Source organism: Sebastes fasciatus, chromosome 20 (genome assembly GCF_043250625.1).
Source record: "Sebastes fasciatus isolate fSebFas1 chromosome 20, fSebFas1.pri, whole genome shotgun sequence".
Lineage (NCBI taxonomy): Eukaryota > Metazoa > Chordata > Actinopteri > Perciformes > Sebastidae > Sebastes > Sebastes fasciatus.
In genome coordinates this window covers 19807912-19878390 of record NC_133814.1, presented here as the reverse complement: position 1 = coordinate 19878390, position 70479 = coordinate 19807912, and the positions used below count along the sequence as shown (strand labels likewise).

The 70479-nt window shown below is 39.6% G+C and overlaps 6 protein-coding genes and 1 long non-coding RNA gene across 10 annotated transcripts in view; 2 read left to right on the top strand and 5 right to left on the bottom strand.

The window, feature by feature from the left end:
• Positions 1-3409, bottom strand: part of pigf (phosphatidylinositol glycan anchor biosynthesis, class F) — a 3479-nt gene extending 70 nt beyond the window's left edge. The window contains exons 1-5 of the mRNA XM_074620303.1: positions 3020-3409; positions 2188-2279; positions 1270-1386; positions 1062-1170; positions 1-300 (exon numbers count right to left, since the gene is read on the bottom strand). The exon at positions 1-300 is cut by the window's left edge and continues 70 nt beyond it. Coding sequence (XP_074476404.1) covers positions 187-300; positions 1062-1170; positions 1270-1386; positions 2188-2279; positions 3020-3247 — 660 coding nt within the window. The 5' untranslated portion in view covers positions 3248-3409 and the 3' untranslated portion in view covers positions 1-186. The remainder of the gene's footprint in view (positions 301-1061; positions 1171-1269; positions 1387-2187; positions 2280-3019) is intronic.
• Positions 3410-4488: 1079 nt separating this feature from the next.
• cript (cysteine-rich PDZ-binding protein) lies at positions 4489-7603 on the top strand. The gene is made up of 5 exons (XM_074619563.1): positions 4489-4646; positions 4868-4933; positions 5553-5607; positions 5775-5878; positions 7132-7603. The coding sequence occupies exons 1-5, from the start codon at positions 4631-4633 to the stop codon at positions 7194-7196; spliced, it is 306 nt and encodes a 101-aa protein (XP_074475664.1). The 5' UTR covers positions 4489-4630; the 3' UTR covers positions 7197-7603.
• Positions 7604-11940: 4337 nt separating this feature from the next.
• On the bottom strand, positions 11941-23797 carry gch2 (GTP cyclohydrolase 2). The gene is made up of 7 exons (XM_074619562.1): positions 23658-23797; positions 15554-15841; positions 14376-14485; positions 14102-14157; positions 13615-13646; positions 13412-13496; positions 11941-12683 (listed from the first exon to the last, which is right to left on the bottom strand). Exons 2-7 carry the CDS (start codon positions 15828-15830, stop codon positions 12554-12556), a joined length of 690 nt encoding a protein of 229 aa, XP_074475663.1. The 5' UTR covers positions 15831-15841; positions 23658-23797; the 3' UTR covers positions 11941-12553.
• On the top strand, positions 22031-35083 carry msh2 (mutS homolog 2 (E. coli)). Its single transcript, XM_074619554.1, has 16 exons — positions 22031-22310; positions 22664-22812; positions 25435-25719; positions 26588-26734; positions 27563-27712; positions 28014-28147; positions 28573-28772; positions 29232-29341; positions 29452-29575; positions 30871-31021; positions 31135-31232; positions 31518-31763; positions 32982-33186; positions 33267-33514; positions 33674-33849; positions 34787-35083. The coding sequence occupies exons 1-16, from the start codon at positions 22103-22105 to the stop codon at positions 34961-34963; spliced, it is 2808 nt and encodes a 935-aa protein (XP_074475655.1). The 5' UTR covers positions 22031-22102; the 3' UTR covers positions 34964-35083.
• On the bottom strand, positions 28962-31190 carry LOC141758311 (uncharacterized). Its single transcript, XR_012591860.1, has 3 exons — positions 31053-31190; positions 30823-30937; positions 28962-29108 (listed from the first exon to the last, which is right to left on the bottom strand). It is a non-coding gene; the product is annotated as an uncharacterized LOC141758311 (long non-coding RNA).
• Positions 35084-35860: 777 nt separating the features above from the next.
• On the bottom strand, positions 35861-53735 carry fbxo11b (F-box protein 11b). 4 transcript variants are annotated; one of them, XM_074619555.1, is made up of 22 exons: positions 53420-53735; positions 51343-51506; positions 50362-50443; positions 49995-50139; positions 49778-49907; positions 46252-46335; positions 45941-46073; positions 45709-45815; positions 44475-44586; positions 42921-43027; positions 42525-42662; positions 42219-42436; positions 41195-41375; positions 40948-41070; positions 40425-40510; positions 40226-40302; positions 39995-40138; positions 39399-39509; positions 39182-39289; positions 38970-39078; positions 37533-37631; positions 35861-37362 (listed from the first exon to the last, which is right to left on the bottom strand). In XM_074619555.1, the coding sequence occupies exons 1-22, from the start codon at positions 53508-53510 to the stop codon at positions 37233-37235; spliced, it is 2679 nt and encodes an 892-aa protein (XP_074475656.1). In that variant the 5' UTR covers positions 53511-53735; the 3' UTR covers positions 35861-37232. The 4 variants fall into 4 exon arrangements, with proteins under 4 accessions (XP_074475656.1, XP_074475659.1, XP_074475658.1 ...); XM_074619558.1 differs by having other exon boundaries at positions 50383-50443; positions 53420-53728; XM_074619557.1 differs by having other exon boundaries at positions 49995-50136; positions 53420-53706.
• Positions 53736-57245: 3510 nt separating this feature from the next.
• Positions 57246-70242, bottom strand: fshr (follicle stimulating hormone receptor). Its single transcript, XM_074619935.1, has 14 exons — positions 69778-70242; positions 67615-67686; positions 67132-67206; positions 66817-66891; positions 66638-66712; positions 65263-65337; positions 64781-64861; positions 63518-63586; positions 63347-63421; positions 61917-62102; positions 61005-61225; positions 60496-60677; positions 60223-60414; positions 57246-58941 (listed from the first exon to the last, which is right to left on the bottom strand). The coding sequence occupies exons 1-14, from the start codon at positions 69969-69971 to the stop codon at positions 58405-58407; spliced, it is 2109 nt and encodes a 702-aa protein (XP_074476036.1). The 5' UTR covers positions 69972-70242; the 3' UTR covers positions 57246-58404.
• Positions 70243-70479: the final 237 nt, after the last annotated feature.

The following is a 70479-nucleotide window of genomic DNA, read 5'->3' as shown; positions in this document are numbered from 1 at the left end:
TCAGGAACATGTTCAGCCTTCAATGCGTACAAAATAATGTTGCTCATACCGTCTTGCGTTATTACAAAACCATCTTTCCAAATGGAGTGAATGTTCCCAATAAATAATCAGTACAAAGTTAAAAGGAATATGAGAAATACCTCCGTGGTCACAAACATAGAAACACAGAAACCTATGTCTTTTCCATCACTTGCACTTGTATGTGAGCTGCTTGCGATGATAGTGGATCCACGCGGGAGCTGCGACGAGTCCGGTCAGGAAGCCGATCGTGGCGCCCAGACTGCAGGAAACAGGCCAAACCTACAAGAAGCAAGACAAGAGAGTCTGATTGTTGCACTGATAGATCGAGAGGAGACAAACTATTAGATAACTTCATCCTTTTTTTCCCCTCACAAGCATGTCTCCACCAAAGAGGAACTTCTAAAAGCAAAAACCAGCCGTACAGCAATGTGTCATTTAGAGTTACGCTCCAATTACCGCTGTTTCTAATTAGCAGTTCCCTCCAGTCATTTTGCAGAGAACTCCCTTTGCAATTATAATTTTAATCTTTTTCCTTTTTGTCATTTAAAACAATCGAATGGTTACTGCGTTGAATTATCATTTCCGACTGATGGAGGTTGTATTTAATATTGTTCAATGATGAATGGAAACAACTGGCTCCTTGTTAACAGAGGAGGTCAAACGAGATGACAAATGGCAAAGAAATTACAGAAAATACTCCTATTATTGTACAAAAAAGTAAGCAGCAATTGCAGATATGCAATATTAGGGACAAAGAGCATTGCTTTAAAGAACATTGATTATGTTAATGATGAAATCTCATAAATGTGCACCTGCTCATGAACAGGTGGCATTCATCAAGTTGAAAAGAAGGATTTATGATAAATTTGTGCAATTAAAGGGCCAGTGTGTAAAGCAGAAATGGAATATAATATTCATTATTATGTTTTATTAGTGTATAATCACCTGAAACTAAAAATCGTTTCTGGTTGAGAACTGGTTTTATCACAGTTTTGTGCTCAGCAGCTCACGTTACCGCAGTCTTTCTACTGTGTACTGACCTGCCATGGCCTGTCCCAGTCCAGAGGTATAGGGAAGGCTCCCACCCAGGCTCCTACCACGGTGCAGGCCACTGTGATCTGTAGACAGGTGTCCCACACAGACATGGCTCTGGAGATGGACACAGAGCAAAGCAACAGCAGTTAGTACATTCAGTTTAGAAACACAAGATAAGCACATGATAGAAGGACAGGGAGATTTTAGGCTCACCCATGCCGGCTGAATACTCGTATCCAGGCCTGGACGTTGGGGCCGAGGACACAGAGACACCTCAGCGTGGTTAGAGAGGTCAGCAGCACAGCGAGGGAGAACGTCTCTAAGGCGGACCTGAAACACATATGAGAAATTAAAGACTCACAGTATCGATGGCAGCTGTCTAGCACAACAGAGTTTTAGTGATAGAAGTTCAGATTCAACAAAGTCACACAATAGGACAAACTAACTAACTGATCGAGGCAGCGGTAGATCAGCAACCCCCGTGTTCTGCGAGGTAAAATTACAGCTTTTTTCAATGGAGTCTGGTGGCTTAGGCGAAAGCATAGATGGATACAATGGCTTCAGTTCCCCGTCGGAAAGAGCTGTCTGACGGCAAGCTAAAATATTAGAAAATATCCTAAATATAGCGTACACTTAAACTGGTATTGATTTTTTAGGTGGCTAAAATACGTTTTGCTGCTGCCCCGTCCACAGCAGTACATTGCTTTGGTTCCGAGCAGTAACTCCTGAATGCTTCTCCAAACTGGGTGGCGTGCCGACCGTCATCTACTGTAGGTAATACACTGACTATGGATAAGCACCTCATACAACCCTACTTCAAAACACCTGAACTATCCCTTTAATGCAATCAAAAACATACAGAGAAAAAATAAAAATCTGCAAATATGTAGCATGTCAGAAAAATAATCTCACGGTGTGCAAATACTCAGTAAAAGCTGCATTTATTTACTTGTTTTACAACCATTTGGTTATGAGTGATGCATTTAAAGTTGCATTACTTACTATCCTTCCATCTCTGTAAATCAACAGCATGCAACACATCCTCCTTTACTGCCCTCTGTATTTTTGTTTTAATCTGTTTCACATCTTTCTACATACAGGTACTGCACATGAGCATCAGCAGCTACTCACTCAAGCAGCGGAGCTCCATAGAGAACAACCACAGTGTGGAAGAAGAGGCACGACAGGAAGAAGTACAGACAGGAACGAAACAACCTAGACAGCTGCAGAAAGAAATGGGTGAAGACAGTTCAGGTTAATAAATTATGTAAAAACAAAGTTCACAAAACTTAAAAGTTAAAGAGTAAATGATAGAGCCTTTGATACCCAGGTATTCATGTTTCGAAAAGTTCTCTCTGGGCTTGACTGAGCACAAATGTGAAGACATTTTCAAAACCGGTCAAACCGTTTGGCTGAAAGGTTACTTTTTCTTATCATACTATTTCTAGTCTTTGGGCACATGATGGGACTTCTGTTTTTGCAAAAAGATGCCATTATGTTTTAGGAAAAAACTTTAGTCCTGTGTATTCAAATACTAGATATAGTATGAAGAGAAAATGTCTGTATCTCAGAAACTACAAGGAGCACAATCAAGTATTTTGTATCTATGAACTCAGAACAAGTTGAATATCAAAGATCTGCACACATATGCAGTGTAAAAATATATATCATATGGAAAACATTAACACACATTATGTATGTTATGCAGTATGTTCATACCAAATTTCAAGACTTTTGACCGATCAGAACAAATGTGGCATAATAATATATACAATATAATAATATATAATATAATTATACAATATATATAAATATAATATAAATATATATTATATACATATTATATATAAATATATTATATATATATATTATATAATATATATATATATATATATATTATATAATATATAATATATATATAATATTATATATATAATAAATAAAAATGACAGTAAGTCACCACCTTGTATCCCACTGTGTGCTTCTTGGTGGGCGGTGTGATGCCGAGCAGCCAGAAGACGGAGACACTGACGGCGGTGACCGCCCCGGACACCGAGTAGAGCCACAGCAGGTGAGTCCCGTACACAGAGAAGCCCGGCACCAGAGCTGCAGGTAGGACGGTCGCCATGAACACCGAGGAGGCGAGGATGGCGTGAGAGGAGGCCATGGCTCTGATCTCATGGTCCCACATGATGAAGACTGAAACTATCTACAACTAGGACACTAAAACAATACACACAAGTCAAATAAAACACTTTAAAGTGTTAATATAGCGACGGATGTGCAGAGTAGGTTAAACCCCCATGAGTGAGTTTTATGACCTGGCTTCCGTAAACATGGAGTGACACAGACTTCCGCTTAGACTTCAGAATAAAAGTCCAATAGAATATTCTATTTCTATGGGTATCCCTTATATTGCAAAATGAAAGCTTAGACAAAGAGGATTATATTTTATTTACATTATAATATCTTACGCCATCTAAATGTATTGGGCATACATATTATACAAACAATATTGTTTATGCCGTCCAAGAGTCAGAGGGTAATTATATTTATGACATTTTCCATTTTTTACAAAACAAAACATGGCCAGTACTCCCTCAGATATCGTGGTGTACAAATATGGAACACCAAAATACATGTTATCAAGAGCTCGTCATCCTTAGAACATCTTAAAAGGAAATTATCATCACATTTAATTCATGATGTCTATTATCTTAGATACATTTTTTTTTTCTGTACTGTTTTTTGTAAGTATATCATTGTTTTTATTGGATTGTTTTCCACTGTTTAGTTAGGGTTTTTCTGCACATTTTGTGTACTTCTTGTTGTTGTTTAACTTTTGTTGTATTTTATAAATTATGTTAGTTTATTTCTTCTTCCTGGGGTTGGGGAGAGGTCCTTTGTATAAATAAGCCTGTGAGCTTCTTGACCTTTCCTGACACATGTTTTGCACTATGGAACTGTGATGCTGGAAACTTGAATTTCCCTCGGGATCAATAAAGTTACTATCTATCTCTATCTATCTATCTATCTCTATCTATCTATCTATCTATCTATCTATCTATCTATCTATCTATCTATCTATTTTTCCATAATTAAATCAATTTATCCTAAGAATATAACTACATTGTCAAATGTATCTACAGGTGAACCCAATTAATTGTAACCTTGGTTAGGTTTCAACATATGATATATCTTATTTGCTCTCAAATAAATAAATATGATGTACATCTAGGATGGCAACTACCACCTTTTATTTTGAAGAAAAATGACGAGCAAACAGGAAGTATTATCCTGTAGGTAACCTGTGACGTAACGGCCGTCCTCTAACCAATCACAGAAGGTCAGTGACGTTTCACTGGGACCTTCTGTGACGGACGGTCTTATCAGCCAATGAAATTCGAGCTTGCCACAGTGTCGACCAATCAAATCGTTGCTAATACGAGCCAGCTGAAGAAACGACCGGAAGTTTACAAACATCAACAGAGCAAGCTAACATTTAGCTCACATTTCTGTTTTTATTTTGACCAACTGCTGAAAATCGTCGGATTAAAACAACCACAGAGTAAAGATGGTTTGTGAAAAGTGTACGTATCAACATGTTGGGATGCTTTCTGTCTTCAAATCTCACCTAGAAGTCTGGAAATTGGTCTAAAGCTAACGTTATGTGACTGTTAGCTAACTGTTGTCATTACTGTGTCCTCAGAGTTGTTTTGGTTTATGAACACTGACCCTACAAGTTAGACTTTATTTCTTTAATAAGTATGTTATTTTCTCTACAAATTGTGTGTGTTACTTGTTATTCCAGGCGAGAAGAAGCTCGGTAAAGTCATCACACCCGACACCTGGAAGGATGGAGCCCGGAATACAACAGGTAACATGAGGACACAGATTCAGTGAAATCTATTACTGCTACTGTGCATAGTTCATATGTATGGCTACATTGGGATCAGGTTGTAATAGAATGTAAAACTATATATTGCTATCTCAAGCTCCCTTCATAATACAAATCAGCCTGCAAATTACTGAGAAACCATGTTTTCAAGGCCACTTTGAATATGCTCTCTGATGTTATCAGTTTTAGGCTTGAGGAGAGATTATTTTATACAGAAAGTAACGTGTTTCTACCCATCAAACTCTTGAAAAAGAAACAAAATGAATGTAAAACTATATTACTGTCTCAAGCTCCCTTCATAATACAGATCAGCCTGCAAATGACTGCGAAACCATGTTTTCAAGGCCACTTTGAATATGCTCTCTGATGTGATCAGCTTTAGGCTTGAGGAGAGATTATTTTATACAGAAAGAAACGTGTTTCTATGCATCAAACTCTTAAAAAAGAAACAAAATGAAATATCATACTACCTCCTGTAAAATTAGATGTGAGTGTCCTTAATCTACTGCTTATGTTTGATCAAGAGTCCCCCCTGACTTGGGAACCTCTGACTAAGATGGTGATGTTTAATTGAGATCCTTCTGCTTCTTTCACTCAGAGGGTGGTGGGCGTAAGCTAAATGAAAACAAGATCCTGACTTCTAAGAAAGCCAGGTGAGTTGCTTCCATCATTTTCTCTGTTTTTATCTACACAAAAGTAGTTTTTATCAACTCACTCTGATTTTCATGTTCATTTGTTCCCTAAACATGTGTCTCTTTAGTGGACAAAACACATATTGGTGCATGTCTAGTTATGTATCTGTATTGCATCTCCCTCTCAGGTTTGACCCGTACAGCAAGACGGGCTTTGCTACCTGCAGGATCTGCAAGAGCTCCGTTCATCAGTCTGGATCACACTACTGTCAGGGCTGTGCATACAAGAAAGGTATAAACACACTCACACTGGACTTAACACAGAGCCAAAAAAAAACCACAGTATCAAGATTTTTTCATGGATGAAACATATCTGTAACAAACAGATCACTTCGACTGGTTGGGTCGCCTAAATGCAAAAAAATCCATGTCTTCTCACGTACTTACTCTTCTGGTATGTAGCGATGTACATAGTTTGGGGTTTATTTGGCCAGGTTTTGAGAAGTCTGTCTCTGTCAGCTCATCGCTGTGCCTTGCGTCTTTCTGTTCAGCATCCTGGAAGAGAAAATACATTATTTTCCAGTGACAGAATCTGGGAGAACTGGCTCATACCAGACTTAATCTGAAAAGATCTGTTTTCGTTTGGAACAGTGGTTGCGTAAGGCTCTCGTCTTTTTCACAGGCAGGGTAGTAAAAACTCCGTTATAATCTATTATTACCCATCATTCTCATTTTTAGACATATTTAGTAGCATTTCATTTTCATTCATTAATTGTTTTTATAATTCATATACAAAACAAGCTTATAGATTATGCATTTATAAGGGCATGGAGAGAAAAGATGAACTCTTCATGTCAAGACCACACGAAGCAGATGGATGATTTTTTTGATGATGATGTAGCCAGTTTGTCCCGTTTCAATACATTTTTTAGTTTCTCCATCTGCTCACGTAGTTTGTTTTCAATTGGAAGTTTTGTTAAGAGGGATCAATGGAGTCTTTTTTAAAAATTGGATTTATTTCTGATTGTATGTTGGTTTTCTGTTGCTTAGCTTCTTCAATTAATTACAAAATCAAATCAAAAGAACATTCATGTAGGATGGCCTCCCATTACCTTTTGAATCTGACATTTTCATAGCCAAATGAGGGGAATTTCTTGATGCGCGATCCTCTTGGAATCATCTCCTCCCTTTAGTAGTCTGAGAATGTGATTGTGTGTAAGTCCACATTTTTGTCCTTTTTTGAAGTTTCCTCAGACTGAGATATAAGTTGCGTTCATCAAGCAAGTTTCAAGAATATCATAGTTGATTTTTATACTGTGCAGAAATGAATGCCTGCAAAGATGCAGAAAATGAATCCTAAAATTGACAACTGTATCATGCCTTAATGGATTTGGTAACAACGTTTTGATTGCAAATGTACTGCTATGGTTATTCACATGCTACATAATACAAAAAGTGCTGCACCTGCTCACGATATTGTTTTTTTTCTCCATACTATTTTTTAAAAATTGCTCTTCTTTCTTTCCTCCTTTTTTGTCTCTCAAGGAATCTGTGCAATGTGTGGAAGAAAAGTTTTGGACACCAAGAACTACAAACAGACGTCTGTGTGACAGTGTGCCGATCAGAGAAGCGTTCTGCGAGTGAATGGAGACTGATGTTTATGTTTGTCATCTTGTACCGACTTTCCACAATATCCTGCTCACCATACAGCTATAACTATTTTGTTATCTTTTCCCACATTTGTGAAAGAGAGAGATTTGGAGCTGGCCTTGCCCTCTTATTACAGAATATCATATAATGCCACTGGAATTATTACAGTGGCCGTACACAGGGAAGCACTGTTGTATCCAAATGCATCACCGGTCATAACCTGTTTCTCAAGCCGAGGCTTCTATATTTTTTGTATATTTTAAATTTCTTTACTTTGATTCTTTGCTTTTTAAAAAGTAGATTTCTGTATGTAATATATCAAGTGTTGCATTTTTTGAGCGAATTAAACCATTCAATATGAAGGACATTTATTTTATACCTCTGCCTGACCTCACAAAGGTTACAACTTCGGCCTCTTACGCACAACATACTCATATATTTGTCCTGTATGCCTGTAATAATTGGTTTACTCTTACATAATCATATTTGGAAACTGCGTGCTGCTGTCAGGTGTGAGCCCCCCCTCCTCCATTGCTGTCAGAGATGTAGGTTATAGTTCACAGGTTGTCTGACGACAGGCTCGTCCTTTGACATTTAAAGGCCTTGATCTCCCTCAGGCCTTCAACCACATGTGCGCACACGTCTCATTATTGATTTATGCTGTTTTACCACAGCACAAGATCTACATCAGTCTCCAGCTAATACATGTAATATACAGCAGGTAATGTTGGGATGTAGCAAATGTGTTAGATTGACCTTCCTAAGTGATTTAACATTAAAAGCAAGTGATTTAACATAAAAAAAAGAGTTTACAAGAGAATACAACTGGTTATATAAGTACGGATCCTCTAGTTTGCTTGTTATATCACTGCCCTTTTGTTCCTGTTATTCTGTTGTGGTGCGTTCAGGGACATCAGTATAATATGTAATGGATAATGCCCAACAAGGGCCCAATTCCAAACTACCCCCTACACCCTCTCCCTACCCACTTCTACTCCGTTTGCGCGGAGGGTCCGCCATGTTAAGTGCCATTCAAAACCAATTAGTGGGGAGTGGAAGTGGGTAATAAAACCCTCCAACAGCGAGCCTGCATCGATGCCGACATAACCAGCTGCCCTTACTGAAGACAGTAGTATATATGGGGTATATTTGCGTGTGCATGTGAAATGCGCTGTTAACATGACGCATTCTAGAAAAAATTTCAAATATAGTGATGACGCCGGTCGTAATGCTGATGATAATGATGCTGATGATCATAGTGGTGTTGGTGATAATGAAATCCCTGATATCCCTGACACTATTGAAGGGTATTATACCATTAGTGACAGATATTCAAAGAGACACAATATACCGCATGGTCCCGATGTAAAATATGATCACGCAACTATGAGAAAGTGGTCTAAAATCCAAAGCACAAGACTCTGCACTCTGTTAAGTATGATGGCGGGCATTATATCTACTTTAGATGTCCCCGCTGGTGATGATGCAAATGCCGGCATGTCTGCATGTGGTGATAACAATGCCTTCAACAACAAACGTTTTGATCTGTAACCACCTTGGCGTTGATGAGTGGCGCTGATGGTGGTGTGTGTCTCAGGGTGTAGACGGTGATTACTGGATATGTACAGGATGGGGCGGGAAGACTTGTAGAAAGTTCCCTTTCATCTACTACTGATACAGATGACATACTTATCAGAGACATACCAGCTTTTAATGTCTCTGAATTGCGTCAGTGCCTTGATCTTAGAGATATTAATCTCTGTTCATCAGGTGTTTTGACATGTCCAGGGTAGCCAGAAGCCTCCTGCTTGCATTTTAGAAATATTTTGACATAGTCCTTGAACAATGTGTCTGTCTTGTTGGGAAAATGCCACACTTCGTCAATGCTGACAATCTGGTACCCCTTTTCCACCGCTTTCTGAAGCTCAAACGAGACCCACACACCTGACAGTTGTCTGTCACGCTCACTGTGAGCACAAGACATTTGGTTCAAATCTTCAGCACACTTGCTGCACAGCGGGAACATGAGCTTGTTCCGGGCGGAACAAGTCTCTTGCAGTTCATCTTAAGTTCATCTACAGATGACATACTTATCAGAGACATACCAGCTTTTAATGTCTCTGAATTGCGTCAGTGCCTTGATCTTAGAGATATTAATCTCTGTTCATCAGGTGTTTTGACATGTCCAGGGTAGCCAGAAGCCTCCTGCTTGCATTTTAGAAATATTTTGACATAGTCCTTGAACAATGTGTCTGTCTTGTTGGGAAAATGCCACACTTCGTCAATGCTGACAATCTGGTACCCCTTTTCCACCGCTTTCTGAAGCTCAAACGGGACCCACACACCTGACAGTTGTCTGTCACGCTCACTGTGAGCACAAGACATTTGGTTCAAATCTTCAGCACACTTGCTGCACAGCGGGAACATGAGCTTGTTCCGGGCGGAACAAGTCTCTTGCAGTTCATCTTAAGTTCATCTACAGATGACATACTTATCAGAGACATACCAGCTTTTAATGTCTCTGAATTGCGTCAGTGCCTTGATCTTAGAGATATTAATCTCTGTTCATCAGGTGTTTTGACATGTCCAGGGTAGCCACAAGCCTCTTGCTTGCATTTTAGAAATGTTTTGACTTAGTCCTTGAACAATGTGTCTGTCTTGTTGGGGAAAATGCCACACTTGAGTACAAGACGTTTTGTTAAAATCTTCAGCACACTTGCTGCACAGCGGGAACATGAGCTTGTTCCGGGCAGAACAAGTCTCTTGGCGAGATCACAGTACATTTTACAAAACATATTCACATCAAACACACCGGTATTTTTATTATTTGCATCAGTAGCAACTGGGTATATTGTGATCTTTTTTATGTTCCTGGCATTGGCCCCTATTGCGCACACACCGCCCCACTGCGTGTTTTATGTGTATATGGTAACAATGCCCGGAACATAAAAAAGATCACAACACACCCACGTTTCACATATCTCGTAATATTACGACTTTTTTCTCGTAAAGTTATGACTTTATTCTCGTAATATTACAACTTTATTCTGGAAATCGCAGATGTTTTTTCCCCCCAATGTGACCCTAATACTCCGTAGTACATTTGCTCTTTTGCCCTCACTACATAATTAGGCTTATATACTATATACTTACGCTCGGGCCACACAGCGCGCTTCAGGCTCGCCTGGCGGCAGCGTCACGTCGTGGCCGCGTCATGCCCACCTAGGGTGTTCACACTAGACGCGAGTTACCCACGTCTCGGGAGCGTCCCGGAGCTACCTGTCAGCTGTGTTTTTGCTGTTGCTGACAGCCCTTTCTTTCTACATAGAGTTCGCCTTTTAATGGCCATTTAACTTCATAATAAATGTGATTTATATTTATTTAAGACAAAAAAGGGTAAGAACTGTGTGGTAATTTGTAAATATTATTAAAAACAAGCAAATAAATTCATACATAAATATTAATATATAGCCCATATAAATCCCTCTTCACTGACAGTGAGGAGGGATTTATATGGGCTATATATATACATATATATACATGTATATATATGTATATATATAAATCCCTCTTCATTGACAGTGAAGAGGGATTTCTATGGCCTATATATATATATATATAAATCCCTCTTCACTGTCAGTGAAGAGGGATTTCTGTGGGCTATATATTAATACAAAAAATAAAATAAATACATTAGTAGTAAGAGAGAGCCTACAGCAATCCCTCTTCACTTTGACTGGCACAGTTTTAAACAACATTTCCAGGGGGTTTCGGGTTCCTGTTCTACAGCATTCCAGGTTGCGGCTTCTATCGAAAACGACTTAATTTACATCTGGGGCGGGACAGCAATTTACATTATAAATGCTGATGTTCCGACATCTCAGGCAACTTGGAGCTTTTCACCACCTTGTTGCTGAACTGCGCCTTGATGGAGAAAAACACCTGAAGTATTTCAGAATGATAAATATAAGTAAAGTGTTTTTTTTTTTATTATTATAAAACAAAGCAAAATAAACAGTTTCGTTATTTGTTAACCTTTAGAAAACGAAAATTATTATTAAATATCTTTAAAAAAATTAAATAACACCTCTAAAAGAAAGAACAATAAAGTTACGTGGTGTTTGTTGAGAGAGAGAGAGAGAGAGAGAGAGAGAGAGGGAGAGAGAGAGACATCACCTGATGTTCTTATAACCTATTAACCCAGTCTATTATATTTATAGCATATGTAGGGTTTCTGCTATGACTACTACAGTGTTTACAAAATTAAAAGCCTGTACTATATTAACTTGATGGAAACCTGCAAGTACACCACTGCTTTATTTAGAGTATTTCAGAATAAAAGCATTGTGTTAACGAATGCATGATTCTGTGCACTAAAAACGCTAGAGGCCTTTTATTTTGAAATCTAGATAGGAAGTGTAAAATATTGATGGTCAGTGACATATTCTACAGATGTCTAGACATGGAAACTGTAGTAATCTTGCTGATATGATGTTCATATACTGTCAATAGATCACCTTCACTGTCTGTTGCTGACTGTGTTACCTTCATCACAATGATCAAATGTTTTGCGGCTCCAGACAGATTGTTTTTTTTTTGCTTAAAATGGCTCTTTTGATAGTAAAGGTCGCTGACCCCTGACCCAGACCACGGTATAACTCTTATTGACGTCATACACAAAGTAAAGTTGACAACTTTCATAATGTTTCTATAATTTTATTTAAGCAAATATTCTTCAAAATACATGCAACAGCGATCATTGATAAAAGCAAAAATCTGGTTAAGTACATAATTTATTCTACTCTTTAGACTACAGATATAATAATTTGCATCTTAGAAATGTCATATATTACAAAGACTTCATAAATGTATCTATAAATGACACATTACATTTTGAAAATCTGTGTATTTTTAAATAATAAAGCAAGGAAAGATGTAAGAGTAACACTTTGCAAAAGCACCAATGAAAGTCCCATTTAAAAAAAAAAAAAAAAGTGAATATCTTATTGACATGTTACAATATCAGGTTTCATACTTGATAACAACAATATTGCAATGCAAGACTTAAAATATCTACCAAAGGCACAGAGAGTAGGAGTATTTCCTATCATGTTCACAGTGATTGATTTCTGCAGCAGGACTGAAATCTATCAGGCGTCAGTGGATTGATTGGTTGAGCTCCAGAGTTGGCTTGGCTCCTGCATCAAACAGCACCTTTATGTTTCCTGCTATTATGTTTTCTTAAAAGTCAATGCGGATCCACGGTTGCTCTGGAACTTTCGGTGGGCTGCAGCGGCCCTGGAGTGAGTGGCGCTTGTTAGTTGCTCTGTGACAGATACAGGAACTCCTCCCTGGTTTTGGGGTCCTCCAGGTAAATGCCCAACATGGTGCTCGTCACCGTGCGGCTGTTCATCTTCTGGACACCACGCATGACCATGCACATGTGCCTGCAAACACACACACATGGAACATCAGATTTGCAGCAAGTGAGGAGCGAGTAATGCTCATGTAAGCGCATGTACCCCTCAATATGAAACCTGTGACATAGTAGGGCAGCTTTAAATCATACAGATGATGATGAAAGTGGTGTGTGTGCAGTGGTGGAAGAACTACTCTGATCTTTTACTTAAGTAAAAGTACCAATACCACGATGTATAAGTACTCTATTACAAGTAACAAGTATTTAAAATCGTACTTAAGTGAAAGTACAGAAGTATTATAATCAAAATGTACTTAAAAGTATCAAAGTAAAAGTATGTGTTTTGTGGATTATATATTTATATTATATTATATTATATTTGTTAAGTAGTTTTATTTAAATAACTGAATCCCAAAGAGATCAAATTCAATGGGTCTGGAGTCTTTAGTCCCCAGGGTTGGGAACCACTGAACTAAACTACTGATATATAATATAATATAATAGTATTTTATAAACTGATCATGTGTTTTTAGTAGAACTAGTAACTATATCTGTCAAATGAATGTAGTGGAGTAAAAAAGTACAATATTTCCCTCTGAAATGTAGTGGAATAGAAGTAAATACTCAAGTAAAGCACACATACCTCAAAATTGTACTTAAGTGCAGTACTTGGGTAAAAGTACTTAGTTACTTTCCACCACTGTGAGTGTGTGTGTGTGTGTGTGAGTGTGTGTGTGTGTGTGTATGTGTTCTTACGCTGCTTCAATAACCACAGCTACACCTTTAGGCTGCAGAGCCTCTGATATTCCCATGGCAATCTGCTTGGTTAGACGCTCTTGAACTGAAAGAAACAACGGGACATATTATGTGATACCAGATTGCATTTTAAATTCTGTGGTAAACAAGAAGAAAGGGACTGTTGATTGTGTACAAATCGTGTTATATCTTTAGCCGCTTACCTTGAAGCCTCCGACTAAAGATCTCCACAATCCTGCAGAAAGCAGAGCACAAGCAAGAGGGCTGATTAAAGATCAGGCATAATAATAATTCATCTTTTGATAAACAGTCCCTGACTCCCGGCCTCTACTCCCAACTGCACAGACCCTTCGTCTGTGAATGATTCACTCTACAGAACCCTCTGAATCTGCAAAAAACCCAGTGACTCTGTTACTGCTATTCCGGGTGTGATATTTTAGGAAAGGGAGAGAGAAGGACCAGACAGAGAGGCTGTGATAATAACTGGTGATTCCCACAGGTCTGAAGGGATTTTCTCTGTCTGTGAGTGTGCTTGATGAGGGGACTAGATGATGGCCACTGGGCTTAGACTTAATCCTCCAGGTCAATGCGCTGAAATAACAGAAGAACGCAGCCACCCGGCACTAACACCAGAAACATACAGCCACAGTGGCAGCAGTAGTGTGTGATGTGTGTGTGTGCGTGTGTTACCTTGCCAGCTTGCTCAGTCCCACCACTTTTTTGTTGGGAATATACCCGATGTGAACCTGGAGAGAGATGACAGCCAGGTGTCAGATAATTATAGCGAACACGTTAACAATTAAAATGAAGATCTTTACCATGCTTAAAAACACACACAAAATTTAATATTTGCTTTCAACCAGGATGGTACATATTAGCAATTCAAATGCTGACTCTTCAATTCATGCACAACTTAATGATGATTTAAAACTTGCTTTCAACCCACAGACACACACAGCCTTACCTTGCCAAAGAAAGGCACCAGGTGATGTTCACATAGTGAAAACATGTCTATGTTCTTGACAATCACCATCTCGTCGTGGTCTTCATCAAATATGGCGTCGTTTAAGATGTCTGGGGGGGGCACAAACACACGTATGCACACTTTAAGAAATAGCATCCACTTACAGTAAATGACTCACTTGATAAATGTTAGGAAATAGTGAAAAATGTCCATCAAGAAGACACCTTCAAATGTCTTGTTTTAGGCTTTACCTATATGGTTATTTCATATAGATTCTTTATTTATTGAATAATCAGAAATATATCGGGATATTTATTGGGATAGATTTTTTAGGAACACGTGTAGTTTAATGCAATCCAATGCAACTCTCACCACTAAAGTTGAATCAACACATTAAAAGGGACTGTTTGTAACTTTTTACATGTATAAATCTACCGGGTTGGTTTCCCATGCGCACTCGCGTGTGGCTACGCTGTTCAGATCGCTCTTCTGCCTGCCTGCCTGCCTTCACTCACACAACGCGTGCGTTCTCGCTCCACCTCACGTTCATGCGCGCACACTACACACTGCAGAAGAGTTAGTTTAGCTCTGAGAATATCTAGTGAATGTACAGGGGACGTTTGTGCAGAAATAAATGCTGCAGCTCCTCCAGACCAACAGAGGTTTCCCGTGTCTTGTGAAGTGACGGGGTTAGTGACGAGTTACGTTATCGTCTCTGACCAAAACTCCGGTGTCTCCCCTGTTCACTGCGGTAGGAGGCGATAACATTTCAGCCAACACTACGATCAGCATTGATTCATGTAGAGACCTTCGTCTGGTCAGCTAACATTACTGCCAAGCAGGTGAAATATAGAGTGATACTGTGGTTTTAGCTGACGTGTGTCACCTCACTGTGTTGAGCGATGCTTGTTCATGTCTATTTAGCGCGAACAAGCACGAGCCCGACGCTGACTTAACGGCCACAGGTTTCGCTGTTAACAAGCATTTCTGAAAGTTACAAATAGTCCCTTTAAATAATCAGAAATATATCGTGATATTTATCGTTATTGGGATAGAAGATTTTTTAGAAACACTAATGCAATCCAATGCAAATTTCAGCACCATAAAGTAAAGTTGAATAAGCACACAGCTAGATCTCGATAATCGATAATCGATAATAAGATAAATAGAGGACTCACCTTCGATGGTCTCGTGGTAGCCCTTGGTGAGGAACTGCATGGCCTTGGCCGCGCGCAGCGGCGTGCGCAGCAACCCCTGGCGGCTCGTGTCCTCCCCGAGCTCCCGCAGGATGCTCGTGTAGGCGGACTCGAGCGCAGGCAGGTGGGACTTGTCCTCGTCCTCTTTGCGGGACGTCTCGTGTTTGCGGTGCACGGAGGAAGCGGACTTCTTGATGAGCTCCGAGCTGAAGTCCTTGTTGTCGTGGACCTGTCCTTTGCAGTGGCTGTTCATGTTCATGTTTATTAACTCTGCAAGAGGAGGAAGAGGAAGAGGAGGATGAGATGCGTCCTGTTGCAGGTCTGTAGTGGAAGGAAGTGCTCCTGGTCTCTAGTGTGCACTGAGCTTTTAAAGCCCATACCCGGAGCCTCGTGGGCATCATTCTCCAAAGTGACGTCAAAACATTTAGTTTTCGTCAGCAGGTTAAATGTCACCAGAGATCCTCTTCCTCCTCCCATCTAGTTCATCACTTGACACAAACTGTATCATCATCCGTCTCCATTCATTTGTTCTGATCATCCTAAAGTGATTACAAAACAGCTAAGACAAGTACAATGACATATAAAAAACTAAATATTATATTATATTATACAAAGAAAGACAAACAACAAAACAACAAAAAACAAAACAATTATATATTATATAATATATATTATATTATATTCATATATATATATATATATATGTTATATTTATATTATATATATATTATATTTATATAATTAGTTCATCCTAAAGTGATTACAAAACAAGTACAATGACATATAAAAAACAAAATATTATATTATACAAAGAAAGACAAACAACAAAACACAAAACAATTATATATATATATATATATGTTATATTTATATTATATTTATATAATTAGCTCATCTCTTGACACAAACTGTATCATCATCCGTCTCCATTCATTAGTTCTGATGATCTTTCTTTACTAGCAGACAGGCAGAGCTCCTCTCTCTTACAGCAGGCTCATGACTCCACGTGGAGCTCACACAGGATCTCTTTACAGCTAGGCCTATTAGGTCTCTATTAAATCCAATATTACAGACGTCATATGTCCATGTAAAATGCATTGATAAGCCACAATCAATACTTGAGATCACAATGCATGCATGCAGTATTAAAGAGTTCTTTCTTGTAATTTAGCAGGTTATTTTACATGATGTGTGTTCTGCCATGCAGGTACAGTATATAGTAGAGGTTAAATGTTTTCAAATTAGGGCTACAGCCATTATTATTATTTTTCTTCAATTGTGTGATAAAGTGATTACAAAACAGGTGAAGACAAGTACAGTGACATATAAAAAACTAAATATTATATTATACAAAGAAAGACAAATAACAAATCAACAAAAAACAAAGATATATATATATAATATATATTTATATAATATACATAATATTTATATATTATATATATATATATATATATATATATATATATATATATATATATATATTATATTTATATAATTGTATTATGAACGTTGTCATCACTACCGCATTCCATTAGTATATATCCTTATATATATATATATATATATACACATACAGGAATAAAACATATTGTCCACCACAATGCCCCAGAACCTAAATGATGACAAATGTCTTGTTATGACAGCTCGCGGACTCCGATCAGTTCAAAGCCCCAAAGACATTTCATGCACAATGAAAAGCAGCGAATCCTCAATTTGGATTCTTTTTTGTTTCATAAATGAATTAAACAATTAGGCCTAATGGATTCATTTTCTGCTGGGAAACTATCAGAAGAGCCCACACACCAGCAATTTTGTCTCCATTTCTTTGTTGCTCTCAATGGGCCTCACGCAGGAAGCAATATTCAAACTAAATTCCTTGTATTTTTGCTCTTAGTTAAGAGAACATTTTACAAGCGATTGACAGCCCTCTTTCCAAGAAAACATCTTGTTTTCAAAGTCCACAAATGTGCAATGCAAGGAAGAATATGTTTTGAATTTGAAAAACATAAAAAAATGACAGAATATTATATAATAAAAAATGTATATGTTTTAGAGTAATTATAAAGATTGGATTATTAAATTTGTGGGCAATTGGTCCATTGATCAAAGTCTATAAAACACTTGAATGATATTGCGTAAAAATCACATGATTCCTTTGTTTAAGTTTATTTAACAGTAACTCAATTCAACTAAAGTTCTTCTTCTTCTTCTTACAGACAATTCTTGGGGCATGCGTCAGAGTATTTGCTCACGGCATTACACCTTATAATTAAACGTAATATTTAAGGAGTGCCAATAATTTAAAGTTGGATTCATCATTCAGCACTCGTTTCTCCGGATCACGGTGTGTGCTCATGAACAACTCGTTCTTCGGCCTCGGGGGTTGCTAAAGGTGCTAAATGCGAGATTGGGAGCATTTCTGCATTTCTAACGGTGAAAACAACGACAACAGTGCTGACCGAGCTAACAGTGTTAACCTCAGGGGGAACCGGAGGGTGGGTGCTACGCTTCCGTGACTGTGCCGTCGGTCGGGACGGCGTTATCAGCTGTAACCCCAAAGCAGTGCAGAGCAACAGCCTTGAGCTAGCCAGTGGAGCATGCTCACATGCACTAAAAGCATGCGCGGATATGTCAACAAAGCACAGAGAAGCTCAGATTACAACACACACAGAGGGAGAGAAACTTCATTCTCTGCTCAGGTAGACATTACTCCTCTATGTCTTTACATAGCAAATCCCCTTCAGGGCGATAAGAGCGCTCCGCGTTGGGTACGGCATCGCCCTGTCGGGCTTTCTTTCACAACAATAACCGACTCGCTGTACATTATCCCTTACTTAATTGTTATTTCCTTAACAAGACAAAGACTTTTGCTCCGGAGAGCATGGACAAACAATGTATTTTGTGGTGCCAGTGGGCTATCACCAAAATCATTACGATTGATCCTTTGGGGACCATGTCTATTCAGAATTTCATGGCAATCCATCCAGTCGTTGTTGAGATGTTTCAGCCTGAACCAAAGTGGTGGCTTGACCGACAGAACGAAAAACAGACACTAGCGTGGTTAAAAAGTTATTACAAGTAGATCAGGATGGAGGATGAAATTGTGACGGAATAAATCTGAAACAAATTGTCAGTGCTGGTGCGTTAACTGCTACTAACTGAGGAGAATCGAGTTATCACAGCAAACCAGGACAAATGTACTGCCGGGCTCATGACGACCTCAACTGTGATGGCTCCGAGTCGCCGTCCTGCTGCATGTGGTGTGTGATTGCTACGCTGATTTTACAGGTCAGGAATTGGTGTGAAGGGAAAGTTTCAACCCAAATTCTGTCTCCGGATCCTCAGTTATACTTTGGATTCATTCAGTTTTAAAGTCTCATATTGTAAAAAGTGAGATTTTCACGTCTTTTATATTATAAAGCAGGTTTTATCGTTGTATGAATACTGTGAACGTATCAAAACGCTGGAGAAATACACACAGCCCGTATTCAGAAACTGTGCCTTTAAACAAGCCATCAGGATTTCTGTAATTTTGTGATGTCACAAATGTACAGTATTTACACCATTTCACAGTTTATAACATTTAAACATGTTCTAGTAGAACCATAAAATACAAGTATGAACCTGAAAATTAGCATAATATGGGACCTTTAAGACGTACAGCCAAAATGTTAATGATATCATGCTGTTTATTCTTTAATAGTTTGGACTGTGTGTCAGTTGCAAAGTTTGATCTCACTTCAAGATTATGACAAAAATATGTACTTTTTTTCACTGAATTTGTCAGCTGGTGTTATATCTTAATTATATTTGGAAGACAATGGCAAAATTACGCCCTTTGCTCAGTATTTGAGGAAGTCATCTATGTTTTTAACCATTTTTCCTTCTTACCGTTAGTGGTATCTGCAAATAGTTTAGGTTTTATGTGCCCACCATCGGAGATATACACCTCTAAAATACCTCATTATAACAGAAGTGAGAGTAAAAGGAATTGAGTTGATGAATAACTCAAAAGCAATTTGACTTCCCAGAATAGATTTCCCGGTGACTCCGGATATCAGGCAAGGCAAATTTATTTATATATCAAATTACAGCAACAAAGCAATTCAAAGCGGATTACATAAAACATTAAAAGCATCGAGAAACATATTAAAAAAGATAAAATAGAATACATAAAATGGAAAATGAAACCCACCGAATAATAATAATATTAATAATAATAACACTTAAATTATACATAATCTGTAAATCACTTTTAAGACCAAGAGAATAGAGATAAAAAACAAGCTAAAATCGAATAAGAGGGCAATAAAATAAATATTATACAAACCTCACTGTGAACAGTTTTGATTTGAACTACAAAAGAAACAGTCCTATGTTGACAATTTCTGAGAAGAAAGTAGATTCAATAGGCTAATATCTTTATTCACTAGCTAACTTGATGTTCTAATCTAACGTTATTTAGATCGATAATTAACTTACTACTTATACAATAGCTTCACTGCATGCACTTGCATCGGCTTATACCAGTTTCTGAGAGAACGTTGCTTTCTTTACAGGCAAAATAAATGAAAATCATAAATCTTTTAAATACAAAATGGTATATTTCATGACCGATCAGGCTCCATTTCCATTTAGGGAGCTCCTCACGGCTCTGTCACATTTGCCTTTAGTCAATATAATCACTTTACATTTTATGACCTGCCAGAACACATGCAAAATGTGGTTTGGGTGGTTGAAAGAAATGAAAGAAATTTGCGTTAGGGCTGTCGCGTGAAGGAATTTCCCCTGTGGGGAAAATGATTGGCATGTGTTGACCTGAAATCAAACTCTTTCTTTCTTAACATGATAAGCTTTTATTGATACCCAGAAGGGGGAATTCATGGAGATCAGAGGGTTGGGAGAGGACATTAATTAATTATAATATGATACACAGTAACTGAGCATTTCTAAGACCAGCGTTTCTCCTGAAATAACCTTTTCTGTTTAACTCAGTATCACGGTTAAGTCATACCACACGCAAACATTTTGGTGGTTGACAATGGAACAATGTCTTGTCCTAGAAGCACGTTGCATGGGCTGTTGCTGATGATATTCGTCATGCATGCGGTTTCTTGGAAAATTGTGTCAGATGCTGGAGAATGAAAAGGGAGCTGATATTTCTCACATGCGGGCGTGTAATTAACCTTTATGTTTCAATCAAGAGTTCCAGCTGTGTCTATTAGGAATTTCTCCTCAGCTGAATTGAATTATTATTTGTTTTCTTTCTGCACACACTCAAAGTCTTGTAAGTATACCCAGCAATCGTATCACTGAGGGCATGACCTCATTTTCAATGATGTGGAGAGTACAATAAAACAAAATAAATAAACACAGAACATAATTAACAAGAAGCAATCAGCCAGATAACAATAGAATAATGTTAAAAACAGTCACATTCAAGAGCGGAATAGTTTGTAACCATGGATTTAAAGCAGCAGTGGGTTGAAATGGAACAAATATGATTTAAGAAAAGTTATTTTTATAAAACGGTCACTATATCCTGACAGTGCATGAGTAGGGTAATCAGAAAAAAAAAATCATGTTCCTCCGGTGCTCCTAATAGTATCTGCAAGATTTCACAGACCGGAGTAAAACAACCAATCAAAGCCGAGCTGGAGCCTTGCCGTCTCTGAGCAGCTCACTCACAAACTCCGATCAAACGGTCAAACTAGGCAGCGCTGATCAAATATTAATCAATATTCTGTTACTGTAATGCCTATTTCTCTCCTCAAATGTTTTCAGAAACATCTTGTAGTGTACGGTTTAGCTGTAAAATTCAGAAAGTTTATGACCCGGCAGCCATGTTGAGATTTTTTTCCCTGTAATATTACGACTTTTTTCTTGCAAAGTTATGACTTTATTCTCGCAATATTACGACTCTTTTTCACGCAAAGCTATGACTTTATTCTCGCAATATTACAACTTTTCTCGTAACATTACGACTTTATTCTTGTAATATTACGACTTTTTCTCGCAAAGCTATGACTTTAGTCTCATAATATGACTTTTTTTTCTCGTAAGGTTATGACATTATTCTCGTAATATTACAACTTTTTTCGTAAAGTTATGACTTTGTTCTCATAATTTTACGACTTTTTTTCGTAAAGTTAATACTTTATTCTCGCAATATTACGAAATTTTTTTCTTGCAAAGCTATGACTTTTTTCTTGAAATAGTATGACTTTATTCTCATTAAATTACGACTTTTTTCTCGAAATCTCAGATTTTTTCCCCCCTCAATGTGGCCCTAATACTCTGTCGTAATTATGGAATTTTTTTCTCAATGATGCCAAAAATATTCTGCCTACTGCTGCTTTAAAGCCATAAATCAATACTCCTCTACAGCAGGTGGCGGTATGCACCTTTTATGTTGCTCTGCGATCCTCAAATAAACACAGAAGAAGAAGAATCTAGTTCCGCTGAAAATTCCAAAAGAAGAATGACGTAATTTCCTGTTTGGCTCCAGCGGTGGCGGGAGATTCCAGCATGGCGGTGCAACCGAAACACAACCTGTCCATGGACAGTGCAGCCGAGCACGGCTTCCTGAGCTTCATCTCCTCCATGCCGGAGAAACCAGACACGACTTTCAGAGTGTTCGACCGGAACGATTACTACACCGTTCACGGAAAGGACGCCTTATTCGCTGCGAAGGAAGTCTTCAAGACCAACGGGGTCATCAAGTATCTGGGCTCAGGTAAGCTCTCCTCTGTAGCTAACCAAGTAGCTGAAGCTCAAACTGTTGATGCATAAGAGGCTTTAGCTGCAGCTGCAAGCTAAGATAGCTGCAGATGCATCCATATTAGTCCTGCTAAGCTAGCTAGCTACTGTATGTGGCGTCATGGGGAATAGGATTTGCTTTGTTTATTTGTTTTGCACAATTTAAGTCTATAAAACATAACAAATAAATGAATAATATACAGTGCTGTGTGTGTGTGTGTTGCATGGAAGTGTATGGTTAGTGTTTGTGAGGAGGATATTGATTTAAATATCTATAAAGACTTCTGGGCAATCGTTTCTATCATTAATGTGGTCGTGTTGTGTCTGCAGGGAGTCGCAGGCTGGAGAGTGTGGTGCTGAGCAAGCTGAACTTTGAGGCCTTTGTGAGAGACCTGCTGCTGGTGAGGCAGTACAGAGTGGAGGTCTACAAGAACCACAGCAAGAACAGCAAGGAGCACGACTGGAAGATCGACTACAAGGTACAACAGTGTCACTCTAGCACATGTAGATGAGCTATGTTGTTGTTGTCCTACTGTAATTGTGCCAGTACTCCATTATGAATCATGTGTGCTCTGTAGTGTACTATATAAAGCTTTTGTTTTAATTAGCAACTATATATATACACACTGTATATACCAGGGGTCAGCAACCTTTACTATCAAGAGAAATTTTAGGCAAATAATAAAAAAAAAAATCTGTCTGGAGCCCCAAAACATTTGAGCATTGTGATGAACACACTTTGTAGTCTAGGTAAAAAAGTCGTAATATTACGAGAATAAAGTCGTAATATGAGAATAAAGTCATAACTTTACGAGAAAAAAAGAAAATAACACCTAAAATTACTACTTTATAATGTTATGACGTCATTCTCATAATACTACGACTTCCTCTCACTTTCTTATTTTTTCCCCCTCAATGTGGCCCTAATACTCCGTCGTACCATAGACCTACAACAATGATAAATAAAATTGTAAATGTAAACAAAAAACAGTTATTCATTTCCACTAATTTTTAAAAAAATCCACAGGGAGCCACTGGAGGCTCCGGAGCCGCAGGTTGCTGACCTCTGGTATACACTATATCGTTTATTTAACCCCGGTAAAAACTCATTTTTATCCTTCCCAAGAGCGACCTGGCCAAGAGGGCAGCATGAACATTGTTACAACAATAAAAACAAACAATACAAGCAGACAAATACAACTGTCACACACCACCAAGTAAACAAACATGATGTCCAGATTGTACGTGACACAAAAACGGCTATAACACAAACAGGTAAATCTCAAAACGATTCAGTGAGGAAATCAAGAGCAATCACACTGACCTGGAGGGGCAACTTTCTGACAATTTCACGTCCTTCTATAAATTATTACAGGAAGAACGTGCGTATTTAAAAGCTTTTCCTTTACCAAGTTCTGTTCTAACCTTTGGAACCAACATCTGTAGAACATTGTGAGAGCGCAGGCCATATTGATTTAGGTTTGTGCACATGTCTGTACACAGATACGACTTGATAATTTAGCCCTGGGCTGTTCACACTATACACATATGACCTAGGACTGGGTGATATGGCTGGAAGTATCATGTCCAGAGTACAATTAAAACTGAATAAATACACACAAACAAAATAGTTAACAAGAAAACAAACAGACAAAAACAGACCAGTTACATTAAAGAGTAGAATAGTTGCTCATCATGGTTTTATATTAACCTATCGGTTCAGTTCTGTTATAATATATGATGGCAAGTTAAGGGCTTTAGAAATATAAACCTGTCACATCCTGCTGTTAGAGATGCCCAGTGTAATGGAACTATATAAGGTAGGGCTGCACAATTAATCAAATATTAATCACGATCACAATTTTGGCTTCCCCACAATTAATTGAACATGATCACTTTTGATATTGACGTTTTAAAATGCGCGTTCTGCTCATAGAAAACTCTGCTGCATGCACATCAAATCAAGCACTTCCTAAACTAACAGCCAGCCACCAGCCTGTGATCCAGATGTTTTGCCTTCACTTTTCGGTTATAGATATTATCTATACAACCAATGTGTTTATGATTAAATTAAGAGCATAAAATTGTTTATCTAGCCTCTTATTGTTGTTAATTTTGCTCTCGAAGTGCACCAGATTGAAGCATTTAACTTTAAATGTAGCTAAAAAAAACGGTAGGGTGAATATTCCTGTATTTTTTCATACTGCAATATATATATATATATATATATATATTTTTTTTTTCTGCTATATATATTTTTATTTTTTATTTTTATTTTTTCTGCTATATATATATATATATATATATATATATATAATATATATATTATATAATATATATATTATATAATATATATATATTATATAATTTATATATAATATATATATATATATATATAATATATATTATATATTATATATAATATATATATTATATATATATATATATATATATTATATATATATATATATATTATATATATATATTATATATATATAATATATATTATTTTATATATATATATATATTTTGGCGATTCATTTAATTGATTAATTGTTGCAGAGCAAGTTGACTATTTGTGCTTTCACAAAATATTTACATAATGACATTTTTGATAAATAATCATCAGTAATGTGGATATAATGACTAAATAAGTAACAGCAACTAATAGAACAGCTAGAACAGTCTGGTAAGTTCAGGAAATTATATCACTTTACTGTAATGCAGCCTTTAAAACCAGGAAAAGACAACACTTATGCCATATTATGAAATCCAAAATCTAAGACGATATTTAGTCTCATATCCCGATATCATGATAAAAGTCCAACATGTTAAAATACATCTGCAGGTCTTCAAAAATCTTATAAAGCACTGAATTCAGTTCCCTCAAAATGTGAAACGGATGATATCTACAGAGAGTTATCACCTGAGGGAGAACATGCAAACTCTACACAGAAGGGCCTCAAGCTGGGTTTGAACCTGCAACCCTCTGGCTGTGAGGCGACGGGGCTAAAAACAATCTAGATAAACCAATAAAATAAAGTTCTTGTTTCTCTCTTTCTCTCTGTTGTCCGTCGTCCGTCTCGCCCGTTTCCTCTCAGGCCTCTCCAGGAAACTTGACTCAGTTTGAGGACATTCTGTTCGGCGGTGGAACCGGAGCAGAGGGATGCGCCGGAGTCGTAGCCGTGCGTCTTTCTACGGGAGCCGACGGACAGCGCGTGGTCGGGGTCGGCTACGTGGACGCCGCCCAGAGGACGATGGGGGTGTGCGAGTTCCCAGACAACGAGATCTTCTCCAACCTGGAGTCCCTTCTCGTCCAAATCAGCCCCAAAGAGTGTCTCTTGGTCCAGGGTGAATGCAACACCGACGGCACTAAACTACGGGAGGTATGTGTGCTCCATCTGAAAGAAACGTGAGTCACTGTTTGTTCAATATATCAACACAAACAAGCAAAATCACTCCGTGGGGTTGTGCAGTTTTGACATGCATATTTGTATGTATGTATAAGGTGTCTGCACTTCTTGGAAAATCCTGAAACTGTAAATTTAAGATAGAGTTGGACCGAATTCCAGCAAACCCTGATTTGTGTTTCGGGGACAATCACAACCAAAGCTGCCTAAAAGTAAATGAACACATTCTTCATAGGCTTTAATATTTGATATTTCCGCTTAGTGTACTTGTGTGTTTGTAGTACTGTATTTCCTCATTGCATTAATATATTCATATCACACATGTAGAGGAACCCCCTGGCCACTTTCACACCAAATTTGGGATCAATCAGAGCTTGCATTATGAAATTACATGAGTTTTGGTGTAACATCTCCCATTCGGCTTGGGAGTTTTGTTGTTGTGGTGTTTCTCTCATGTCGAATCTTTCCTGCAGTTACAGTTACGTCAACACCCTTGCTTTAAAAGGATTTACATAATTTGATTAAAACTTGCAGGGATGTGGATATACGGCTGCGCTCAGACAGATGTGTGAAAAAATGCGTCGTTTACCCGACAAAACGTCATAAATGAAGATAAGATCATTTCCAGGGTTGTAAAATCAGGTTGTGCAGAGTTTAAGAAGTATTTAATCTCACGGATCTGTCCGTCAAACTGGACTATCTGGATTGTGTTTCATGTCTCGGTGCAACCTGAAACAACATACCCCCCCCCAGCAATGGTTGCATTCTTTGACGCCCGCTAACGGTACAGGCAGGCAGATGTATGGTGTAAATAAGACATTTCTGTTACTGTGTGTTTGTGTAGGTGGTGCAGCGTGGCGGCATGCTGGTCTCTGACAGGAAGAGAGCAGAGTTCAGTAGCAAGGACATGGTCCAGGATCTCAACAGGCTGCTGAGGGCCAAGAAAGGAGAGACGGTGGCGAGCAACACGCTGCCCGAGCTGGACAAACAGGTGAACTAAAAGAACGAGCTCTCCGACACCCCAACAGTTCCACTTAAATCATCCGTCACACATGAAACCATCGAGAACATCACAATACAGATGTTGAGCTCTGTTCCCAGGAGGGAATATAATCTCACTGTTAGTGTAACAAAACACTTTCAAAAGGTTAGACATGTGTAATCTTGTTCACGTCCTGGTTTTTGTTATTTAGATTTGTGCATTAATGCAGTTGGGGGTATAAGTTTTGGTGAGGAAAAACTGTCATGGCCATTTTCAAAGGGGTCCCTTGACCTCTGACTTCAAGATATGTGAATGAAAATGGGTTCTATGGGTACCCACGAGTCTCCCCTTTACAGACATGCCCACTTTATGATAACCACATGCAGTTTGGGGCAAGTCATAGTCAAGTCAGCACACTGACGCACTGACAGCTGTTGTTGCCTGTTGGGCTGCAGTTTGCCGTGTTATGATTTGAGCATATTTGTTTATGCTAAATGCAGTACCTGTGAGGGTTTCTGGACAATATGTGTCATTGTTTTGTGTTGTTAATTCATTTCCAATAATAAATATATTCATACATTTGCATAAAGAAAACATATTCGCCCACTCCCATGTTGATGAGAGTTTTAAATACTTGATAAATCTCCCTTTAAGGTACATTTTGAACAGATAAAAAAAATTATTAATTACGATTAAATATTTTAATTGATCGACAGCTCTAAATCTAACGTAAAAAGCCCTGATTGGAAGCTTTATCATGCCCTCCTGCAGTCTGCATATACAGTACAAAATCAGATTAACGTCTAAATGGCGATCTATGTGCGGTGTCATTCACAGGTGGCGATGTCGTGCTTGGCTGCAGTGGTGCGTTTCCTTGAACTGCTCTCTGACGAGTCCAACTTCAACTCCTTCAGTCTGACCGCACTGGACCTGGGTCAGTACATGAGGCTGGACAACGCTGCCGTGAGAGCTCTTAACCTCTTCCAGGTCAGTGACGGGAACCAGGTCATAGAGGAGTAGTTAACCTGCATGTCTTTGGACTGTGGGAGGAACCTTAAAGGGATAGTTTGGGTGTTGTTGAAGTGGGGTTTTCTGAGGTACTTATCCACAGTCGGTGTATTACTTCTAGATGATGGTCGGCACGCCCCCATTATCGAGCAAAGCCAATACACTGCTGTGGACGGGGACGGCAGAAAAACATTTTAAGCACCTAAAAAAAGTCAATATTAGTTTAAGTGTACGCTGTATTTGTCTTTGAAACAGGCTTTTTGAATTGTTCCCCCTCCAGGGATCTCCTGATGACACCAGTGGAGCTCATTCATTGGCCGGTCTGTTGAACAAGTGCCGCACGCCGCAGGGCCAGCGACTCGTCAACCAGTGGATCAAACAACCGCTTATTGACAAAACCAAAATAGAGGAGAGGTAATTACAACGATGGGAACAAAGTTCTGAGGATCAAACATCTGTTTAGTCTGCAGCGGATCGCCTCAGGCCGGTTTCAGGAGCCAGTTAAACTCGTGTATCAATGATTTTAACCTTATAAATGTAATAGTTTTGAACCAGGATGTCAAGTAGTTGGATCAAGAAGCTTGTGAAAAATAAATTACATCAGATTTAGAGGCTAGGTTTCTACGCGTTAAAGGGGAGTCTGTAAATGAGAGTAGTAGTACGGTCTAGACCTGCTCTATATGAAAAGTGTCTTGAGATAACTTCTGGTATGATTTTGATTTGATGCTATATAAATTAATATTCATAGGAGAAATGTTGAGGATAGTCTTGATGCTTTTACATGTGTGTACGTGTGTGTGTGTGTGTGTGTGTGTGTTTGTGTGTGTTTGTGTGTGTAGGCTGGACCTGGTGGAGAGCTTCGTGTGCGACTCTGAGCTCAGGCAGACTTGTCAGGAGGACTTGCTCCGGCGGTTTCCCGACCTTCACCGTCTGGCCAAGAAGTTCCACCGTCACTCTGCGACGCTGCAGGACTGCTACCGCGTCTACCAGGCCGTGAGCCACGTCCCTGCCCTCGTCACAGTCCTGGAGAGATACTCAGGTACACACAAAGCTGCAGTTAACATGCAATTCATTCAGTTTTTGTGTTATATTGCGAATTTTCGCAACGAATAGAATAATAAAACGCATCAGACTCGGTGTGCAAAGGTTTCTGTGCGTAGCGTTTTTTATCGGATGACTGATCAAAAAAACGCATACGGAAAAATACAGACTTTGTGTGCAAAGATCTTTACTTGTGACTTGCAAAACAATGACTTGTCCTCACCTCTGCCTTAATGTGTTGCGCCATACATAACACCAACACCACCACCGCACCGTACTGTTGATACTTAACAGGATGACTCCCTGGACTGGATGTTGCTCGGACCAAATCCTTCTGTCAATTGATGCTAAAGAAATCTATGTATTAGTAGCCTGCATACATACTGCACAGTACAGTGCATTCATTCATCGTCTGTTCATACTACCTATTGATTTCTGATGTGTGTTTGTGTTGTAGGTAGCTACGAGGTTCTGTTGGAGGCGGTGTTCCTCTCTCCTCTCAGAGACCTGAACAATGACTTCACTAAGTACCAGGAGATGATTGAAACCACGCTGGATATGAACCAGGTCTTTGCTTTAGTATTTTATGTACGCATGTACAATGTAAGAATATCGCATCTCTACAATTATTATCTAATTCAACATGTTGTTTATCTTTTCTTGCATGTCGCGTGCAGATCGACCACCACGAGTTCCTGGTGAAGGCGTCGTTCGATCCTGTGTTGAGCGAGCTGAGAGAAAAGATGGACGCGTTGGAAAAGAGCATGCAGGCGGTGCTGAACGCTGCAGCCAGAGAACTAGGTCAGCCAGAGGACTCGGGTGTATTTATGTAACTGACAGATATCCGTTTGATGTTGAATTTTGTGAAAAGAAAGAAAGGAGTGACTGAACGCACGTATCTGCTGATGAGTTTTTAAAGCGTGGTGTGACAAAAAACGGCAAAAAAAGAAAGTCAGTTACACTGTGCAAAGACATTTTTTTGAGCGTAGTAAATTCTTCCTCCAATACCTCCAACTGAAAGACTGAGATTATAAATCAGACTGACTGTCAAAACTAAAACGACATTAAAGCGGACATATCATGTGTCTACCGGCCCACAAACTCTGAAATACGACAACCCAGTCAGTCTTTTGTGTTGATTCAACAAGCCATTCAGATTTCGCTCCCCTTCCTAATATCCTTTGTGAACATTAAAGCATGTAAACATGTTCTAATAGAAACCCAAAATACAAGTATGAACCTAGAAATGAGCATGATATGTCCCCTTTAAGGCCCAGACACACCAAGCCGTCATCAAAGAACTAGCGGCAACGAAGGCCGACCTTTGAGTCGCCTTTATCTTGGCCAAAAAAGTTGCACTCGAACACACCGCAAAGACTACAGCTGACGACCAACTACCACGTGGTGGTCTGTGTTTGTCATTCAAAAAGAGAAACCAGAAGACCGAGGAAGGTGGATATAGAAGCCGATATGTACGTGAAACAAAGCGGCGTCTGCTGACGATTTTCACTCTCACTCACCACTTAGCTTCATTCCAGATGTTCATGTCGCTTTGAAAATATCCGTGTATTGGAATGATCAGATGAAGATGAAGATGAAAAATGAGAAGAGCCTTCTGTGTTTTTCCTTTACTCGTTGGCTTGCTTTCCTCCCTTACATTTCTCTTCTCGTGCACTGATTCGTTTAAGCTGAACAGCCAATCAGAGTGATTTCTCTCACCGATGAGCTCCGCCGCTGATTTAACATGCTGAATCGGCCCAAAAAACTGACATGGGCAAACTAGAGCCGACGGTGCGGAACACGCTGCAGAAACTAGGCCGACATACGCTCACTGTCCGACGGCCGACTGACGGCTTAGTGTGTCGGGGCCTTTTAAAGATGTGAGCTAATTGTCTTTATCAACAAGAAGATTAATTAATTATGGTTAGTGCAGGCCACAGCTAAACTAAGGATGTCTGGTAACGAACAACAAAACTAACATGCTTAATAAAGTGGATATATTACTTGCCTTTAGGGAGAGAAACATCTGGGTTTTCTTGTCGCCTTGCCTTTTATACTCGGATGTTTGTTTGAATTTCAGCATCTTTGTGTTTCAGGTCTGGACGCCGGTAAGACGGTGAAGCTGGAGTCCAACGCCATGCTGGGTTTCTACCTGAGAGTCACCTGCAAGGAGGAGAAGGGTCTGAGGAACAACAAGAAATTCACCACACTGGACGTCCAGAAGAACGGAGTGCGCTTCACAAACGGGTCCGTCTCACTGTGACACGCACACACGCACCTAATGTTTGCCTCGGATAGCCGCGCTCCTCCTGTCAGCTGATGGTCTGTTGTCTCACATGCGCTCTGTCATGTGTTTACAGTAAGCTGAGCTCTCTAAACGAGGAGTACACTAAGAACAGAGAGGAGTACGAGGAGGCCCAGAATGCCATTGTCAAAGAGATCATCAACATCGCCTCAGGTGAGGAAATGTCATCACATGCTGCTCACTGTGTCTCGTCGGCGTGGCATCAATTTGACAGACAGAAGTTGAGATGATTCCTTACTCGCATGGGATCTTGTCTTATGCGACCTTTTAGCAATTGATTCACATTTTCTACACAGACCAGTAAATCATACACCGCTTTTAACTTTTAAAGAGTTTGCCGAGATTGTGATCACATGGCGTTCTTTCATCAGATATTAGTTGTTTTGGTGCCGTCTCTGTGATGAATCATTTAAAGCGTTTAACCTTTTGAACCACCAGGTTACGTGGATCCCCTGCAGACGCTGAGCGACGTGATAGCGCAGCTGGACGCGGTGGCGAGCTTCGCCGTGGCGTCCGTCTCGGCTCCTGTGCCGTATGTTCGGCCCCGGCTGCTGGCGGACGGCTGCAGGCGTGTGGAGCTGCAGCAGGCCAGACATCCCTGCATGGAGACGGACGCGGACACCGCCTTCATACCCAACGACATCACCTTCGCCCAGGGAGAGAAGAACTTCTATATTATAACAGGTGCAGAGAGAGATGACGCACTTCATGTGAAATATCTGACGTTTTTAAAACACTTTCATCTCAATGATAACGAGAAAAATATCAAAGTTAAAAAGAGAGTGAATATGGGAGTTATATTTTTCAGAAACCTCAAATCAATACTTGTGTGTCTGTTTGGACACGTTGCAGCTCTTCTGCCCCCACGTGGCCAACAAAAATAAATGAATGCAGCTTTAAAAGTTAAAGAATAATTCCGTACATCGTACGACTTATTTTAATTTTTAACTCATCCGGCAGTTACGGAGAAACATTAACAAACATTTGGAGTCGTGTTTGTGTCCACCTTATGAATGTAAGTCAATTATTCACTCTCTTTTAGCTAGAGTTCTTTCCGATACCAGTATTGGAAATACGTCCGATACTGCCCAAAATTCGGTATCGGCAAGTACGCCAGTCTACGCTCCGATCCGATACGTCAACCAAGAAAAAAATTAACTTGTTTAACTGGAGATCAATTCTTCTTCTTCGCTGCTCCAAAATAGCAGCCTTCACTGTGCTGTCACCCTAGATCATTATCATGGCTGCCACTGGCAACTACTGTTTTAGAGCAGCGAAGAACTACTGATTAGATAGGGATGCTAATTTAGAATTTATTTACTGACAAGATTAGTATCAATAGAATCAAAACAGTTAAGTTGTGGGTCAGGCAGCTAAACAAACAGCTGTAACTCATTAAAAGCTCCCTAAAGCTGAGAGGAGCTGCAGATTTGGGTGATAGTTCTCCACTATGAGTGACCCCTTTTTAGGCTTTTACACATGCAGGATGGATGACATCACATGACGTTGCTTTCTTCCCAACTCGTTCTAAACGGTTGAATAGTGTTGAATTGGTTAGCAGTTAATTTAGATCCCTGTCTGTCATACCTACTAGATCACCAGTGACAATGTCCTGGAAATGTTCCCTGGACAGAGGGGTCGGGAGTTTCCAGTCTCCTTTTCACCCATTCCATCGATTCAGTAAACACAAACAAAGAAGAATCACTCCGTGTCGTCGTTGATTCGTATAATCTTCACGGTTCTTCAGAAACAAAAAGAAGAAGGCTCAAAAGTTTAGTTCCTCGTCTAATTCTCGCGTTCGGTTCCTTATCTGGAGCTAAACCAGGTTAATTGTTGATATCTGTGAACGAGGAGATTTGACAAAACTCGCTTACACGACTCTCCTTTCTTTTTTGTCTGCAGGACCAAATATGGGCGGCAAGTCGACGTTTATCCGCCAAGTGGGCGTGATCGCTCTGATGGCTCAGATCGGCTGCTTTGTGCCGTGCGAGAAGGCGGAGCTTAGCGTGATTGACAGCGTCCTGGCCAGGGTGGGAGCGGGAGACAGCCAGGTCAAAGGAGTGTCCACCTTTATGTCCGAGATGCTGGAGACGGCTGCCATCCTGCGGTAAGAACAGACGCCACACTTACAGCTACAAAGATGATACATGAGACTTTTTCTCATCGCCCCCGTGTCGTCCCCTCCAGCTCGGCCACGGAGAACTCCCTCATCATAATCGACGAGCTCGGCAGAGGCACGTCCACGTACGACGGCTTCGGTCTGGCCTGGGCCATCAGCGAGCACATCGCCTCCAAAATCAGCTGCTTCTGTCTGTTTGCCACTCATTTCCACGAGCTGACGGCGCTGGCAGCGCAGCAGCCCACCGTCCACAACCTGCACGTCACAGCCCTGACCTCCCACAACACTCTCACCATGCTGTACAGAATCAAACCAGGTCGGCACACAACACACATTAATGCAGTTTTGTTAATTAAAGCGTATTTCCTAGCCCTCATATGGATGTAAACTGATATAAAGTTAGATCTATTTTGTTGTTTCTCTGGACTATGTAAGTGTATAAGACATAAGAGTAAAGTACTTATCGTGTGTTCAGGTGTGTGTGATCAGAGTTTTGGGATCCACGTCGCCGAGCTGGCGTGCTTCCCGCCATCGGTGGTTGCCATGGCGAAGGAGAAGGCGGAGGAGCTGGAGGAGTTCCAGGAACCTGCGGGGGAAAAGTCGGAGCAGGACGAAGAGCCGGAGGCAAAGAGACGACGGACAGACAAACAGGTAGGGCTCGATTTTCCAGTAATCCTGCTGAATATATGGCAATGCATCAGTACCTGCATAGTCTGCATAGTTGATGGGTGGGTCAAGGAAAAGATTAGAAATGCTTTGAAACGCTTAACTTGATACAGAAGGTGAGATAAGAAACTGTTTTTTATCCCAAATGTAAAGATTCTTTGCATCGGTAGCCTCTATTTATTTGCCTGTTTTCAACATCAGGCCAAGTTGTTTACATAAAGTTGGAGTAGTAAGAAGTAATATTAGAGGAAAACACTCCATTATAAATTCAAATTTGACTTAAAGCTGCACCAATCACGGAGAGGCAACTATACATGGAATAGTATGACATCAAAAATTATAAAATTTGTCACAACTTTAACTAAAGTCATAGTATAGCATGTCAAAAAAAGTCATGGTATAGTAAAGTATGTTGTAAAAGAAAAACATCATAGTATAGTATGTCAAAAAACATGTCCAGAAAAGTCATCGTATGTCATAAATTGGCTATAGTATGTCGTGAAGATATAAAAATAAAATTAGTAGCTTAAGCTGGGAAATCAGCCGTTCTAGCGGTAGAGCATCATAAAACACACTTCAGTCAAACTCGACATAAACAAAATAAAACTCACCTAAACTGTCTTTTAGTCTTTTAGTCTTTCCAACATTCACCACCTCTGGTTTTTATCAAAATTAATACTTATTTCACTATTAAATGTGATGATACGCTGACTCTGCACATTGGTTTCCCCTGCTGCGTCCCTCTGCTTCTCTCGTTCTTCGGAGGCAGACCATTAAATTAGCAAATTAAAATGAAATCGCCCCAAAAAAAATAATTAATAACCGACAATGTACTCAGCCCAACCCAACCGTATTTCCTACTAAAACAACTATATAAACGTACTTGGTCATGACGCTGAAACCTCTGTTTTTGGTTCTTCAGGTGGGAGAAAACCTGATCCAGGACTTCCTGGAGAAGGCGAAGTCGCTCCCTGCTGACACCATGAGTGACGAAGAAGTGAAGGTGGCGCTGAGGAGAATGAAGAAGGAGCTCGTCGCCAAAAACAACACGTATATCACAGAGATACTTTCACGCTGCGTTCCCGGGAAAACGGCTTGATTTTCAGGCTCACATTTGTGTTCTCATCATGGCCAACAAAGGTCAAAGTTCATGTACTGTAGACAACCACACTCGAGCGCTTAACACTGTATAGTTTTTCAATAAAGAATCATTTCTGGATGTGTTTGTTAGTCTGTTTTTTCTTGACTCAAATACTGACGTTTTTCAAGATCACATTTCTTTTGAAAGAAATTCTGATCGAGTTTTCGCCGCAGGTTTCCACCTGGCACTGCTGGGCCGTGCACACCGGCTGTGACCGCTTCGACCTCCGCACGGCGATTACGTCATTAACATTATGGTTCCCTTTATAACATTGGGTTTAATCCAGAAATATTGCCAAATGGGTGCTTTTGCTTTTCAGTTCGACAACAAATCCTTCGCCATCGTCTTATCTGTCAACTCTCTCGTCTCCTGCTACTCTGAGCTGAGACTCCCAACAATTTCAGTTTGTAGCGTCCGTCATCCGACTATATATTAATAACACGGCGCTGATGCGTGAAAATTAACTAAATGGGTTTCATTTCTACAAAAAAAGGCAAACCGACATTGGGTAGGTAATGTAAACGGTTTGTGCCTGATTGAAGCAGGAGCTAAAAATAACATGTATATGACAGAGACACTTTCACGCTGTGTGAAAACGACTTGATCTTGAAACTAGGCAACCACACTAGAGCACTTACATTGCACAGTTTTACAATAAAAGTATTATTTCTGGATGTTTTTTTTGACCCAATTACTGACATTGCATAACTTCAAGATCACATTTCTTTTGAAACAATGAGAGATGAATACATTTCAAAACATGATGTAGATCACCCTTAAACACATTGAACTAAACAAGCCTCCCGGCGTAATTGGTAATTCTGCATGATGTGAATTTAAAAACAAAGACACCTGTGATCTAATAAAGTTTTATTTTCTTAGAAATGGCCAGTTTCCTGTTTTCTTTTTTTTAATCTTTCTAAGAAAGTATACCCCTTTTTGAATTCCAACTAGCATCTACATAATGGTTATTGAATACTTCACAATATATTAAGTCTAGATGTTATGGTACATGCATACGATTCAGGCTGCATGAGGAGCCACAGTCACCACGATACACGGGGGAGAGAGGGTGGAGGGTGAGGGGGGGAGAGGGGAGGACGGGCGGGGAGGACTGCAGATTGACTCTTACGTTCCAGTTCGAAGGAGCTCTGACACCTCCTATTGAAACCCTCTCCACAAAACACTGACTGCATCAACTTATAAACATATACACACATACACACACACAACTTTCACTGTACACAACACACATTTATACACTCACATACACACCTTTATACAAGTGTGGAGCCCCTCCACCTGCCATTTAAGCGAATATACCGGAGAGGGTTGTTAGTGTTTAAATTCTCTTTCACAGAAAGAACTTCACCACTGGGACGTCTGAGTTTCTGCACGTTGCCTTGGAGTCGGGGTTTGGGGAGGAGGGATGCTAACCAAAGAAAAATTATAATAATTATAATAATAATATATAATAAAATAAAAGACATTCAAATACAGTCAACTTTTTGCTTGAAAATACAAAACTACATGAGAAAGCATTGAAATAAAATCCACTGATCAGAACATTTTTTTTTTTTTTTAAAAAAGCCCAAGTGCTCCATCACACACACACAATCTTTGCTCTTTATCCACACACAACAGAGCAACATCCGTCCATCCGTTGCCTAGTTACAACTGCCTGGGCAGCCAATGGGGATGGCAGCTGCGAGGAAGCAGGAAGTCTCTTTGACAGCAGTTCTTGTGAGGAGGAAGAAGAAGTGGGCTGGGAGCCGAGGATTAACACCGGGGGCGGGGGAGGGCATCTTCACGCGCTGCCAACGCGGCGCGGGCCGCCATCGACAGCCCCTCTGCGTAGCCCTTCTCTTCTCATCTTCTTTGTCTACAGACTGCAATAAGAATTACTCGAGTGAGGAATCTTGTGGCCGTCCACCCTCAGCTCCACTGCTCCCTCTAGTGGAGACTGCCTCCGCTGCAGCGCGTCCGACTGCAGCGGGCAGGAAGCTGCTTCCTCTGCAGCCTCTTTCACCTCGATCCCATCGGAGAGCGCCGCAATCACAGAGTCTCTCTGGGTCCTTATGGCTGCAAGTGGATGTGTGTGTGTACGTAACGGTGTGTGTGTGTGTTTGTTTGAGTGTGTGTGTGTGTGTGTGTGTGTGTGTATGGCTGTGTGCAATGTAATGTGTTTATATGCTTATGTGAGAGAGTGTAACTGGACCGGATGCCTTCAGTTATGTTGCAGCGTGTTGGACTCGATGGGCGGCGCCGAGTCATACAGAGTGTCTGTGTCGTGTGTGGGCTCTCCGGCCAGCGTGCACGGGTTGGACAACGTTCCTGCTCCGCAGTCACAGAAAAATCTGAAAGGGGAACAAATATCAGGGGTTATGAACCAGAGTCCCTTCAAAGAATGGAGAGAAAATTTACAAAGCATTTTTTTTAAATTGTGTTAATATTGAAAAAAAAATGCAAAAATCATATTTTTCAAACATGAAAAAAAATTGTCAGGAAGGAACCATAAATGTCTTACCGATCATGCCGTATAAACTCTACATCGTGCCCTTGGTGGCATTTTTTGATGCAGTTTACACAGATGGCGTTCCTATCTGTCGTGTTACAGGTGTGACATCTGGAGAGATAAAAAGACAAAAACGGATTAATTTACATAAAACACAATGAGGGAAATAAAAAGAAAGACAAATATCTAATAATTCATGTTTCAACTAAGAATTAAAAGTGAAAAATGCCCATCACAACTTCCTAAAGCCAGAAGTGACATCTTCAAACCTCTTGTTTTGTCCGACCAACAGTCCAAAGAAATGGAAAGGTATTTATTTAACTGTCACATAAGACGAGGAAAACAACAGCTTGAAGCTGGAACTAGGTAACGTTCGGCATTTTTACTTTAAAATTAACTTTACACAACGATTAATTAATTAATTGACGCACAATATATGGAGAGAGCTTACTTTGATCTTTAACGTTGGATGGCTGTGTGTCTGGCTTCTCTGGTGGAGCTTTCGCTGCAGGGCCGCAGGTTTCCACCTGGCGCTGCTGCACACCATGTGTGACTGCTTCGTCCTCTGCACGGCGATTGCCTCATTAACATTATGGTTCCCTTATACTGTAGCATTGGGTTTAAAGCCGAAATATTGCCAAATAGGCGCTTTTGCTTTGACACCAAATCCTCCGCCATCATCTTGTCCGTCAACTCTCTCTCGTCCCGTGTGAAATCGGACTCCTGCTACTCTGAGCTGAGACTCCGTACAGAGCAGACACTTTCACTTTATAGCGTCCGTCTATGTATTAATAACTCGACGCTGATACGCAAAAATTAACTAAATGGGATATATTTCTATAAAAAAAAGCAAACCGACGGTGGTGGCGGTGGGTACGTAATGTTATCGATGTGTGCCTGAATGAAGCAGGAGCTGGTCGTCAAAAATAACACGTATATTATAGAGATACTTTCACGCTGTGTTCCTGCGAAAAACGGTTTGATTTTGTATTCGCGTTCTCATCATGGCCAACAAAGGTCAAAGTTCATGTACTGTAAGCAACCACACTAGAGCGCTTAAATTGTATAGTTTGTAAATAAAGAATTATTTCTGGATGTGTTTGTTAGTCTGTTTTTTTGACTAACCCTTTTCAAGAACATCAAATTTCTTTTGAAACAGCGAGTGACGAATACATTTTAAAACATGATGCCACATGTAGATAACCTTTTAAAATGTTATTTAGCCTGAACTTAATGAAAGCCTCCCGGGGTTATTGGTAATGCTGCATGATGTGACAAGACGCCTGTGATTTAATTAAGTTGTATTTCCTTAGAAATGGCCAGTTTCCTGTTTTTGCCTTTTCTAAGAACCCTTTTTTGAATTCCAACTAGCATCTACATAATGGTTATTGAATGTAATCTGTGTGTGCCTGAACACGACTACCGCGGCAAGCCTACGACGCAGTTTACCTGTAGAAGTCGTGCATGGGGTAACTGGTGTAGCTGGAGATCTTGTAGAGGCACTGTCCTCTGCTCACTGCCTTCTCGATGGCATCCTGGTTATTCAGAATCTTATTATCTGACAGAAGAGGGACAGGAAATGTGATTTAGAAAGCAGATAAAAAAAACTGCTTGTGACCAGGCTGAGCAAATCTTTCAACGCCCACAAAGCAGCTAGTTACCTTTCATGGTGACGTTGACCCCCGAGGCCAGAAACAGGCCTCCGAAGCGATTGTTGAAGATCTGGTTGCCCTCCAGCGTGGCGGTGGCGTGGTTGGTGATTTCAATACCTGGAGAAGAAAAAGAAAAGTTTGTCATCAGCACCAAAAAGAGACAGAAACTGAGACATTATTTGTACTCTTATGGAGTTGGATTTTGGAAAAAACAAAAAAAGCTAACCTGCAGCGAAGCCGTCAAAAATGCGGTTCTTGCGGAGTATCGGGTGGCTGTTTGTGCTGATCAGCACACCGGCCTGAGCGTTCCTGAAGATGTCGTTCTCTTCCAGGAGTCCTACAGAGGAAAAGATGGGCATGATTCAAACTGTAGATATACAGGAGCCGGTTATAGTGATCACGTGTGTCCGGGTCAAATTGATCACTATAACGGGATGATTATTATAACCACATTTTTGTTCATAATTGTCATGGGATGTAACCTCAGTCTGGTCTGTTTAACAAAGTAACATGATTAATTACACAATAATACTTTAGATGAGTAATCCACAACAACAAATGGTTGAAGATAGCATGATTATACCGAGATATATATATATTGTGTATCGCCATTCAGCCTAAAAAGCTAGCACTAATCCTAATCACTAGCATACACCAGCCTTCAAACTCAAATTCACAAATTCACAGCTAGCCAGCTGCAAAATGAATAAAATTTGATACTTCATCCACAAACTCTCACGTTCTAGAGGCATTCTTTGAATTTCCAGAGTAGAGGCACTTCAGCCACAACTCTGGGGTTGGCTACAGATTGTGTTTAAATACCTCTGCCTCCATTGAAGATACAGATGCCTCCATCTCTGCCGTCGTGAATCTTATTTCGTCTCAGCGTGGGGTTGCTGTCCGTCTTGATCCACACCCCCGCCATGGCGTTGTCAAAGATCTCGTTGTCCTCGATGAAGCCCAGACCTGTTGTGTTAAACAGCAGGATGAAACATGCAAGTACACGTACAATACATGCGAGACAAACGTAGCGGCAGAGTGAGAAATACAGACCTGAGTTGTAGACTAAAATCCCTCCGTTCTGGCCTCCCCAGATCTTGTTGCGCCTGATCTTTGGGTTGCTCCCCGTCCTGTCAAGATTTAACAATTCAATATTTGATGAAAGCTTTTACGTAGAATCATCTGGTTTAAAGACGTGTTTCATATTTTGTATGTTCAGTGGACACAATGCTTAAAGGGGGGTAATCATTACCTTATTTGTACACCAGAGTACATGTGATTGTAGATGTCATTGTCTTCCAACACACCGTGTCCGTTGTCGTAGAAATACACGCCAACCTAAAAAAAAAAGATAGCAACATCACTTCACAACATCGAATGAACACATGAAAAGATAATACATTTATTGAACTAATTTCAAAAATTAGAAAGTTTAAAAAAAACAGTTAGTATTAAGGACAAACTGTTTTGGTACCTGATAAACATCAAGTTATAAAAGTCATTACGTACTACAAAAAATAAAAATTGAATAGTGAGGACGGACTTTGTTGTGTTAAGTAAGATAACTTACTGAATTGTCTCCCAACATGTTAATGTATATATTTGTTATAAACGGATAATGGTAAAAGCTTCAAAATGTGCTGTTCATTTGTTGCAGACTTCTAGCTCTCTCTGTAACACATGTTATTTCTTTGTAGTTGGTGAAATGTTCTATCTCTCTATATAACTATCCGCTAAATATAGAAATTGCAAAAAATATAATAAATCTTTTTTACCTGTTTGCCACTGTGGATGCGGTTCTTGCGGAGGACAGGAGTGCTGCCTGTAGTCACCCAGACTCCAGCCAGCGTGTTGCTGTAAACCTCATTCTCCTCAATCACCCCCTGGCCTTTTTCGTGCTGAAACACAAAGCAGGATCAGCTGTCAAAAACTTCTGTTGAAGTTTTTATTAAAAACATAAAAAAATTATCTGTACTGGGAAAAGGGGGTTACATATTTAACCAAACTGAAGAGTGTATTTACCACATAGATGCCCCCATGCTGTCCATCGTGGATCTTGTTGTGTCGTACAATGGGGCAGCTGTTGGTTCGGATCTGGATTCCCGCCAAGGCGTTACCATAGATATCGTTACTCTCTATCAAACCCCGTCCATCTCCAAATATGTACACCCCTCCTTGGTTACCGTTGAATATAGCATTTCCCCTGGATATAAAAAAAAAAGGAAAGATACAGTCACAATCTTGGAATAAACATGCACATGTTGACATCAAATTTCCTACACAACCATGTATTCTCCCCCATCAATTAGGGCTATCAATCGATTTAAATATTTAATCAAGATGTCCATAGTTAATTGCACATTTTTTAATGGTTCAAAATGTACATTAAAGGGAGATCTGTCACATATTGAGTGGACAAATATGCTTGCTTTATGCAAATGCCTGTATATATTTATTACTGGAAATTAACCAACAACACTAAACAATGGCAAAGTGTCCAGAAACCCTCACAGGTACTGCATCTAGCATAAAAACAACACGTGTGTCAGTGTGATGACTTGACTATGACTTGACCCAAACTGCATGTGATTATCATTAAGTGGGCATGTCTATAAAGGGGAGACTCGTGGGTACCCATAGAACCCATTTTCATTCACATATCTTGAGATCAGAGGTCAAGGGACCCCTTTGAAAATGGTCATGATGGTTTTAGCTTGCCAAAAATTCAGCGCAAGTTTGAAGCATTATTTAACCTCCTTCCCGACATGGGAAGTATGACATGGTTGGTACCAATGGATTCTTTAGGTTTTTTCTAGTTTCATATGATGCCAGTATCTAGCTTAAAAACTGAGCCCGCTACAACCTAAAAATCACAAGTTGCGTTAAAGAAATGAGTGGTGTCAAAACTAATTTGTAATCGTTTGACAGCCCTAGTATCAATATCAGCCATGTTGACCTCCATTGAAATCTAATTTTGCACACAACCGGTGCACAAATAGGCCGTGTCCCAATATAGGTTTATTACAAAAGCTGTGTGTGTCCTCACCGTATCGTCGGGTCGCTGTTGGACGTGATCCACACACCAGCGAAGTTATTGGCATAGATTTTGTTCTCGATAAACTGCCCCCGCCCCTTCTCGTGGACGTAGATGCCTCCCGTTTGGCCGTGATGGATCTCACAACGCACCACTGTGGGGTTGGCGTAGGCTTTCACCTCAAAGCCTGCTATGCGGTTTCTATGGATGTTGCAGTTCTCAAAGTAACCCTGAAACACAGAATAATAGAAAAATAAGACGCTCTGTGATGTTTCTTCGAGTAAAACGTACGACATGACATAATTGCTGTGTATTTACCATGCCGTGGTCGAAGGTGAACACTCCAACGTCTCGTCCGTGGTGGATGTGGTTACGTCTAATGATGGGATTACCGTGGTTTTTCACCCAAATTCCCGCTAGCGCATTGTTGCTGATTTCATTGTCTTCATAAATGCCCTGAAAACAGACGAGAAGACGTTGAGTCAGAAACCTGTGTGAACATTTGTGTGTGCATTTATAAGGGCCGGAACGATACACCCATCTCCTGTACAAAAATAAAAGAGGTAACTTCCTTCTACCTTCGCATAGACTCAAACGAAGCAAATATATTGATTCTGGTATAAAAAAATCCATTTAAAAAATTGTAAAAAAAACGTGATACATAGGCTTTTATGACCATTTGTGTTGCTATTGAGGAGGAAAAGTCATTTTTACCTGTGCGTGATCGGTGATGTACAGTCCTACGTTCTCACAGTCACTGATGTTGCAGTGTTTGATGGTTGGACACGCTCCCTGGCCGCTCACACACACAGCTGAACCCACTAAACACAGAAAATAAAACAAAAGCGTCACACTACAGTAGGGCTGCAAGTAATGGTCACTTCCATTATCAAATAACCAACATCATACAAAAAAATCATCATCATGTCATATTATTGGGGTACATACTGAGAGGTTGAAGAGCCTTGTTAACTGTAAATGAGTTGTTTTGAAATACTGTCTTCCGCAAAATTACTAATATACAATATATTTAACTGCACTATTTAATGCCTTAGATTACTATTTTGCTTTTACTTTTACTTGTGGGATTTCCACTTTTATATATACATATTTTATGAGCATTGTTGAAGGAACCTGAGACCAAAGATGTCCACTGACAAATGACAAATCAAGAACCTTGAACCCTTGATGGAAACGAAGCGTCGGTACACGAGAGGTTGTGTTATACCACGCAATACTGGCACAGATTTTTTCCTACATTTCCTATTGCTGCAACCCGAGAACCCAAAAGAACAAGAGAACATGTCATAATAATAGTTGTTGCCAAAAAAAAAAATACTGCTCCAGGGTTTTTTTTGGTTTTCAGTCCAAGTCCCAAAAGACAAATTTAGTCTCTCATCCTGGGACATAATGAACACACGGATCATTTAGTGATGTACCACAATTAGGGACACTGTTTCTAATTCTAACCATAGTAAACCATGTCTCTAAACTGTTATAATACAGGAATACACATTAACATATACACCTGTATAATATTATGTAAAATAATACAAGACCCCTGAAGTAAATGCTAATGTTGCATCTGTCAACTTTGTTGTTGTTGTTGTTTTTTAGGGCTGTACAGGTGTTCATTATGGCTGTATTGGCAAGAATCTAGTGATACGATACGCATCATGATTCGGGATGTGCATTCCAAGCAAAAATACTATTTGAAAATCACTGGGAATTAGTCGATTATTTATCAAAAATCGCCACATAAATAGTTTTAAAACTGTCATCTTTGTCTTTTACAAAGCAACAATATACCTAATAAATAGCCTAACAATAAAACTTATATGGCACAAAAATCTGAATAAATGAAGTAATTGGCAAAAAAAACGGCGACAGTACTGCATATCTCGCTGTTGAACCAATCCTTATCACAGCAGGGAAAATTCCTTCACAGTGACAGCTAAAAAAAATGTAGCAGTGCACCCTGACATTACTTTCTGTTTCAGTATACGTTGTTACGTTGGAGCAGAAGAGTCAGAGGGCTGAAGATAGATTACAACACTTCTACCTAGCAGTCGGAGGTTTAAACACAAAATGAGCCACTGTCTGCCACGAAACATCGCATGTTAACTATTAATTAAAATCAACAGTGTTTTTGAGAATCGATACAGTATCACAAAACATAATATTGCAGTACTCAAGTGTATTGATATTTTCTAGTGTTCATGTCATTGTGTCCTCCCCCAGTAACAAGTGGTCGGCGTGTGCGTTTACCTGTGCATGTGGAGCGGATGATGCAGTGGTCGATGTTGGGGCTGCAGTTGACTGTGATCTCCAGACAGTGGTGGGCGTTGTGGTGCTGCGCTGACTTGTCATCAGGATTAAACTGAGGAGAGAAGAGCAGCAGAGGTCAGACAGAGGCTGCGCTTACTGACAAACACATCAAGCTTCTTTTCCACCCACCACATCCACACTGGACTCTCACTACTGGAGGCAACAGTGACACTAATACATGTAGCTGGTAACAGGATATAACCAGGAAACTGATTTCTTACACCACGAGGAAAAAAGAGTAATCAGTGCTAGGGGTGGCGTGATATACCGGCATTGACGATAACTGTGATATTTAAAAATGAAATATTGATATGTTAATAATACACACATGATAATATTGTGTAAATAATCAAGCATAATTTTCATAATCGAATAAGCGGTTTGATCAAGTTTTTAAGAAAAAAAGTCTAAATTCTCTGATTCCAGCTTCTTAAATGTGAATATTTTTCTGGTTTCTTTACTCCTCTATGACAGTTAACTGAATGTATTTGAGTTGTGGATAAAACAAGACATTTGAGGACATCATCTTGGACTTGAGGAAACACTGATCCACATTTTTCACCATTTTCTGACATTTTATAAACCAAAGAACTAATCGATTAATCGAGAAAATAATCAACAGATTAAATCGACAATGAATATAATCGTTAGTTGCAGCCCTAGTTCACGATTTATATTATAACCATCTAGCTTTTATTTAAAAAACATATCCAACAACTGATCAGCAAACCAATCTAAGAAGGAAAACAAGAGGATGAAGTAGCATAGAGCTGTACCAATATCAGGCCATTATTAACTTCATTACTTACTATATTATCATCTATACAGTTCTATACAGCAAAACATCTATTATATTATGGTCAAAATGTCCTTTTCCAATCCTCAAAACTGCAGAGACAAATTTTCTAGTTGACAACACAATTTCATTTTGTTATCAAGAGACCATGAGCATCGTTACAAGGTTTGTTGTTCGCCTCATTTTCCGAAACCCAGGAGTCTCCATTTGGGAGATAATAATCATTTTAACCTCAACTATGAATAAATAATAAATTATAGACTAAGCTGGACTTTTCCACTGTGAATACACAGCTTAACAGAGGAGCCCTGTGATGAGACTATAAAACAAAGCCAATGTAAGAGGTGAAATCGAGGGAAAGGGGAGATGTTTGTTTACCTTGATGGTCATGTATCCCACATAGGCGTCCTCCGAGCCCTCCATGAAGACAAACGTCGAGTCTCTAGTATTCTCTATCACCACCTTGTCTGCTACTTTACCGGGAGCTGAGGGGAAAGCAGAGGACACTCATTAACACCCTCATACATATGCTGAGTGTATCCCATCTTAAGAGAGATATTGATTGCATGCGGCACAAGAATCTACTTTCCAGTGAAGGAAACATGCTTACCTGCACCAATCATGGTGATGGGGGACTCTATATAAATCCACTCATCTGTATAGATGCCGGAGTGGACGAAGATTAGACCGTCAAAGTGAGCCTCTTGTACTCCACCCAGCGCATCCTCAATGGTGTCATAATACTGCAGGAGAAAAGGTACAAACACTTTCAGGCAGAATGTAAACACAACAACAATTCATCACCAGGCAGTTTGGAAAAAGCAAGCAGGTGTTTACATTAGCTGTGCTGCTTTGCATAAATGTCGGTGTGATGGCTAATGAAATAAATCCTGAAGGATTTCTCATTTAGCTATGACTTACCAGCATGTTCTCTCTGCCTTTGTATCTGCCGGGGTTACTGTAGAAATGCTCAGCAAAGCCTGGTTTTACGTGAGCACCTTTGTACTGCAACACAGAAAACACCAAAGTCAAGTTTCTGGTGATCACACCAAACATTAACATGGTCCCCACACAACCTAGGTATGACACTAACCTAACTTTTGACGCAATGATGTTGTTTATATAGGTGCAGTGCGGTTTTTTTTTTTTAATGGAAAATACAGCGCAATTTGAATGTGCTACACAAGAGGGTACCACGAAAAGCGACATAGGCTACATCCACACTAATGTTTTAAAACGCATAACTTTTGCTACGTTTATGCCTAACGTCCACACTACTACGGCGTTTTGAGCCCCTAAAACAGAGACGTTTGAAAATGCTGCTGACCCCGTTTTAGTTTTGAAACTCCAGGGTTGTGTTTTAGTCGAGACGGGTAGAAACGGAAACCTTTAAAAAACAATGATGCAGCAACCCACGTTCTCTTCTTGATTGGGTCTCATCAGTCATGACGTGTCCTTCCCTCATACTCGTGTGTTATTTTCAGTAACAGCTCCAAAACACCGTCGGTCCAGGCAAAGAAATCTCTGGTCTTACTTTTCACCATTGCTGTTCTTCCTTCGTAGTATTTTCTGTAACTAAATAATCAACCCCGCTGCTTTCCGTTTACACCGGCACACACATGCCCAGTTTACGTGAATGGTCATGCGATGCGTTTTCAGGCGCGACCTTATTAAAAGCAATGTGTACATGTGACCCCTTGTTGCCCGTTGCATGTCTACTGGCTGTAAACACTTCAACCGCAGAGTTTTTTCCCCCTGAAGAGGTAAAATGTTCCAACAAATCACTGCAAAAAAGGGCAAAAGCCTGAAAAAATAAATCTAATTTTGTGTAGCAGAAATATGTTTTTCCTGGTTCCTGTCCAGTTCACCATCCTGCAACCCTCCAACCCCAAATTAGGAACCACTGGCGTCCACAGAACAACAGTATACGCTAAGGTAGATTTCAGAGTGGATTGCAATAGATACACAGAAAAAACACAGCACTCTTTGATTTCTAGACATCACAATTAAAAGCCCCTAACAGTAAGAGGTAGGACTCCTGCAAAAACTAAAGAGTCAAGTGATCAATATAAAAAACAAACCGCAATCAATGACTCATTTTCACTTTATATTATAATTAATAAAGCAAACATGTTTGCGTCCAATGAGCCTGAGGAGCTTAGACAATGTTTAGTTTGAAAGAAACGCTGGCTTGACATAATTAGATAATGAGATGCACTGACATAGCCTTAGAACAACTTTGTGGTCACATGTACACGTTGTACCGCATTCATTGTGAGACTAAACTTCTGAGAAATACTTAAAAAAAAAAAAGAAAAAGCAGAAGAGGAGTTTTGAGAGCTACTGGTCAAAATAAAACGCTGACCAAAATTTCCTCGAAACAAAGACACAAAGGAACAGCGTGAAAAATTCTGAGTAGTTTGTTGGTGTTACCAGAAAATAACAAATACAGTCGATGTTGTGGTAATAGAATATATAAATAGAATAAGGGCACGAAAAGCAAGGTGCAGTGATGTGTTCTGTCTCTCTCCTCCCTCCATTCAGTACCGGGGACAGCGCTGTGCAGCCCTATGCAAATAGCCTAAATGTAGCAGTGGCGCCGGGTCCAAGTTAATGTCCTATGCAAAGAAATGTTGACGGTACACGCGGAAGACATTATTTATGACGGTGCTAATTAGTTTGAATATTGACTAGTGCACGCTCAAAACATGTTAAATGTTTGGCCTGAGGTGTTGATGCTTGCATCTTTCTCGAGAACTGCTCATACAAACAACTTCACCCGACACTAAGCTTCCTCGGGTCCTCAGCAATACAACCGCCATGACATAGTTGTGTCACACACACAAGTCGTAGCTTGTGGTCAGAAACTCTGGTGAAATACACTCTGGTTCACAGGAAAAAAAACCACCAGGGGCTGACTTTACCATTAGGCAAGATAGGCAACACCACTGAACCCCGAAATAACTTACAAAACGCCCCCAAAGCATGTAAAAAAGCCACTCAACTGTATACTTCTTCAGAGGAAAATATTGTGGTACTACATTTACCTGACAGAGAAATGTTACTGGTTATATCACAAAATCTAACCAATAAAATATGATGCATTATTATTCATTAAACTATCCAGCATCATATTAGAATTGAAAACTCCACTTTGAACAACAAATTTAAGTACAACATGCTGATATACCTCTCTTTCACTCTTCACTTGAAGTAAACATTTGAATGCTGGACTTTTACTGTGTGTTAATAGTTTTACTATTAATAGTAAATAGATTTACTTCAGAAAGTTTTGGGTAGGCCTACTTCTTCTACCACTAACAATACCAACATTCCCAGTTAGAGAGAGGGAAAAGTAAAGCAAGACAACATTTGCTATGGCCCCCAAATCACTAAATCCGCCCCTGAAAAACACACCCAAGTCGCGGTTACTCGCTGTCAGAAACACTTAGCAGAGGTAATTTCCAAATAGGCGTACTATTCGCTTGCTTTGACATTACCACTGTGGTTATAAAGTACAGCATAGATTTAATTAGTGGAGGTATTTTGCTAATGGTGTAGTGTTATCAGTTAGCATAAAATCTGACTCCGGGGAAATACCATCTTACTCGCGGGGGAAAAACACACCCAAGTTGCGGATTACTCGCGGTCACACCGGTGAAATACATTCTGGTTCGATTCTGCTTCCATTTGGCTATCCGCTCGTGTTGACTCCAGGGAAATTAAAGAGTTTGGTTTTAAAGTGAATGGCAGTCAATGAGCCCTGAAGCCCCGCCCCTGCTGCTGCACAGAGCGCTGTTCACTTATTTGGCCAAAGTTCATTAATATTGTTGCATGTCCAAATTGCACTAAATTCAACAAAGCCCTCCCTTGGGTCCCCAGCAATACACCCGCCAAATGTGAAGTAGATTGGATGAGCAGTTCTTGAGATTTGCGAAGGACATACAGACAGACCGTATTCATTGCATTACAGTTAGATTTAATACTACTGCTACTAATAATAATAATTTAATACATTAATGGGAATACAGGTTAAATATCATCTTGACATTGGCTATTGGCGATCGCTCTGAACATCGTCTATCGACACAACCCTAAATCCTAAGTGCTTATCCATGTTATATAGTGATAGCTATGCTTCCATTTCTCTCTGTACATATTTCAAAAATAAATATACAGACTTTCTAAAGTGTGTGTGCAAAGTGTTTTAACATTACAGGCACTCTTTTCCCCAGGTCGGCTATTATTACCCTGGTGAGAGGCAAGGATTTTATTGCAGGGCTATATATGACTTTTCAGATCTGCACATTGTATTTTTTTAATATATAGAGAGAAAAATGTAAGGAGTCAATAAAATCAACCAAGTCTGTGCAAAGATATCGATACTCTTCAGAGAGCACTTTCTTCTTCATGGTTAAACAACACACAAAAAACTGTGAGGACTTACCAGCTGTTGGAAGCTCTCCTTCCAGGGGTTCGGGTGTTCATGCTCCTCGGGGCTGACTTGGTAGAACCTGCCGGGCTCAGGGTGCATCATGGGACGCGTGTACTCAAACACCTCCATGTACAGACGCTTCCTAGAATATTAAATACCACATAAAATTAATTTCAGTTGTCTGCCTTTTAATGAAAAGACAAGTTTCCTTCTCTTCAGCAGCACTGACCATAGGATGGGGTCGTTGGCTAGCTGGCTGAATCTCTTGCAGACACAAGCTGCCTGACAGAGGTCCTGTTCCAGTAAGTAGGAGAAGATCTTCAAAACAACCTCATCTGGAAGCTTCTGCTGCAGATATTGCTCTGCTGGGGCTGCTAAAAAAACACACAAATACACACACGCAGTCACAATGTAAGCTTTAGGAAAAAATATTTTCACTCCAAGCACATTAATCTATGGAGTCATGCTATTTAATGGATTGCAAAATAACAAGATTTACCAGCGCACACAGAAAAATCAATATAGATTCAAAAAAAAAAGGGAGAAAAAAAAAGCTGACACTCTCCTTGCCACCGCTGTGGAGATTAAACACACACCTGGCAGGTCGTGGCTCTTACCGGACACTCGTGCCCGCTTGGCTCGATGGCCAAAGGCCTCTGTTGATGAAGTGGAAGCTCCCTGTAAAAGAGGGGAATAGGATATCAACTTCACGCCAAGATGCAGCACTAAGTAATGAACTGGAAAATGTAATGCTCGGTCACAAAATCATTGCTCTGTCAAAGGAGGACACAATCAATCAGCAATTCTCTCTTATTCACACAGTTAAAGCTGCAGTGGGTAGAAATGGAGCAAATATGATTAAGAAAAGTTATTTTTATAAAACGGGCACTATATCCTGACAGTAGTGCATGAGACATGTAATAAAAAAAAAAAAAATCATGCGCCTCTGTGTCCTCCGGTGCTCCTAATGGCATCTGCGAGATTTCACAGACCGGAGGAAAACAACCAATCAGAGCCGAGCTGGAGCCTTGCCTTCTCTGAGCAGCTGTCAATCACTCGCGAACTCCGATCAAAAATTTGAAAGTTTGTGACCTCGTCAACCATGTTGAGATCAGTTGAGGAAATACCAAGCACCGCCCACCAGCCGGAGAAAACTTTCTCATCTTACAGCTAAACAGTGCACTACAAGATATTTCTGAAAACATTTGAGGTGAGAAATAGGCATTACAGTAACAGAATATTGATTCATATTTGATCAGCGCTGCCTAATTTGACCGTTTGATCGGAGTTCGCGAGTGACTGACAGCTGCCTCCGTTGAATTAACAGCCAATAGGAACGCTCGCTCTCTGAAATGACCTGTGATTGGCCAAAGTCTCCCGTCACGGGCTACATTTTTCTAAAGCCAGAAGTCTAGTTATCTCCCAGAGCACTTGAATTACAATATGCTGTAAGGTTATTATGGCATTTTTTGACCCCAATGATGCCAAAATCATTTTGCCTACTGCAGCTTTAAGTCTGTAGCCATGCACACTGCACACTCAAAAAAAAAAGAAGCACTTTAATGTTTCGGTCTAACCTCCATTGGGCCCTTGCTGGGGCAGGCAGAGGCGGTGGCAGAGGCAGCAGCGGTTCTCTTGGGAAGCAGGGTCTTGCGTCGAAGCTGGTAGGGACTGTTCTGAGCTCCTGGACCGGACTCCTCAATAGCCATCTCTGCTGCAGCTGCTGCAGGAGCCTCCTCATCTGGGACGGAAAAAGGAAAACAGATTTCCTATACATACATATAGCACTTTTCTCAAGAGGCACTACAATGCACAAAGCTGCAGTATAGGGCAAGGCCATGCAATTATATATATATACATATATATATATATACTTGCCCCTAACGTCTGCGGCGTCTTTTTTTTTGGACTGCCATTTTTTGGGGTGTAACATTAACAAAAACATTAGCTAGCCCCCCCCAAAGCTACAAGAGGGCCAAGATCAGCTGTGATCAGATGATATATGGCGGATGCATTCACTGTTTTTTGTGTGCTCGGAGCTGTTTTTTAAAGTAACCAGCAGATTGAGCCCACATCCCCTTCCTTGTTGTTCCTTGTTGTAAATATAAAAAGGGTAGAGTAATTTCTCTTTTGCTCAACTCCAGTAATTGCAGCAACAAACATTTTGACACCTTTAATTCTCCTCATCATTAATGACACAATAGTGTGCATTCAATGCACAAAGCTACAGTATAGGGCAAGGCCATGCAATTTTATATATATATATCTATATATATATATATATATATATGAGAGTCATTTCTCTTTTGCTCAACTCTAGTAATTGCAGCAAACACTTTGACACTTTAATTCTCCTCATCATTAATGACAATAGTGTGCATTCAATGCACAAAGCTGCAGTATAGGGCAAGGCCATGCGATTTTATATTTATTTATATATATATATATATATATATATATATATATAGAGAGAGTTATTTATCTTTTGCTCAACTCCAGTGATAGCAGTTTTGACACTTTAATTCTCCTCATCATTAATGACACAATAGTGTGCATTCAATGCACAAAGCTGCAGTATAGGGCAAGGCCATGCGATTTTATATATATATATATATATATATATATATATATATATATATATATATATATATATATATATATATATATATATATATATATATATATATATATATATATGAGAGTCATTTCTCTTTTGCTCAACTCCAGTGATAGCAGCTTTGACACTTTAATTCTCCTCATCATTAATGACACAATAGTGTGCATTCAGCTCACATGCAGTATTGCACACACTGCGCAGGCTAAACAGACAGACATGGGGTAAAATAGTTGGTAAAGGCAGACAAAGGTTAGTGATTGATAATGGCAGATGCAACCCCCCTGCAGCCACACAAATCATGCAGCCTAGTCATTTAACACAGCTGATATATGTATGCATTTGTCTCTGGTGGTGTTGCAGACTCTGCTGTCAGAAACAAGGCCCACAGATCAGATCTAGACGTGCAGGCTAATGGCTACAAAACTGAACTGCGTAGCTGGCAAATCCGCGGTGTAAACAAATGGAGCTAGCAGAGCTGGAGAGAACAAGGAAGGGGATGTGGGTTCAATCTGCTATTAAAAAACAAGTGAATGCATCCACAATATATCATCTAGTCACAGCTGATCTTGGCCCTTCTTGTAGCTTTGGGCTTGCTAATGTTTTTGTTAACGTTACACCCCAAAAAATGGCAGGCAGTCACAAAAAAAAAAAAAAAAAGGACGCCGCAGATTTTTTTTTTTTACACCCTCTGAATCGTTTAGTGACAGCTGGGAATGCGACGGCCGAGAAACACACACAGATTGTGTCTGTGGAGAGCTCCATTTTAAATACCTGAATATATACATTATTAACAGTTTAATGTACATACGCATTAAGGGCGAAACAACCAACCTCCATATAAACCTGCTTGAGCTAAGCTAAGTTAGCTAGTCTCAATCACTCAAGCCAAACAAAGCGCGGCCTGGCCTAAACCACAGAGCCTCGGTGTTTCCTGCTCACCAACGGCTGCTTATGTGATTTGAAAACGGGTCACGCGTTTACCGTTAACCAGCTTCACGCGGCTTATATAAGTAGCCAACCGCCGCGGCCTAGCTTACCTCTGTTATCCCCGTTGTTGCGTTCGGGCTGCACCGGGCGCGGCCTCGACACTCGCCTGGGTCTCCTGTTGGTGGCTCTGACGGAGTTCATCTGGTTTGATAAATAGACTAAGCTAATGATGCTAAATTTAGCCCCTTTAGACCCAAACTAACACCCGCGAACAGCCCGCTTTGTTTCCCCAAGACACTCTGAGATGATTGCGATCAGAAACCCGCTGGTATTTGGGGTGTAAATCGCTTATTTCTCTTCCCCCCGTATGTCGCTGCTCGGTGCCAGCTCCGTCTCAGTCGGTAGCAGGAGGAGCCATTAAACACACACGGGAAACAATCGCGAGAGAAGAAAACAGCAGAGTGGCCGCTCGACCAATCAGATCGGGCGTTCTGTAATGTCCTCCTGTAGCAGCCAATCAGGAGCTTCGTTACAAGACAAAATCGTTCTGTTGGGGTTCGGGATCGGTCAAGCGTCGATTTTTATCAATAGTAATGCTAAAAATAATAATAATGCTAAAAATAATGCATGTTTTATATTGTTATAAATACATAAAGGTTATGTAATAAAAATAATAATAATGCTAAAAATAATGCATGTTTTATATTGTTATAAATACATAAAGGTTATGTAATAATAATAATGCTAAAAATAATGCTCGTTTTATATTGTCATAAATACATAAAGGTTATGTAATAATAATAATAATAATAATGCTAAAAATAATGCACAATTTATATTGTCATAAATACATAAAGGTTATGTAATAATAATAATAATAATAATAATAATAATGCACATTTAGATTGTCATAAATACATAAAGGTTATGTAATAATAATAAGAATTATTATATTAATAATAATAATAATAAGAATAATAACAGAGGGAACAGAGAGTACATTTTACAAAGTATGGGGCCCCTTTTTGTCATTTTTTGAGAAACCCACTAAAGTAATCTCTGAGTAGCCAGTTTTATTTTCTTTATTTATTCATTATTATCATTATTATTTTTATTATACTTTTTTTTTTCTTCTATTATTATATATATATGTATATATGTATATGTATATGTATGTACAAATAGAATAAACATCTAAAAGCCCTTTAAAAGTTAATTTTATGATTATGAAACAATTAAGAGGGAAATTCAACAATTTGTTTGTCATTTTTTTTATTTTGAGTCATTTAAATACACATTTAATTAATCAGTTTATAATTCAAATTGATAATGTATCAATTTGACCCCTAGAGTAAAATTAAAATGTTAAAGTAAAATCTAAAAGCCCTTTAAAAGTTAAATTCTGATGATTCTATTCAAAATTTAAAGTATCAATTAATGATTTTAACGGAATAATTATCAGAGATATTGAATGATTTTTTGTCATCATGTTTTTAATTTAAATACAAATTTAATGAATCAATTTATGCTTAAAATTTAAAATGTATCAATGATACAGTTAGAGTAAAATTAACATTTTAAAGTAAAATCTAAAAGCTCTTTAAAAGTTAATTCTATTCAAATTTGATGCAGGGAAATTGAATGATTTTTTTATTTTTATTTTTTATTTTGAGTCATTTAAATACAAATTGAATTAATCAATTTATGATTAAAAGAATATATTAATGTATTAATGAATTAGATTTAAACACTGAAAAAGCCTATAGCCTACTTATTTAAGTGGATATAAATCACTTCAATAAACAATTAGTATCGTTTCATGTAATTGGACCACCAGATGGCATTGTTTGGCTGCAAACGATTAGGCTATAATCTCACAGTACAGCATTACTGAGACTGTTTTGTTGCATTGTTACAAGGTTTTATCTGGCGTTTATTTTTATTTTTTTTATTTTGACACATTATTTTTCTGTTCGGGAAAAAAACTTTACATGTAAGAGCTCTTGCCCCACTTTTAAATATTCAACAAAAACAGCGATTGATCATTTTTATTGATGTATAAGTACTCCATTACAAGTAAAAGTCATTCATTTAAAGTCTTACTTAAGTAAAAGTACCGATACCACAATGTATACTATTTGAAACATGTGGGGGGACCAAACTAGAACAGCTACTAGTTTAACTTTTAACGAAATCGTATTTTAGAAACTGATCATATGTTTGTTTTTTTGTAACAAATAACTATATCTGACAAATAAATGTAGTAAAAAAGTACAATATTTCCCTCTGAAATGTAGTGGAGTAGAAGTATAAAGTAGCATAAAATACAAATACTCAAGTAAAGAACACATACCACAAATTTGTACTTAAGTACAGTACTTGAGTAAAAGTATTTTTCACTGGAGACTTTAAAGATCGTCAGCACTGCATGTGCTTTATTGTCTGCAAGAGCAGGTGAGGAGAAGGGGAGATGGTTTCCAGTCCTGAGCTGCAAAGCAACAGCTGTATCAGCCTTTCTCTGAAATAACATTACTGCAGACAGCATCAGTGATGTAATCTTGTATGTAACCGTTTGTTTTTTGACATAATAGTCATGGTTTGATGTATGAAATGCATGTTATGAAAGAATGGCACCCAGCTGTGAAGAGAATAGCACATTTTATTCTGTTAAATGTATGTTTTTCACACTGAACTGCAGTAAAAGTGTGCTTTCACTTTCAATTATAGTGCCTGTTGAGAGGGTGACTTTAAATATGTTGATGTTCACAGCTGAATGGACCACAACAGAGCACAATAAATCCTGCATCAGTAGCTCCACCTGTTGGTTAAAGAGTATAAATGCACTCACACGTTCAATGTTGGCATGTAGGAGGCAGTGTATCCATATCAATGAGACGGACTCGGATTCCTTCGTGCAGCTGCAGCCTTGAAACCCCGGGTCGCTCGCTTCTGAGTGTGCTTTATCTAGCTGCCATATCCATCCTCCTGTAATAAGCAGAAAGAGCAGCAGCTGTGTCGTCTCCCCACCCTGGCACGCAGAGCAGAGGTCGGTGGGGGTCACTCTGTCCTTGAAAGCTTCGGATGCTCTGAAGGACAGCATTTCTAGATAAAGACAGCTCAATTTAATGTGTGTTTTCCTTTTGTTGCTGCTCCTCGTGCACTCACATTCACCATAAAAACTACTCAAGCAGAGAGGATATAACATATTTATAAATGAAAACCATCACAAAGATATATATATTTTTTTTTTACAAAACACAAATATATATATAAAAAAGTGGCACTTCCATTTACAAATTACATTAGAAAGATAATTACATTTTAAGATGGGTAGGAGGGATGTGGAGGCATGGAGAGCTCCATCAGACAGAGTGTATGAGGAGATTATTAATCAGCGGGTCCCTGCGGAGCGCTCCTTAATGAATATCATTCAATCATAACGTTGAATGCTAAATGAATGTTGATTTCTAGATGCCGACATCCCGAGTGTCAAACCTTTGTTAAACTGTTTCAACGTACTTCAGTTTATTTCATTATCTTGAGACACCAGATGGATTGGCGTTTTGTTGTTACACAAGACGACGATACATGGAAGGGAAATCAGTTTACTCACCTTCCTCTACTCGTTCTACTTTTAACTTGTGATCTAAATTGTTATGACGCAGTAAACTCCACCCGTCTGGCGTTCCAATCAAGGTAAAAACAAACGCTAGGAATTATCTAGGACAGCTATTTGACCTAGATTTGGTCAAAGTATCTGCAGTTCTGTAGCTTTGCTTCTGTACACACTTTACATACAGTAGAGTTTACCCCAGGGGTCACGTGGTTTATAAAGGACACTTGTTGTTGCAGGTCAAAGGTCAGTGGCCCAATCCCAATGTCCACAAACTCACAGACTTTGAAGCGCGTTTCCGCAAAGTCCGTGAGGGTTTAGGGCTGTCCCACTGTCAAATCTTTTAGTCCTTGAGGTCTCTCTGGCAGACATTTAGAGCCCTTTATGAAGACTTTCCGTAAGTCTCGTAAGATTCGATCATCTAACTCTGTATATAAAACTTTTTTTAGGATAGCATTCTTATAAGGTCCCAATGTTATATGTCTGTATATGCAAATGTGTATATTTATACACATTTATGTATACCGTATATATTTGTTTTTATCACCTTGTTCTACCATTTTACCATTTTATTATCATTGATATGTTGTTTTAACAGTTACCCTATTTTTTACTATATCTGCTTTTATTGTCTTGTGAAGCACTTTGTAACATCTGTTTTGAAAAGTGCTATATAAATATATTTATTATTATATTATTATTATTATTAAGTCCGCATTCTTGCAGACTTTGCCTGAGGGAATTGCCCACAATTCATAGCGTTGTGACGTTAAAAACAGGGTTACCACGGTTAGCAGGGGAAGCCCGGTGCGTTAAAAAATGATAATCAAAGAGGACAGCACATGGGTGTTCAGCCTGGCATATTAAATTTGCACAATTTGATTAATTTAACAAACCATTTCTTTTAATTTTGCTTAATGAAGTCGGACAAAAACAAGTAAATTGATTTTTTGACCTCTAGTCTTGTAAGGCAAGACCCTGGAAGACGTTCAAACATTCAGTAAAAAAAACTTAAAATAAAATCCCACAAATGGCATCGTCAAGGTAACGTGATATGTCGCCGCAAAGTGTTGTCCCATTCATATTTATACCATTTCAATCCCTTGCAGCCTCTCACACTCAACTGTTTACCAGGTGATGTCAGTCAAGTCCCTGAGGGTTCAGGGCTTCAGGCTTTAGGGGGGACGTTGGGATTGGGCCATCGGCTGACGTGCTGGCCAAAGATACTGGCAACATATTGGACGTATATGAAAACCAACAAAATTCAATGTCATCCAAAGCATAAGAATAATGAGTTGGGGCATTATATTGAGGATTTATCAGTCTGTTCAGTGTCTCCGCAACTTGCACACATGATAACAAGTGCACCTCTTAAGCAAAGTAGAATTTCTTGTAACTTTAATGGTGTATTCATCAGACCTAAGATGGATTGAGAGAAATTGTACTTCTGCAGGTCTGTATCTGTGGATTTTTGATTGACAGTCAGCACTCTTGTTTCCCATCTAGACTTAAAGTATTGGCCAAGGAGTACAGCATCACATGGCTGCTCTTTGGAGAGGTCCATGCTGGCTGCTGACAGGAGGAACTCTCCGTTCGGTAAATCTGCGCTCGGGTTTTAAACAAGCCGAAGCGAGCGGTGAGGAGAAAGAAATCCCGCCTGAAGGTGCGGGTGAAGAAAGCGTACAGGAAGGGGTTGGAGCACGAGTTGATGGGGAAGAAGAGAACCAGCAGGAGTTTGGCGTCTGAGACGGTGATGAGAGGGAGCTTGAGGGCGGCGGAGACGGCGAAGAAAGAGATGGGAGCCATGCAGAGAAAGTCGGTGAAGATGAGGATGGCCATGCGTTGGGCCACGCGGGTGTCGGCGTGGGCCGGCGCCGACGAGGGGTTGTGGACGGTCAGGTAGATGCTGAGGTAACAGCCGCACACACAGAAGAAGGCCAGGATGTTGAGCAGGAGGAGAGACACCACGTAGACCTGTGCCCCCGCAGACTCCACGTCCATGGGCAGGCAGATACTCACCTGCACCACAAACAAATACATAAACACACACGTATTCAAAATTTGCATTCTTTCTAACAGCCAGCAGGGGGCGACTCCTCTGGTTGCAAAAAGAAGTCTGGGTGTATAGAAGTCTATGAGAAAATGACCCTACTTCTCTCTTAATTTATTACCTCAGTAAACATTGTAAACATGAGTTTATGGTCTCAATCACTAGTTTCAAGTCTTCTTCAATACAGCATGATGTTCATTTAGTAAATTATGGTCCCATTTAGAGTCAAATAGAGCATAAAGCAGGGTATGCTTTAGGGCGTGGCTACCTTGTGATTGACAGGTCGCTACCACATCGTTGTCCGGTCTGGGAGCTATCCGTCTTACAACTTTGTGTGTTTTCAGTTCATCAAAGTTAATTGTAACCACTTTGGTCGCCTTGTCTTATTCAGTTTTTCGTTGCTCCATCCTCTCGTGTCACTTCTGGTAGCAAACAACCAGACCAAAAGGCCGAACTCGAGGCTTCAAAAAGGCAGTCCACAAACCAATGGGTGACGTCAGAATGACTACGTCCACTTCTTATATACAGTCTATGATATGAACAAAGCAACTAAGCTACCGACTTAAGGTCAGCAAATGAATGTAATATACTGAAAACAAAAGAGCAAACCCAAAAAAAGCCATGATACAAGTTTCTGTACAAGATGCTTTTCTATAAAGAAAAAAAATTCAATAACTTTCTTTAAAAACATAGATTTGATATTGGAAACGCATTATTAGACACTGCAGAGAGAGTACTGTGTGTAACGATGAGTCATATTTATGGAAATTAAGTCCATTAATTGTTTAGTTGATCGACACAATTCATCTGCAACTATTTTGAAAATTAATTAATTTGTAAAATTATTTTTTCAAGCAAACAATTGATGGTTCCAACTTCTCAAATGTGAGAATTTGCTGCTTGTCCTTGTGTTACATGATAATAAATTGAATATCTTTGTGTTTTGGGCTGTTGGTTAGTCAAAACAAGACATTTAATGATGTCACCTTGGGGCTCTAGAAATTTGTTATGCCCATTTTTCACTTTCTTCTGGTGTTTTAGGGACGAAGCGATTAAATGATTGATTGAGAAAATAATTGTGCAGATTGATCGTTAATGAAAATAATATTAAATTTGTTGTTTTGCATATTTTAAGTTTATTTTGATGCAAATAAAGCATGAGTTCATGCACCATTTTGCATCCCCAACTACATGGACATGAGCAAATACAGTGAATTGTTGACACAGTGCGGTCTACGCAAAGCGCTCACCTTGCTGTAGCTGCTGACCCCGACTGTGGGCAGCAAAGCGGCGATGGAGGAGAAGATCCAGCCTGCTGTCATGACAATACATGCGTGTCTCAGGCGAAGTTTACGGTCGAGCCGCAGAGCGTGTGTGATGGTGTGCCATCGCTCCAGCGTGATCGCTGTTAATGTGAACACTGACAGCTCACTGGCAAACACCTGAAACAAAACATTTATGAGTGTTGTTGTTTATCTAGAGCTATCACATGTATGCAATGGACTCCACGCACGAATACACACCGTGAAGAAGCCCGCAGCACTGCAGCCCAGGCCCGTCTGCCAGTCTATGGCGTAGTTGTAGTACAGGCCACGAGTGAGCATGTCTACAGTTGCTATGACTACCAGGTAGATGCCCATGCAGAGGTCAGAGAAGGCCAAGTGGCACATTAGGAAACGAGGAACAGTCAGTTTGGAGCGGCTGCCTGACAAGACAAAACAAAACTTTGGTACCCAAAAGGAACTTGGTAAACAAGTATCAACAGTAAAATGTTGATATTCTATTGAGTAGTTTAGCTGTGATGTGAAAACCTTATAATTCCAGTTTTGGGGAGAAGAAATGGAAGTAAATAAGAAATACGCTTAATAAGGAAATAAGGAAAGAAGGTAGGATGGAAGAAAGAACACAAGAAAGGAAAGCAGAGAGTAAAAAAAGAAGGAAGGAAAGAAACAAATGATGAGAGAAAGTATGACAGGATGAGGGAATGAAGGAAAGAAGGAAGTGAGTTAGTAACGATTGTCCCATTTCATACCTAACAAGACCAGAAGTACCGTTGCGTTCCCCAGCAGCGCGAGGATAGAGATGATCCAGATGAGGACCCGTAGGGGGACGGCGGACATGATGTCCTCACAGGGGTTAAAGTCATCTGGGGTTGGGCTGCAGGCGACGGAGGAGAAGTTGAAGCAATAGTCCTGTTCGAAGCCGGGGACATTCGGAGCGTCTGGGTGGGAGCACAGCGGGTGCCACCTCGATCTAGCAAACAACAACAACATACAAAAAGTGCATGTAAATAATATGTATGAGGTGTTTTCCTTTTTCCTTGTTTTCCATATTCTATGGAAGCCCTGGGAGGCAAGAAAGAAAAAAATGGATCCTTTTTTTAATGCCTACCATAGACTACAAGACTTTGAAAAGACTTTGAAAGGCTGTAGTCTGACACCCTCTCACATCTAAAGACAATGTGTATTAAGTCACATTTTTAGTCACAGACTATAATATTTTGCAAAGACATTCGGGATCTTGCAGGGTCACTGTTTACAAGACTACAACTACATTCCTTTGGAGACGATGTCACATCCTGCTCCTGGTGGAAATTGAAACATTAACTACTGGAATGTTTGTTATTAACCTACGAGTTAACTGTATGTTTCAGATGAAGATTGCTGGCTCCTTCAATTATACACTTGTGTATATATGAGAGAAAGAGAGAGAGAGCCAGTACTGCAGACAGTTTGTTAATGTGATACTCGTTTCGGCCACAAGAGGTGGAAGTGCACCACTAACCCATGTTCTAAACAGGACTAAAAGCATTCAATGTTTTCTTCAAGGTGAGTTTTAATTTCTCACTCTAAACACAAGGTACATACAGTATATTGTGTCTATTGATCTTCTCATCTTACTCTCGGCAAGAAATGAGCATATTTCCCCAAATTTTGATGCATACTCGTTCCTGCTCATGAGTTGGAAGGGGCAGCAGTGTGAAGGATACGTCAGGTTGGCCTGGCTGAGTTTGGTGAAGAGCTGCGGAGGAGGAAGTTCTTTCAGAAGTAAGGTGGACTCTGCGAACAGCGTCTTGAGCCCACCGAGGATGTTGTCCGGCAGGGAGCTGAGGTTTGTCTGGGAAATGTCCCTGCATAAAACAAATACAAAACAAGTTGGGATCTAACAGAGGAGTAACGGTCATTATAGTTTTCAGAATCCATGCTTAACAGTATGGAGGACGGAAACTGCCAAAATAAAAAATAAATGAATAAATAAACAAATGACTTGGTAAATAAATATATATATGTCATTAAATGTAGCAAAAATATTAAAAATAAATGTAGCCATTAATTAATTGAAGAAATGTGACATAAATTGATTTTTGTTTTAATTTGCTTCTTCATTTATTTATCCTTAATTCCCTTAATTATTTACTCTTCTGTTTAATTTCCCCTTTTATTTACTTATATATGTATTTGTAATCAATTTATTTATTTAGTTCTGCATTTATTTTTTTATTTATTTATATATTTTTTATTCATTTGTAAATGTATGTATTTACTTGTGTATTTATGCATTTATTTATTTATGCACCATTTTCCCTTTGCATTTCAACCCTTATTTATTTCCCCAAACTTATTTATTTCCCCAAACTTATTTATTTCAGTAATCTTTTCTTTACACATTTCTTTATGCATTTCTGTCTCATTATGCAAATGAGGGGGCTGCCACTCAATAAATAAATAAATAAATAATAATAAATGCAAAATAAATACATTTAAAAAGTAATACAAATAAATACATAAATAAATAAAAGGGAAAATTATTATTAAAAAATAGCTGTTATTAATAATATTATTTTTGCTTCATGTAATTACATATTTATTTATTTATTTATCGAATCATTTATTTATTTATTTATTGTTTTGGCAGGTTCCGTCTTCCAAATTACAAATGTCTTGTTAATGTAATAGGCATTTCATAAATGCTGTCATTTATATTTCATTATTACATTAAAAAAACTTCCAGTTTTGCTTTGAATAAAACATTGAAACTCAGAACCACTGTTTGATTGCCAAGTGATTGCTGGGATGTGGAGTCAAAAGACAATACAGCAATGACGGCCCAAAAGAAAAACAAATAGTCTTTTTCTGATTGCTACTTCAATAGAAATGTGTGTCTCTTTGATTGGGGAATAAACAGGTGAACAAATCTCTCTCCACCACCACTTCACCTGCTCTCGGTTTATTTTTACCTTAAATCTGGCATGTTTCTAAGTGTTTCTAAGCCTCCCCATAAATGCCACATTGTTTCTTGTTCTAGTTTAATAAGTGATGATGATGATGAGGGTGAATCATGTAGGCATGAGTTACTGTTGGATGTCATGCTTACAGTACCACCAACTCACTGGAACCCACAAAGGCGTTGGAATTGATGTGAGTAAGCTGTTCGTTTCCTCTTAGGAATCTAAGAGAGACAAATTAAATATGTGAGCGGACTTCTTTTTTTTTTTTCTTTTTGGTGAATCTTCTGTTTGTTATCGCGTCTCTGCCTGTGACTCACAATCTGTGCATCTTTGTGCCGTTGAAGGCGTCACTTGCCACCTCCTTGATGCCATTTTTGGGGAGCCGTCTGTCATTAGAAAGAGAAGCCAAATTACAGTCATGTGTGCTCCAACACAAACAATTCACAACAATAAACTTCTCTGAACTAACAAAGCTAATTTTAGTGTGTGCAGTTCTTGTGTTCTCAGTGACTAAAGATGTATGAATACACAGAAAACACTAAATAAATTGTATTTATTATCATGTAACACTTCCTCAGAGTCCTTGGAAGCTTGTTGGGATAGATTTGGCAGTATAATCAGATTTGTACCGAAGTAAAAGTAGTAATGCCACAATCTAAAAGGAAATGGAAATACACTCTCAGCAAACTGCACTAACAGTAATGTCGCAACTGGTCGAGAGGGAGCTACTTTTAACTATTTTACATTCTGTCAGTAAGTTTAAAGTTACTTCAAGGAACTTTTTTTGTGTTGATTTTGGCGGCCCTTTCGGACAAAAGCGGTAGTGATTCTGAGCACCAGAGTCCCTTCAGAAAACCAACAGCGTGGTGTCAGTGTTGGTGGAGCAGCGAGGCGAAGCTCTACTCCCGGCAGGAGGAGGAGCCGATGTTGCCGGGCGTGGAGCTCTCCACCTCCAGCGGGAGCTCCGACTGCATGTCGAAGACGGCAGCGAAGCAGGATCTGGGTTTGACCGTGGCGGTCTGGTCGCTGCCGGAAGCCTCGATGGAGTCTGAGTTAAAGGAGTTTCTGGTGGACCTGATTTTGCGCGGAATCAGACCCGGTGGCACCGATGCCAAGCATTAAGAGTAGAAATAGCCAATCTTCTAGCTGATGGTCTCGCTTACTTATGTAGGTCATATAGAGGCATCAGTATTACATTGAGACGGTTTCATAACCAGTTAAAAATTCCCCATGGTAACTTTAATCCACAAAATTGCATTATATTTTTATTAACTGAAGACGTGATTTGTATGTAAAATATTAATTTGTAAAGTATCCAGTAACTGTCAGTGTAGTGGAGTTAAAAGTATAATATTTGCCTTTAAAACATGGAGCAGACATAGAGAATAAGAAAAACATAAAGAGGCGATATATAGCGTTAAGAGTGTTAAAACTGCAGAAAAAAAAAGAGACAAGTAGGAGAAGACAGGACTCAGTAAAGAGGTCAGAGAGCATTCCAGGGAACGTTTGCATTGCGCATGTAATGCCCACTCGGAGCTGTGTGAGGGTGATGTTTCTAAAAAAAGTGATGAATCTCTTACAGATAGCTGATAGCTTGAGTGCAGAGGCCTCTGAAGGCATTGGCGGGGACTATCTTTATGTGGCGGTTGTCTTGCAGGTAACTAAGAGGCACAAAGATCAAAAACACAGGATTAACAACAAATACTGAGAAGTACGTGATTGGTAAGTAGAGAAAACAGCAGATATATGTGCACTAAGATATCGTGAATACATGCTACAACCCCCTTTAAATCCACTCTGAAGCTGATAGATGTCAGATGGGAGACAGTTTGAAGATGGATTTTTAAAGGCTGGAGACGAGGGACAGATGGTTTGTATTTCTGATATTCTGCTCTTGTGAGGACTACTCATGCGTAGGTTTTCACTGCAGTGTTACATGGTGTGATTTCTTCCGGGCATATTTTAATTCTGTGCACATACACTAGCATATATGATCAAATGCATGTGGGAATAATGGTGTGTGGGTGTTTGTGGTTCATTTGTGTATTGTGTTGAGACCTACAACATAAAGTTGCTGGCAGCTGAGTGGATCTTGGTGAAGTTCGGAAACCTTCTCAATCCGGTGTCGGCGATTTTCCTGTGATGGGCAGATTAACCACCAAATGTTACGACATTCACACTGCAACCTCTGAACAACAGATACTCTTATGCAGTGAGTCATCGTGATGAAATCAGACAATTCATTGTATTAACAGAGATTTTTTTTTTTAAATTAGCAAGTGAAGAGATTCCAAGACAATTCAGAGAGAGGCTCAGGTGGCAGAGAGATAAATCAGACATTTAAAGAGCTCCCTTGTTCCAAATAGCTGTCCTTATTTTGGCAGCAACACATAACAAGTTCAACATTCAGTATCTGTGAAACACTGATTATTCAGAATGAGGACAAAACAGGCTCTGAATTTGGAAAGAATTAACTTGATTATTTCAAAACAAGACTGAGCGTCTACAGCTAATAGGGAAGTAAGAAAATATTGCGATATTATGTGTTGCGATACTGTATAGATTTTTAATTAATCTCTTAAAAATCCGATGGCTAGCCGTCGGGTCCGGCTTCTACTCGATCTTTCGGAGGTTGTAGTGGGCTCAGTTTTATACTGGCGTCATATTAAACTAGAAAACCTAAGGAATCCATTGGTTACCATGTCATGTTAGATTGTCGTGAAGGAGGATAAATAAGGCTCCGAATTTACGCTAAATTTTGGCGAGGAAAAACTGGCATGGCCCTTGACCTCTGACCTCAAGACATGTGAATGAAAATGGTTTCTATGGGTACCCACGAGTCTCCCCTTTACAGACATGCCCTCTTTATGATAATCACATGCAGTTTTGGGTAAAAGCCATGCAACTTTTTTGCATGCAGTATAAATGTATTATTTTTGCCTATTCTAAAAATGTATTTCTGGCGTGTTCTTTATTCTATGACAGTTACCTAAGGTGCCCTGGTTTAAAAGTTAAATAGTTTAATAATGGTTATTTTTACACCATAAACAGTTCTGTTTATCTGACCCAGTTCTTACAAATTGGGACAAACGTAACAGTAATAGCGAATGATTTTGGCTACGTACTGTCCTTCATAATTTTGAGACTGTTTCAAAAGATAGAAACAATCAAATGTATTATTTTTTTTGTAGCAGATATATTTAACATGGCTGGAATGACGGATGACTCATTTTATGGGAAAAACTTATTTTCATGAGATGAAGTGTGACTCTCTTCCAGGGGATCCGAGCTAATTAAAAAATGATGTCTGGTCGTGTGGGGGGCCCGTCAGAAGTAGGCCTGTCACCCATGACCCATTTTGGACTCACAATCAGCTTGAAAAACACAAACTGAAGAAGAAAGTATTCCTCCCCGCTGCACTCCCGCTGAGTACTTACAGATGTTGCAGTTTCACCATGTTCTTGAATGCATCATGATGGATGTGTCTCAGGTGTTGTGACTTTATTATGGTTCTGAGAGGAACACATAGAGTCATGTACTCATTAGTATGAATGACAGGTCTTACTGTATGATTACAGGGTTTCACCACTGCAATTATCCTGCCAGTTATACTTACATCTTAGTGAGTTCAGGGAGATCAGAGAAAGCAGAATCCCCTATGCCCTTCAACGCAGCATTCTCAGAGATGAAGCTAAGGGAAACACAGATGTGCAAAGAAGAATATAACATATATATCAGCTGTTAGGTCTTCATTCACACTCATATTTTAAATTTATTTTGTCTCCACCACCCTGCCAGGCTTACTCCTCAGCTGTTTGGGTGATCAGCTTTCTCAGAGTTTGCAGCTGTTCTTGTTCCATAACAAAGACTAAACACACAATGGATAAAATACGTCACGAGCGGTGGCGTTTAGAAAAAAACGTATACTCACATCTCAGTGAGCCGAGGGAGGCTGGCGAAGGCCAACGCGCTGATATTCTCCAGCATGTCGTTCCTCAATATGAAGCTACGGTTGGGGGAAGTGGGGAAAAGAGGGAGAGGGTGAATTAAAGGATATAAAGGACACTTACAAAAAACAATGCTAAGGTAGAAGAAGGCTAAAAATACAAAATATAGAGACAGGAAGCCTCTGTTTTTGAGCTTTCTTGTTTTCCATTACTTTATATGTGATTTAATCTCATGTAGAGTTACCGTGAATGTGTACTGCATATCAAATTCAGCTAAACACAAAACTGTATTGCCATTAAATTTAAACTAATTTGAAGGAATGAAACCTAATCTAAGTACAGAGAAATTTGATGGTGAGACCTGACTACGTCTCCTCTGTTTTGGATGATCCATATCTTGAGTGTTTTGACCTCCTCCGTTCATTATGTTCCACATCAAAGAACAAACATGTACGACAGACACTCACAGTTTCCTGAGATGCTGCAGGCTGGTGAAGGCGCCCTGGGAAATCACTGTGATCTGCGTCCCCTCAACTTCCCTGTTGATGTAGAAACAACAACTCACATCATATTTCAGCGATACACTGTGAAGAGAAAAAACTCGTTAGTGGACATTTTTTGTTGTGCGCCGCTGACGTGGGTGGGATCACATGACCAGCAGTTACGCACTCGTGTTTGGGGATTTTCTTTTCATGCAAGAAGCAAACTGTTATGTGTACAGAATGTCTATACAAAGATCCCAAGCTTATTGTGCATCTGGTGGTTGTAGATCACATCTGAAATGGCCCTCCATTGCTGCATACTTGTAAATATCCCCACTGTTCCTGAGCCTTGACCTTCGAGCAGAACAGAACAGATGAGAACACACACATCGCCACCTGGGAGTTCGCAAACCGTCTCTTGGGAATGGACGCTATACTTCTGCCACAAAGTAGGCTACGTCCTTGTCTGTGTGTGTGTGTCGGCTGTATTTATAAGTAATATTATGTGCATCTGTACTTTGTTCTTGTATATAAATGCATGATTGTGCTTCAGGCGATCCTAATCTTTATGCTAACCGCCACCGCCGCCGCCACCGCCGCCACCGCCGCCACCGCCGCCACCGCCCCATCCCCTTCTCCTACTGGCCTTGAGATTTCTTCAAAATGTTTCAACGGCCAAAACAACAGGTCAGTGTTTACTCCGTGCCTCATCCCGCTCTGTGTCACTGTGTCAAAAACACCTAAACCACTTACAGGACCTTCAATCAACACCTTTGGAGGCTAAAGCCACACTGCATAATTTTTGAAAATAAGAAATACAATCCCTCTTCGAAAGTTAAACATTTTGGGAAACAAGATTTTTGCCTCACTTGGACTAATATGACCAGTAGATTAGGGTTAGCTAATGTTAGCTATTGATTATGTCTATTTGTGCTACACAGTCCTGTCACCAGTTTCACGCTATTCTGCTGATTGACAGTTGGTAGCGGCGACGTGCAAATAGCAATGTGCTCCCAAATGCAGTGAAGAAGGGGGAGGGTGCAAGCCAGTAAACATGGATGTAAATTTTAAATATAAAAGAAAATCAGCTTTGCAAATGTTTTACTGGAAAGAAAATGCATTCTGCACATTTGTTCAGGCTTCAAGGATACACACAATGTGTTTTTGTGACATTGAATGTAACTTTTGTTTGTTTACAAGAAAACTCTACAGGGCATCTTTAACCTGTGACCACTTTAGAAAGCTGTGGTTACGCTGGGAGTCGCTGAATATGAGCAGACACGCTTTGCATACATTCCCTTATGCAAATGAATGTTTAAAAAAAATGGAAATTCAGTGCAAAATTCAGCCAAGAGGAGATGAGCGAGGATTAGAGAGGAAAGTCTAAATGATTATGCACGCTCACGGGATGTGATATTGAATTGTACACATGGCGTGCTCCCTGAATCTGGTGTAAGACGGTGTAAGATGGTGAATGAGAAATACTATTTTGGGATGTATTCTCTATAATATTGACATATGCCACTAGCTGTACTTGAGTACATCGATTTTACACATGAAAGTCATCATAAGCAGTACTACTACTCAGACTGTGAAAACAACTGTATATTCTGAGCTTCCTAATGTCTGAAAAAACAAACAGAAACAAAACAGACTACAAGTTTATAGCAGAAAGCCTGCATTAAAAAATGGAGTATGAAAGACGTGGCATTCACAAGGCATGGAGGGTCCAGCAAAAGATGCTGTTGAGTTGCATTATGGGAAATGTAGGATCCAGTGTTTTGGGAGTTTACTAGAGACTAAAAGTCTGGATATCTCTGCTGATTCAATTTTGAAACTTACAACAATTAATACAAAAAAAGAAACCCCACAAATATACATGTTCACGAAAACCATCTAAAGAAAGGAATGAGTCAAAAGAAGAAGAAGAATTAGACATAAGGCTACATAAAAGCTTATCCTGTGGTTTTATTGTGAGACCACAATAATGGTCTCACAATAAAGATGTTTTCTGAAGAGTTGCCAATAAGAAGAGGACTGTATTAAGAGCTAAGCAGCGTCGGTGTTAAATTAGCATTGTAGGAATTCCCAAACTATTTCTCTGAGACGTGAAACAACTGTGCTGCGAGCAAGTAACTGTGTACTCACACGCATTGGGTGTTGCTGGGGATGTTGGAGGGAATCTCTGTGATCCCGAAGCCCAGCGGGTAGCAGGGCAGGGTTCGATTGGCCGAGCCAGTCTCATCTCCAGGTTTAATGTCCATCTCAGGGCCAGGCGCCGACGCTGCTGCCGTCTTTATCATCACAATCATTAACATGATCAGAATCATCACCATCATCATTGCAGTCTGCCCAGATTGTTGTAGTTTTAGGTTTTTCACTTTTTAAATTTCGGTGTTTCTTCCCACTCGGATTTCGTCTCGGTCTCTCTGTCTCCCACGTGGTGTTTTTACATGTACACGCAGGCCCTCAAACCAGAGCCCAAACTCCACATTTGATATGAATGTTTTTGCCCAGATTGTCCGTCTATCATCTCTGGGTTGACCGCCAGGTCGAAGAGAGAAGAAGCGTGAGGTGCTTTGGTGCTTCCTGAATAACGGGGGCGTGTGAAAAGCTTTATGGGTGTATGAGGATGTAGGAGGTCTCTGCTGGGTTGTGTGTGTGTGTGTGTGTGTGTGTGTGTAAAAAGCATCGCAGCAGTGCACAGATCTTGAGGATGTTGTGGTGAAGACAATTTTTATCAGCTTTTATAAATAGGCCTTTTCACAGCATTCACAGTCATTGCAGGGTCAACACAGGTGTGATTAATAACATGAATTATGGCCCTGATTTAGGTGGGTTAGGACTCTG

Coding starts and splice junctions, on each gene's coding strand:
- cript (XM_074619563.1), top strand. Junction 4,934..5,552: donor TGGAGCCCGGAATACAACAG/GTAACATGAGGA, acceptor TCTTTCACTCAG/AGGGTGGTGGGCGTAAGCTA. Junction 5,879..7,131: donor GGGCTGTGCATACAAGAAAG/GTATAAACACAC, acceptor TTGTCTCTCAAG/GAATCTGTGCAATGTGTGGA.
- gch2 (XM_074619562.1), bottom strand. CDS start 15,830: ATGAACATGAACAGCCACTGCAAAGGACAGGTCCACGACAACAAGGAC. Junction 14,486..15,553: donor CTACCACGAGACCATCGAAG/GTGAGTCCTCTA, acceptor TGCCCCCCCCAG/ACATCTTAAACGACGCCATA. Junction 13,497..13,614: donor CTTTAGTCGGAGGCTTCAAG/GTAAGCGGCTAA, acceptor TGTTTCTTTCAG/TTCAAGAGCGTCTAACCAAG.
- msh2 (XM_074619554.1), top strand. CDS start 22,103: ATGGCGGTGCAACCGAAACACAACCTGTCCATGGACAGTGCAGCCGAG. Junction 29,576..30,870: donor CGCTGCAGCCAGAGAACTAG/GTCAGCCAGAGG, acceptor TTTGTGTTTCAG/GTCTGGACGCCGGTAAGACG. Junction 31,233..31,517: donor GATCATCAACATCGCCTCAG/GTGAGGAAATGT, acceptor TTGAACCACCAG/GTTACGTGGATCCCCTGCAG.
- fbxo11b (XM_074619555.1), bottom strand. CDS start 53,510: ATGAACTCCGTCAGAGCCACCAACAGGAGACCCAGGCGAGTGTCGAGG. Junction 45,816..45,940: donor CATCACCATGATTGGTGCAG/GTAAGCATGTTT, acceptor CTTTCCCCTCAG/CTCCCGGTAAAGTAGCAGAC. Junction 40,511..40,947: donor GCATCCACAGTGGCAAACAG/GTAAAAAAGATT, acceptor TTTTTTTTTTAG/GTTGGCGTGTATTTCTACGA.
- fshr (XM_074619935.1), bottom strand. CDS start 69,971: ATGATGATGGTGATGATTCTGATCATGTTAATGATTGTGATGATAAAG. Junction 63,422..63,517: donor GGCACAAAGATGCACAGATT/GTGAGTCACAGG, acceptor TGTCTCTCTTAG/ATTCCTAAGAGGAAACGAAC. Junction 62,103..63,346: donor TCCAGTGAGTTGGTGGTACT/GTAAGCATGACA, acceptor TGTTTTATGCAG/GGACATTTCCCAGACAAACC.